Below are 72,089 nucleotides of genomic sequence, written 5' to 3' on the forward strand. Positions count from 1 at the left end.
GGAAGTGGTTTCCTTCTGAGGGAAGGTTGGAATGGTGGGCCTGTATCCACTGGAGGTTAGAAGCATGAGGGATGATCTTATTGAAACATATAAGACCTTGAGGGGACTTGACAGGGTGGATGCTGAAAGGATGTTTCCCCTTGTGGGAGAGTCTAGAACTAAGGGGTACAAATTAAAAATAAGGGGTCTACCACTTAAGACAGAAATAAGGAAAAAAGTTCTCCTCATTTCTTGAATCTGTGGAAATATCTTCCTCAGAAAGGGTCAATGAATATTTTTCAGGCAGATGTAGGTATACTCTTGACTAACAAGGGGGTCAAAGATTATTAGGGGGTAGGTGGGGATGTGTAATTAAGGCCTCAATCAGATCATCCATGATCTTGTTGAATGGCGGTGCAGGCACGAGGGGCTGAATGGCTTCCTCTTACTCCTACTTTGAAAATTTGATGAAGAGTGTTCTCAGGCCAGAGAGTACTGTGTTAAAGGATGGCCAGTAAAAACACCACACAATCCCATTCTCAGGCAGCACTGTGAATAGAAAGGATGCATCTGTGTAGTTAATGATCTACTCAACTATGGAAAGACTGGGGTTATTCTGAAAGCCCTGAGACATGACGTTCTCCAATGATTTCAGCAATAACATTTGAGCATCACAATTTGTTGAGCAAGGTGCGACATTTCATCTGGGGCCAGGTCTCTTTAGAAGAGATTACATCAAGCCGTATTACTTTTGCTATTCATCGTCAGGAGACAAGAGAACCATTGATTTCAATCTCCTTCACATCATGGCCATGGGATGGACATCTTCGAACACAGAGGTAAAATGTTCTTGACGGTAGACTCCTAATCCAGATGGTTAAGAGTCAGGCAATCATGGGGGTCACACTTCGGACGTAAATACGTCGCTGAAGGCAAAATTTGCAACACATGGAATCCCTGACCTTGGAACTGCGCGATTGGGAATTTGGGCTATCGGGGGCGGAGCATCAGGGGAGGGACTTTCGATGAAGGGACTTTGCAACGCTGTTCCAAAGGTGTAGGCCCGCAACGCCATTTTGGAGGGGCAGAGAATCAAAATCCGGCGCCAAACCGCCCCCAATTTGGTTTGATCGATGATTACGATATCGGTGTTGGGTAACGGAGAATCTCACCCCATATCTATGGTCCTACCTCAGCAAAACAGAACATGGTACTGTGAGACAGCAGAGATGGACATTGTTTGCTGTTTAGAGGGAGCCTCTTATCCTGTGGAAGCAGACATCTACACAATCTAACCATCCAGAGATGTTGCATTCACCTGCCAATCCAGATAACAACCTGACTGGTGAATCTGAGTTTCAACAAATTCCCCTTGGGTCCAGCAGAGTTTGAGGGGGTCACCCATAGGCCTCAAACCCGTGGTCCCCCCAAAGGAATGATAGACAATTAAACCCCCACAGTTTTGTCCTTACAAGAAAAAATTCTTTATTGGTCGAACATTACCAAGAAAATTATAATTTGGTTGCTGGGCAATTAAGGGACCGCTCCTATCACTGGTAAGATCCCACACACGATGCAGTCAGGAGAGCATTTGTCACACTGAAAATCTAGAGTGCGTTTACTTATTAAGGATTTGGGTGATAAAAGCAGGGAAAGAAAATTCTCATTCACTAAGATTGGTCACAGGGTTTCAGCCCATCCTTCAGAACGACCACTGTGACTCTAGTACATTGAGAGATCAAGGCATAAAATATATATAATAAAGAACAATATGTGAGTACAGGTCCATAACCCAATCAGAGTGATTAATTTAAATAATAACTTATATCTTTCTTCCAATGTAAATTAGCTGTTCGGTTGTAAATGTAATCTTTTGAGAACATTCAGTTACTGACAACATACGATTGAGGCTGGATAAAGACTTTGATTTTTGTGGGTACAATATTAATCATTGTGTCATTATAAATATGAGGGTCTCAATTCACTTTTAATTTTAGCTGTATTTCCTTCCAAGCTTTGATCAATCTGACAGAAAGCTCAAGTTCAATTGTTGTTTTATTTGAGAAACAAGCACAGGAATATAATGACAGACGCAAAATATATATTTAAAAATGATTGTGCAGAATAGTTCCCAGATAGAGAGAAATCACTGCTGGATTCAATGAAATCTTCCTCAACACTTTTGTTCTGAGATGGACCAGTGGGGCAACACCACCAAGTCCGCCATCATACCATCCGCCAACACACAAGAGTTCAGCAGAAACTGCAGTGTTCCTGAATTGATCAGATCAATGAATCATGCAGTTTTATGTAATGATTAGACATAACAGGTGGTTTGAATCGAGAATGAGGGGGACATAATTTTTCATAGGTTAAGTTCTAAAAGGCCCCATGATTGATTTGTAAATATCTGGAGCTCTAGGCTAGATTCCATTGCCAGCGTCCAACCTGGAATGCAGACAGACGTTATGGAGAAGGAGTTAATTTTATTTTAACTTGATTATTATCTTGAGAGTTATCTTTAGCCGTTGCGCCTGAGATCCATCTCATATGACTGGTACATCGTTGATTTCCTTTCGTCATACAATATCGTAGTGAAAATCACCGTTTCATCTGAGGAACAATGGTCTTAACTGGTATCCGGATACACTGAAGGAAAAAGAAAGAGAATGACATTTCTTCATAAATAAAGCACAAAATATTGGATATTTTCCACTATTCATTGTATAGAAAACACACTTAAAATAGAGCAGAAATAAAATGTTTGTCGCTGGTGAGAGAGAGAAGAATATAAGCAAAGGGATTATTTGATCAGAATCGGCACAGTATGAGGTTCAATCTGCCTGAGCTGGTTCTTAAAAAGAGCAGCCTTACTTGTTCCCACTTTATGTTGGTAACTTTTTAAGTTCCTCATCCTCAAATACCAACTCAACTCATTGCTCATTTGTTTTCTGGAATCCATTTCCCCCACTTTCTCAGGTGCATTATTTCAGATCCTAACAATTCTTGGAGTGAAAAATATTCCCATTCCAATGGACCAGAGCCAGAGATACTGCCAACCCAGGGCTCGCACCCTGTATTATGGCAGGTATGTATCATGTAGGGGGTTGCAGGCTTGGGGATGCGGTGTTCGTGCCCCTGGCCAGTTCCCTCACCTCTTCAGTCAGTGAACCTGGAGGCGATCAGAGCGTCCCATGCGCGTTGGACCTGGCGTACACATAGTGCGGATTCCCATGGCTGCCTGGGCCCCATGTTCTGGCCATCCACCCTTCCCCTGCGTCCTCCTCGTTGAACGAGACCTGGCGATCATCCTCCTCCTCCAGCACATCGCACCTCTGCTGCGCAATGTTATGGAGGATGCAGCAGGGCATCACGATGCGCGCAAACCTCTCAGCATCATACTGGAGGCCCCCTCCAGAATGGCCCAGGCAACTGAACCGCATCTTCAGGATGCCGAAGCATCACTCGATCTTGATCCTGGTCGCTGCATGGACGTCATTTAGCGGATCTCCGCGTATGTTTTGGCTGCCGGATTGACGTCATCGGCCATGACCGCAGTGAAATGAAATTAAATGAAAATCGCTTATTGTCACAAGTAGGCTTCAAATGAAGTTACTGTGAAAAGCCCCTAGTTGCCACATTCCAGCACCTGTTCGGGGAGGCAGGTACGGGAATTGAACCGTGCTGCTGGCCTACCTTGGTCTGCTTTCAAAGCCAGCGATTGAGCCTTGTGCTAAACCAGCCCCTCTGTTGTCCAGGAGCCAACCCCCCAGCCAGGGGGTGGGGAGCATCTCAAACATGTTAGGAATCGTCGAGCGTGCCAGGATGAAGGTGTTGTGCACACTGCCTGGGTATCGGGAGCAGAGGTGTATAATGTGCAGCTGCACATTCATCAAAGAGAACCCCTTTGGTTGGTGTTGTGCAGCTGCAAGGCATCCCGCAGGGCTGCGGCGACCAGCAGGATGGCCACCATTGCTGGTTGGATTCCAATATCTATTGTCTGTAAGCGGTGAAAGGCCAACGTGTTAGCATGGTGCATACCCCCGTACCCAACCAAAGGCCACATGGTGGCCCCGGTTGGCACTGCGGGCTCTGCCCCCCACTCCCTCATCTCCGCACTCCTGGCTCTTTCGTTTCCCAGCGCCAGTGGGACGCTGGCCCTGGTGCCCAGCCCTGATGCCAGGGGTACTGTGAGCAGGTACTGCTCCGTGGCCCCCATACAGCACTCCTGTAGAGGCTATAGTGGGGATTTCCCTGGGTGAACCGCTTGATGCCCTGCCGGCAAGTGGCAGCCAAGTGTGTGGGGGGGGGGGGGGGGATATGGTGGATGGTGGGATGTAGGGGCGGGGGCACCTATACTGCCGGTGTCACTTTACAGAACCAGCGGCCAAGGTGTGTGGTAAGTCGGGTGCGCAGCAAGGTGGCTGCCTTGCAGCCGTGGCAATGGGGGTCCGTGCCTGGACACATCCCCAGTACAGTGGGAGTTCACCTCGGACACTCGGCCCATTCCCCCCCACACCCCCCCACCACCCTCCTGGCTCCGGGAAGGCTCCCCCACCCTAACCAGCCCGGCCAGTGTCCGGCCTGGCAACCCACAGTCGCACCCTTCTGTGTCCTACCTCCTCTCTCTCCCTTATCAACAACAACACCGGTTTTGCTATTTTAAAAGCCCAAGAGAACCGAGCTGTTGGGAACTCGCTCATCGGAAGCAGAGAATCGCGGAGGCCCCAGAGAATACCGGCTCGGTCCCGCTAATGATAAGCAAACAGTATTTACTGTACTTGCGTTCGAGGCTGCATTGTCGCTGCTGTCGAGGTGACGGAGAATAGCGATTTGGCATCAAATCGGCCCCCGCTGCGATTCGATGTCGTAAACTGTTCTCCGCCCAATCTAATTTCCTGATTTTGGCGTCAGCCAAAGGAGAATCCCGCCCATTTCCCTTCGTCTCTCCTCTGGATCTTTTCAAAGTTATACAACAAAATTCTCTATTTGAGAACTCAGGGCGCAGTTCTCCGGAAGGACTTCCAAGTGTGGTGGCAAGCGGGAACTGCCACGTGCTTCCCAGAGCTCGGCCTGGTGAAGCCGCCAGCGTAATACAACATTAATTGGCCCACTTAACAAGGCCCCATGCCGCAAATGAAGGCTCACCAGCCGATTCGGCAGGACCACGCTCGCCAGCCCCCCGTTAACAAGGTCAAGCAGCACTTAAACAGCTCTGACACAGCCAATCCCATTCAGATCACAGCCATGGCCGCGAGACGCCCAGCCCCAAGGTTTGGAGACGCTGATCTGGGGAGGCTTCTAGATGTGGGAGGGATGTCCTGTTTCCTCGAGGGCCCCGGAGGATGAGCCACAGGGCAGCGAGAGCCTCTTGGGACTGCGAGGAAGCGTGACCGGGATGACTGGCCTCAAGTGCCACAACAAGGTCAATGACATATACCGGGCAGCACATATGAGTTGACACCACCCTCCCACCCCCCCCCCCCCACCCCCCACACCACCACCAGAGCCACCTCCCCCTCCCAAGACATTTTCGCCCCCATGTGAGCATCCACTCCTCCCATCCCTCCATGTGGACCCAACCCTCCCTTGACCCCTCCTTCACCTTTCAACCCCCCCAACCCCTCCTTCACCCCCTCCCCCACCACTGTGAACCACGCGTGTGGCTAACGATGTTCTCTTTGTGTCTCCGCAAGAGAATATCTCAAAATAACACCAGGAGAGGGCCCAGGCAGGCGCAGGGGTGCCAATCATAAGAATCCTCATGACCTTCAAGGAATGGAACCTGGAGGTGACGGGGGTGGTTGAGGACAGAGCGGTCACCAAAGCAGAGGTTGGCGCTTGCTGCAGAGGTGAGGATCCATCAGCCCCCACATGGAGGACCTGTCAAACGGGAGTTGTTGTTGCCATACACACTGACCCCTCCCTCCCGCGGACCTTTCTCCCGCAGGTCCTCCAATCAATGGCCCATCCGGGGTGGCCCCTTCCTTGCCTCCCATGAGACCCTTCAGAGGAGTGCTCCGAGGATGCCACAATCAGCGCGTCACAGCTGTCATTCCCACCCTCCACCAGCGCAAAAACACACACCTCGGTGGGCAACGTTACTGGCCAGGCCTCTGGGGCACAATCTGGTGAGCAGCACACAGTTGCTGATGTACGTCACATGGAGGCAGTAACGCCCAGGCAAGACAGTAGTTGGAGGGCTGCTGGACCCCAGGTCCCAGCTAGGCCCGAGCCTGATGCTGAGCCTATGGACCTGGCTATCACTGAGCAGATGGAGACATTAGGGAACGGCCTGGACATTTAGTAGGAGATGTCAGTGACACTCCAGCTGGTCCACAGGCAATTGGAGGAGTGCTAGAGACTACTGGCACAGGAAATGACGCGGCAATGCATGGCACCGAGGCCAACACTGCTCGTGTGGTGACTGCAGTGGAGAGCCTGGTGCACGACCACAGCAGCATTAGTGAAGATGTCCAAGGTGTGGCACAGCCAGTGAGGGCCTCAGTAGGATGTCTGCCTCGCTGGGGGATGTGACCCAGTACCAGACTGACGTTGATGAGGTTCTGTGGGACATATCCCTCTCTCAGATGTGAATGGCCGAGGCACCGAATGGGAGGAGAGGGTGGTGGGTGCCAACCCGGACCGTGCCATGGTGTGGCCACCAGCTACCCGTGTTCCACCCCTCTGATGAGGCTGTGTCGCACAGTCAGCACACGGGCAGGGTGGCACGGCTGTGCGTGTGCTGCCGAAAAGTGCCGTGGGGCCCTCCGAACCGACAGGGCGCCCGCCAGGGGCAATGTAGGCCACAGGATGAGGTAAGCAGCTGGTTGCCTCCACCGCTGATGTGCATCCTGGGGACACACCTAGATATAGCGGTAGAGCTAGGAAGGCAAAGCACGTCGAGGATCACTGAGAGGGCACTGGGGGAAGGGGGAATGGGATAGGTAGGGGCGAGGGGGGATGAGGGGGTTTTGGGGAGAGTGGGGCAGCATCATCATGATAATGGGGCATTGTTGGACACCATGAAACATTAAAAATCATTCCCCACAACTAGTATGAAGCCTCTGTCACCCTTGTTCCACAATGTGGGCTCAGCTCCAAACCCTTGGCCCATCTCTCCAGGTAAGGTCCACTGACACAGTCCCAGCACCCTGGGTTGATGTAATTCAGGCCATGGGAGAGTGAGATATGGGGTGGGGGGTGTGGGGTAGCGGGTGGAAGGTAGCTATAATGGACCAGACCACACCCTCAGTGAAGCGGAGGAGTATGAGGGACTCCCTGGCTCTCCGGGCTTGCTGGACTTGTCCTCCAGCCCCTCCTGGTCCGGCACCACCTCATCATACTCGTGCTCCTCTTCTCCTCCTTCTCTACCTCGGTGGCCACATGATGAGGAACACCTCCGGCATGTTTCCCCGCTGCTGTACCAGGTTGTGGAGGACACAGCAGACCACCACAAAGCGTGTGACTCTCTGGGGTGTGCCCTGCAGGGGAACCACATTTTGAGCAGTTCAATGACCTTTCGATGACAGCCAGGGTGGCCACTTGGGCCTCCTTGTATGGGGTCTCTGCTCCAGCCTCCTGGGGTGGTCCTAGAAGGGGCTGGGGGTATCTGCCAGGATGTAGCTGTTGTGCACACTCTCACAGTCGGAGAGGGAGAGATAGAGCACACCGGAGGGGCCCACCTGACCTGCAGCCCACCTGACCTGCAGCCCCCTCACTGCTGCTGAGTGGAGGGCGTTGAGCTGGAGAGCTGGTAGTTGCTGTGGCGGAGGTCGGAATCGGCGAAGCAAGTAGGCCCCTGATGGATTGCAATGTTCCCATGGCACATGTAGCATCCCTCCCGCCCATCCCCAAACCAAAGACATCGGCCATGGGTGAAGATGTCCAAGGCCTGGGGCACTCTGTGCGGGCAGTGGCTGAGGCACAGGACAAGGCAGCCCTGTCACAGGCGGCTATGCAGCAGGGCCACCTGCTGTGGCACTCCAGAGCCTGGCTCAGTCACAACGGGCATGGCTATGGGCATTAACGGCATTGGCCTTGTGCTGTTTGATCAGAGCCAGAGGGACATGGCACAATCCTTGTGTTCCATGGCCATACGCATTGAGGCCAATGTCGAGCCGAGAGTGGGCCTCCAGGACTGGTGGGCCTCCAGGACTGACAACGCCATTGGTGGGGGGACCCCGGGGCTTGCTCCAGCCACACCCCATCCCCAAGAGCAGCCCGGAGGAATCGAGCAACCCGGGTGAGGAGGAGGTTCTGGGGCCCTCGCCGTTGACTCACGCAGGGGATGTGCAGAACACCGCAGCGCCTCTGAACCCCCTCCTGTCCTGGCACATCCAGTAGGCAGCGGGAGGAAAGAGTGACAGCACACCACCTGGGACATCCGAATGACTACCGGGCCTTCCAGGCCCAATGGCTCCAGAGGATGGCCACCAAAGGGGACCCTTGTCACAGGGCGGGGTTTGCAGCTGGCTGCCACTACTCCTGATGTACCACCTGGGGACCCACCTAGATGGGGCGTTAGGGCCCGTAAGACCAGAAAGACCATTTAAATTGGCACTGGTGCAGCGGACAGGATAGTGTTAAAGGCTAGGGCACGTGTATATATGCCTCGGTGCTCTGTCTACAGGATGTGAAGGATGGACTGACCTGGAAGCAGACGGTGTGCCGGGTTGGGGTGGATGGTGTCGGAAGCAACTGGTCGGGGGTGTGGACGTTGGAGGATAACCTAGGATCCCAGGTCAGCCACAGCACACTGCCCTGTGCCCATCCCTGCACCTTCCCACTCTCTTTCCCCCCATGCATACACCCCAGAGCCGGTCGCCAGTTCTGCCATCCCAAGGGTTCGCTAGGACCATGCAGTGGAATGGCCACCTCGCATGCAGGGTGGAATGTGCTACTGAGGGCAGGAGACAGACTGTCCAACAATGCAGAGCATCACACCCCATAGTGGAGAGGGTCGTAATCATCCTCCATCCCATGGACCAGACCCATTGATACTGCAAACCGAGGTACAGCATCATGTATCAAGGCAAGTATGGAGCATGGAGGGAGTGGGGGAGGACATATGTATGGGGGTGTGATGGGTGCAGGGAAGGAGAACAGGTGCGGTGGTAATGAGGGGGTATGCAGGGAGGGTGGACAGGGGAGGGGGTGTTTGGAGGGGGAATGTGGGATATGCGTGGGGGTAAGATGGGATGGTAGGGCTACCGGTGACCAAGCTCCCTGGTCGGTGAAGCGGGAGGAAATTAGATTGTCCCTGTATAGTGGCCCAGGCGTGCATGTTGTGCGGCCTCCAGTGGCTGCTCTTGCTGCATGTCCTGCCGGTCTTGGCCCTCCTCTGCATCCTCCTCGTCGGTTTCCTCTCACAAGTCCGGAAAGATGTGCTTGTCAGGTGAATTGGACATCCTGAATTCACCCTCAGTGTACCCAAACTGTGTGGTGACTAGGGGATTTTCACAGTAACGTCATTGCAGTGGTAATGTAAACCCACTTGTGACAATAATAAAGATTATTAAATCCAGCAAATCATTTGGGTGGTAATTAATAGCTTGAGGTCTTTCTGAGCTTGCCTATCAGCCTTGAGAGTCACAACGGGCATGGTTTACAGGTTTCATATCCTTATGCCTCTCTCTCTGGAAGTTGGAGGAAAGTAAGATTAATGTATAGGGATGAAAGCAGCCAAGGGTGGGGATCAACATATCTGACCTAGAGACCTTTTTCATCTTAACACAGAAACAATTTACATTTTCTTACATTAATTTTGTTCAGTTCAGTGTAGTTTAGAATAACAGCAAAGTGCTTGGATGACTCAAGCAATGATACTGTACCATTCGCAACTTTCCAAGCCCTCAGATCTAACTTTGGAATCTGGCGACAATTAACATAGTTTTCAGGAAACAAATGAAATACAAATACATCCCGAGTAAGGCGTTTAATCCTGGTGTTGTCACAGATTATCCTGGCCAGAGAAATCGAACGAAGAGCTTGGCGCTGCTCGGCAGTAAAGACGCCTTGCTTCTCCCACCAGAATCTGGAGAAGAAGCAAATACAATCAGCGGACAGCAGCAGACTGGATGAACCATATAATAAGACTTCCAAACAATATTCCATGTTACCAGTTAAATCAATCCACAGGTAAAAGTGAGTGAATGCCAGTCCTGTGAATGTAAACCATGGGATTGTACATTTCAGCTAACATTACCCCTTTTCACGTAAGTGTAACAGTTGTGGATTTTCTTCACAGCTTTCTTGATTACCGTCAATCGGTTAGAACATGGAACATAGAATTCCTACAGTGCAGAATGAGGCCCTTCAGCCCATCGTCGGGTCTGCATGGTAGGCTGGCACGATGGTTAGCACTGCTGCCTCACAACGCCAGGGACCCAGATTCAATTCTGACCTCGGGTGACTATCTGTGGGGAGTTTGCAATTTCTCCCAGTGTCTGCTTGGGTTTCCTCCGGATGCTTCGGGTTCCTCCCACAGCCCAAAGATATGCATCTTAGGTGGATTGTCCAAGATCAATTGCTCCTTCGTGTCCAAATGGTTAAGTAGGGTTACTGGGTTACAGGGATAGGGTGGAGGCGTGGGCCTAGGTAGGATGCTCTTTCCAAGGGTCAGTGCAGACTTGATGGATGGAATAGCCTCCTTCTGCAGTGTAGGAATTCTACGTTAATCCTTTAGTTACCAAACCCTCCGAAAGAGCACCTGAGCTACGTTCACTTCCCTGCCCTCTGCCCGTAACCCCATCTAACCTACATATCTGTGTGCCACCCAACTTGTGTTGTATGTCATGGGTTCAGCTTTACTTTTGAGTTTAAAATAAAATAGTTAAACCTTCATCTTTGTGTTTACTACAGGGATCACCCATCCCCCAAAGGGTTAAAACTACTGGGCATCAATCAGTGGCACAGTCATGCATTGCAATACTGACAAAATTGGGATAATTGAGAGCATTCATAGATTGTGGATCAAACAAGCCTCCCAATCAGAGCAGCCAGCGACTCGTGATTACATCCCTGAGAGCATTTGGACATCTTTGGACCCTCAACTTTTGTTTGTGAACTGACCTTCGATGAGGAAATGGCAATCAATGGAGATGACATGGAGTAACATCATCTATAATCCCCCTTTAATTACTAACATTCTAAGCACTGACGTTTTGGAAGTATGTGAAGTAGAAGTTGAATGTCAAAATTCAGTGTCACATTCACTTACCATAATGTACATCTATAATGAGGAATTGATAGGAGCAGCACGGTGATGCAGTGGTTAGCACAGCTACCTATGGTACTGAGGACCCGGGTTCGATACTGGCCCCGGGTCACTGTCAGTGTGGAGTTTGCACATTCTCTCCGTGTCTACGTGGGTCTCACCCACACAACCCAAAGATGTGCAGGCTAGGTGGATTGGCCATGCAAAATTGCTCCTTAATTTGGAAAAAAAAGTGATTGGGTACTCTAAATTAAACAAAAATAATAATCAGGAATTGATCACGACACACATCGATGATATCAGTTGTCGTGTTATGGGACCGATTTTTCAGGGGGTGGGATTGGTGGCGAGAGCAGGGAATCCTGTGGGAGTCCCAAAACAAGATTTGTGTTGGTGAGATTTCCTGTTGCAATTGTCCTCGTTCCCCGCTAATGACGTTGAACATTGGGATTCCCATTTTAATACATTTAAATGTTGTTATCAGGCCTTTACTCCTCATATCTCCCTTCCCTGTACACCCCCTCCAAAAGATAGATTGCCCATTCACATCAGTGTGAGGTCACGAAGATGTGAAGCATGACATGAGTCCCAAGGTGCCCACCCGCCGGAGGAGCTCAGGTGAGTGTTTTGCTCAGGGGGAGAGGATCACGCCGAGAATTTCCCCTTGGCACTGCCCCTAGGAATTGTTCCCTGGCACTCGTTCCCTGGAGCAGCCTGGGAACAGCGGCAGTGCCAGAGGGGTGTTCCTTGGAATACTCTGTGGGGTGGTGGGGGCTCCATGGGTGTTCCGTGGGGGTTCATGGGGACGGTATTTGGGAAGGTCGAGTTTCTGTTTTTAACTTGTTGTATTGGGCTGCCCTTTAAAAAGGCCTTTGAAATCTTTTAAAGATCTTTTAAAATTGAAGTTCAATCAGAGCCACCCCACCAGCGCAACCTTGTGGGATGCACCCATTCCTTTTTTTCCAGCTATGAGCCAAATGATACGACAGGGAAAATCACCTTTAGGGCTGGTGGTTCCCTGCCATTTTCCCTGTCTGCTGCACTGCTCTACCTACTTTTGTGGAAAATTGTGCCCATGGTTTGGTCACATGTACCTTCCAGAACATTCTGTTCCTCCTCGTCTTGTGGAGAAATTCCTCTACAAAAGACCAGCTTGGTACAATGATTTCTTATTTTGCTGTGGTGTACATTTTGAATAATTAACAGTTCCATCCCCCTCTGTTATGCACACCACAATTCCCAATCAAAATAGCCCAGTATCAAAATCAGGGCTTCAAATATCTTCTCAATATTCTGTTTGCCATCACAAAAATGTTATTGCATCTTGCCTTGGCTGGTTTCTAAAGATTTTACTGTGCAGTCAGAGGTCAATGGGAAGGATTCTCCAATTCAGGAAAACTGGCACAGAACGACCACCTATTCCCCGTTTTGCTGGGGGCCAGCAAGACGGCAATGTAGAGAACCCAGCTTTAGCTGCCGATACGCCCCAGAGAATTGCTGGGTACTTGGCGGCGGCTTGCAGTAGCCGTGCCATGCTTCATGGCGTAGGCCGCTCACGGAACAGGCCGCAAAATAGTCCTCCCCTTCAGCCGGCTCATGCGCCCCGGACCGCCCCACTTCAGTGCCCCCAGCCCCAAATAACGTCCCCCCCTACCCACGCCATGAATCGGCCCTCCTGCGGCTATGGCGCCACTGGACTGAGTCCGCAGCCGCCATGCTGAGTTCCCGACAGGTGAGACCACATGTGTCCCATGCTGTCGGGAACTCGGCCGGTCAGGGGCGGAGCATCGGGGGGGGGGGGGGGGGGGGGGGGGGGTCCTCAGGCAATGGCTGAGGCCGTCGCTACGGTGTGGCGCTTTGGAGGAGCGGAGCATCGCAAAAGCGGCGTTGTCCCCGATTCGGTCATGAGATGTGATTTTTGGGCCATTCGCCGAACGTGATTTCGGTGTCGGCGAGCAGAGAATCCAGCCCAATGTTTCTGAGGCTTAGTAAGTCCTCCCCAGAACTAAATTGCAATCTTTGCTTTCTTTAAACAACCTGGGCAGGCATGATAACTTCAGTTGAAATACAGGTTGGAGTATCTGGTAGTTCCAAGGCCTTCATACTCAGGGCTGGATACTAACTAGGATATAAACAGGATGTGGGGCCCCCTTTACATTCAGGAAACCGAGAAAAGCCGGTTTTCCCCTCAAAATAATAATAGAAATTGCTGGAAAAACTCAGCTGGTCTGGCAGAATCTGTGGGGAGAGAAACAGTTAACATTTCGAATCCGTATGACTTCTTCAGAGCTAAAAATAGGAAGAAATATGATGGATTTTATACAATTTAAGAGGGGTTGGATTAGGTGGAGCAAAGTAGAAGGTCAGGGAAGAACAAGAAGAAATTTGACAAAGGAACACAATCTAAGGTAGTGTTAATGGCAGTATTAAAGATTAAAAAGGATGCGGACAGTAGCATAACAGTAAGATAGCACAATATGTTAATGGCAGAACAAAGGTCAATGCTCTGTGAAAGCAAAATTTAAGAATAAATGAGAGATGGCCCTGTGGGAGATTTGGGTGGCCGGGGGTGGGGGGAACATTGGAACAAAAATGATTTATAAAACGGGTCAAGACTAAGGAGGGAGTTCATAGTTTCTAATTGTTGAACTTAATGTTAAGTCCAGAAGACACAAAACTGCCTAATTAGAAGATGAAGTACTGTTCCTCTATCTTGCATTGTGCTTCACATAAGCACTGTAGGAAACTGAGGACAGAATTGTGAGCATGGGGGTCAAGATGGTGAATTGAAATGGAAAACGCCCAAGAGGTCAGGGTCATTTTTGCAGACTGTTCTGGAAAATACAGAATGTGTCATTTGAAACATAGAAGGCTGCCAATATCTGGTCTGGGAGAGTGCAGGGAAAGATCCCACAAGAGGTTGGTGGCAGCTGAAAAGAGCAGAAACTGTGGCCAGCTCTTCTGTCAAAAATGCAGTCAATTTCAGTCTGTCAGAATTGTTATTACAACCTGCAGCAGGAGAAAGGGAAAAAGAAAAAGAGAGTTTGCATAGATTTCTTTGTGCTGTGTTGAAGCACTGTGATGTACTGAATAGAGGGGGACCCATTGGCCTGGTTGTGTCCCACCATGCCCCTTTAAGTCCCGTAGCCCATCCCCTATCGGAGGTCCCGATCTCTCCCGCCAAAAAGCACTAAGCGCGGGCTTCCCTCGCTCCTCCCCCTCTCCCCACGCGCGAGGCAGCAGAAGAGAGCAGCAGAACTCGAAGCAGCAACAGCTGGCGGTCGGGGTGCGGCCCGGGGGAGCTCCGCTCCCCTCAAGGAGGTGGAAGGCTCGAAGATCAACGCCAGCAAGAATGAGGAGGAGAATTAAAAGAGAGAGAGAGAGAAACAGCAACAGGAGAGAAGGGGAGGAGAATTAAAAGAGAGAGAGAGAGAAACAGCAACAGGAGAGAAGGGGAGGAGAACTAAAAGAGAGAGAGAGAGAGAAACAGCAACAGGAGAGAAGGGGAGGAGAACTAAAAGAGAGAGAGAGAGAGAAACAGCAACAGGAGAGAAGGGGAGGAGAACTAAAAGAGAGAGAGAGAGAGGGTCTGAAGGTCCCTACAACAAACCAGCAGCAATGGGGAGGACAGAACACAGAGAAAACAGAGAAACAGCAACAGGAGAGAAGGGGAGGAGAACTACAAGAGAGAGAGAGAGAGAGTCTGAAGGTCCCTACAACAAACCAGCAGCATCCAGAATCACTAATCGTTTTTCCTTTCTGTAAAGAAAGTGTTTGCAACTTAAAGGAAAAAAAAGTATAATAATAAAATAACTTAACCTGAAAAAGTGGTTATTAGCTTACTTCACTTCCTTAATAACGCAGGACCCAGGACATCGATGCTATTAAGGGGTAAGTAGGTAAAATTCTTCGGTGAAGGTATGGGTTATACCGGGGAATAACTTGGAAATATAGTTTGACCTGAATAGCACCCACCGAAGCCTGCATCGGAGTCAGGGAGTGAGAATCCCTGTTCACCATTTGGAATATCGGCCCTTTTTGGTATAGGGGGAATTCTAAGACAGAGTGGTGAATTTACAAAAACAAGACTGAATAGCAGTGTTCTGTAAAGTGGTTATTCAGTCGGATCAATCCCCAGTGTAATGGAGACTGCATTTTGAGCAGCGAATACTGTCATGACAACATGAAATTCTGACAGTCAGATCTACCTATAATCTCAGCAGCTAACCAAAAACATATTGAACTATTTGATGAGGACTTGCTTTTTCAAAAGAAAAATACAATAAAATACACAGAAATGGCTGCAGCAAGTCACCTGATGTTCGCCATTATAAAATGACCTGTTCCAGAAAGTTACTATTAACTGAGGGGCAGCAGGGTAGCATGGTGGTTAGCATAAATGCTTCACAGCTCCAGGGTCCCAGGTTCGATTCCCGGCTGGGTCACTGTCTGTGTGGAGTCTGCACGTCCTCCCCCTGTGTGCGTGGGTTTCCTCCGGGTGCTCCGGTTTCCTCCCACAGTCCAAAGATGTGCGGGTTAGGTGGATTGGCCATGCTAAATTGCCCGTAGTGTCCTAATAAAAGTAAGGTTAAGGGGGGGTTGTTGGGTTACGGGTATAGGGTGGATACGTGGGTTTGAGTAGGGTGATCATGGCTCGGCACAACATTGAGGGCTGAAGGGCCTGTTCTGTGCTGTACTGTTCTATGTTCTATGTAACATTGCACTGCTGACATGTTGCTCAAGGAATTTCACACCTCAGAGTGTTTGTATTCACTTCAAATAAGACTCTTAAATGGAAAGCATTTGAAATGCAAAGCATTGGACTTTAATCAACTGTAATTCTGTCCAGACAATGGAAGGTGGTAACCTGCCAGACACCCAAGAAGCATTCAAAATCCTTTGTGGAGGATGAAATAATCCCATCTCCTGCTGGTTTCTACTATCTTGAAATATGTCAAAAGTTTGAAATTAAAGACCAAAAATGTGATTATTTGTTTGATAACAATGGCTGCAAGACGAGTTAATTTAATTCATTCTTGGAATATATAGGCAGGAGGTTTATGAATTGGTCTTGCCAAGTCAGAAACAGAAAAATCATACTCACCTGGAAAAACTGCAGCAGAGAGCAATAAGGGGCAGGATTCTCCGCCACGCTGCACCACATTTCTGCCCCAACGTGCCGGCGGGATTCTCCGTTACGCTGGCCGGTCAATGGGGTTTCCCATTGTGGGGCAGCCCCACGCCGTCGGGAAACCCCTGGGCGCCGGCAAAACGGAGAATCCCGCCGGCAGAGAATCCTGCCCAAGGACTCTCTCTCGCTCTTAAAAAGCAAAACTCTGGGCTGGATTCTCCATTTGGGAAACTGTGTGCTGACGCTGCACGGGAACAGATGCGCCTTATGCTCAAAATCGGCCCATTGGGGAAGGAGCATCGGGGCCTCAGGTGACGTCCTGAGGTAATCCTGACGGCGTGTGGCGCACTCACCGAGTACACCGTTTTGGAGGGGGCGGAGCATCGCAAAAGCGACACCGCCCCTGATTCGGTGCCAACGGGGATTCTCCGGCCGTTCGCCAAACGCGATTTCAGCGTCAGAGACCGGAGAATCCCGCCCAGTATCTCTTAAGTATCTGAAAATAATTCAGAGATAGAAGCCAGGCTTATTTCTGCAGAAGTTTCAGATACGAGTTAAAATGTTAACTCTCTTTCTCACTCCACAGATGCAGCATAACCTGCTGAATTTTTTGAGTACTTTATTCAGGTTTATATTTCAGGTTGACCATATCTGCAGGATTTTACTTGATTTTAATGGTAGAATCTGGTTAGCATTTTCTATTTTCATCCTGCCAGATTGAGTGACTGGTTGGCTGCAAGGCTAGTCTTTTGGTACCAGGCCACATTCTTGTTCGACGAGGGTATCAAAGGTTATCTGGGTAGATGGAAATGTGGAACTCAAACAGATCAGCCATGATCTAATTGAATGGTGAAGCATGCATGAGAGGCTGAATGGCTTACCTGTGCTCCTATTTCATATGTTCGCATTTTAGAGGCTTAAGGCGAGATCGAAGGCGACATCTTTAACCTGTCCCTACTCCGCTCCGAGGTCCCCACTTGCCTCAAAAAGACCACCATCATACCGGTGCCAAAGAAGAACCAGGCAACGTGCCTCAATGACTACCGTCTGGTGGCCCTGCCTTTATTCGCAATCAAGTGCTTCGAGAGGTTGGTCATGAAGCACATAACCTCCATACTCCCAGAACACCTTGATCCACTGCAATTCGTATACTGCAGCAACTGCTCCATCTCCCTGGCCCTACACTCATCCCGAGAGCATCTCAACAACAAGGACTCCTACATCAGACTCCTATTTATTGACTGCAGCTGCGCCTTCAATACCATAATCCCAGCCAAGCTCATATCAAAGCTCCAAAACCTAGGACTTGGCTCCTCACTCTGCAACTGGATCCTCGACTTTCTAACCCACAGACCACAATCAGTAAGAATAAACAACAATACCTCCTCCACAATAGTCCTCAATACTGGGGCCCCACAAGGCTGCGTACTTAGCCCCCTACTATTCTCCCTGTACACACACTACTGCATGTCAAAATTTGGTTCCAACTCCATCTTCAAGTTTGCTAACGATAGACCATAGTGGACTGGATCTCGAATAATGACGAGTCAGAATATAGGAGGGAATTTGAGAACCTAGTGGAGTGGTGCAGTGACAACAATCTATCCCTCAATGCCAGCAAAACTGAAGAGCTAGTCATTGACTTCAGAAAGCAAAGGACTGTACACACCCCTGTCAGCATCAAAGGGGTTGAGGTGCTGGTTAGCAGTTTGAAATTCCTAAGGGTACACATCTCCAAAAATCTGTCCTGGTCCACTCACGTTGACGCTACCACCAAGAAAGCACAACAGCGCCTATACTTCCTCAGGAAACTAAGGAAATTTGGCATGTCCACATTAACTCTCACCAACATTTACAGATGCAGCATAGAAAGCATCCTACCGGGCTGCATCACAGCCTGGTATGGAAACTGCTCACAAGACCGCAAGAAATTTCAGAGTTGTGAACACAGCCCAGTCCATCACTCAAACCTGCCTCTCAACCATTGGCTCCATCTACACCTCCCGCTGCCTGGGGATAGCGGGCAGCATAATCAAAGATCCCTCCCACCCGGCTTACTCACTCTTCCAACTTCTTCCATCGGGCAGGAGATACAAAAGTCTGAGAACACGCACGAACAGACTCAAAACTAGCTTCTTCCCCACTGTCACCAGACTCCTAAACGACCCTCTTACAGACTGACCTGATTAACACTGCACACCCCTCTATGCTTCACCCAATGCCGGTGTTTATGTAGTAACATTCTGTACCTTGTGTTGCCCTATTATGTATTTTATTTTATTTCCTTTTCTTTTCATGTACTTAATGATCTGTAGAACTGCTCGCAGAAAAATATGCTTCCCTGTACCTCGGTACACGTGACAATAAACAAAATCCAAATCCAAGGTGGGAGAAGGGGGAGATTAGAGGGCTAAAGGGGTATGGAGCTGGAGGAAATCAGTGGACCTGTGGAGGGGATCAGAAGGGTCAAGCTGGTGAAGCAGGTATATTGGACCAGGCAGATAAACAGAAAGGCTTTTTAACTATCTGGGGCAGGATTCTCCCCTAACCGTGTGAACCATTCCGGCGTTGGCCTGCCCGGAAGGTGTGGAATCCTCCGCACCTTCAGGGGCTAGGATAGTGCCGGCGGGGTTGGCGTCGCGGCAGCCGGCTGAAGGGCCTCCGCTGGCCGGCGCGAGTTGAAGCATGCGCGGGAGCGCCAGCGTGTACTGGCATCATCCCAGCGCATGCACAGTGGGGTTCTTCTCCACACCGACCATGGCGGACCGTTACAGCGGCTGGCGCGGAAGGAAAGAGTGCCCCCACGGCACATGCCTGCCAGTGGATCGGTGGGCCCCAATCGCTGGCCAGGCCACCATGCCCCCTCCCCGAGGCCAGATCCCCCCCGCGCCCCCCCCCCTGAGGACTCTGCAGGCCGCCCGCAGAGCCAAGTCCCGCCGGTACGGACCTGGTTTAATTTACATCCGCGGGACCGGACGAAAACGGTCTGCCACTTGACCCATCACGGATCAGAGAGTTGCCGGGAGGGCCACTGCCAATTGCCGGTGACTGGCGCGACGCGATTCTCGCCCCCGCCGAAAAACTGGCGTCGGAGAATCCGGCAGCCGGCGTCGGGGCAGCGGGGGGGATTCACGCCGCCCCCCCCCCCCCCCCCCCCCCCCCCTCCCAGCAATTCTCCGGCCCGGTGGGGGGGTTGGAGAATCCCGCCCAGGGTTTCCCAAGTGCTGGAAAACACGACAAGTAAGGGTTAAATTTGAAAAGGTAATTAAATGAGGCACGCAACCATATTTTAATATTTAATTTGTTAATTTTCCTCATGAGAGTGAATCATAGAATCATAGAATTTATTGTGCAGAAGGAGGCCAAAGCACCCTACTTAAGCCCACACCACCACCCTATCCCAGTAATCCGACCAAACTTTGTTTTTGGACACTAAGGGCACTTTTTTGCATGGCCAATCCACGAAACCTGCACATCTTTGGACTGTGGAAGGAAACCCACGCAGACACAGGGAGAACGTGTAGACTCTACACAGACAGTGACCCAAGCCGGGAATCAAACCCAGGTCCCTGGCATTATGAAGCAACAGTGCTGACCACTGTGCTATCCCATGCGTTGGTTGTCCGTTACAAAACCCCTACCCCTGTCGAGCTTCTGTTAAAAGCACAAGTGGCTGGTTTGGAGGCAGGTTGAGGTTGGAATTCAGACTTTCAACTTGATAGAATCTCAGCCAATCCAAACGCACCTATTTTCGGCTAAAATAAACTCACCCAACGCCTCTAAACTGTGATGAGTCTGTTCTTAGTGAGGCTCATTGGGGAGACCACAATTTTTTAAAATATAAATTTAGAGTACCCAATTCATTTTTGTTTCCAATTAAGGGGCAATTTAGCGTAGCCAATCACCAACACCGCACATCTTTGGGTTGTGGGGGCGAAACCCACGCAAACACGAGGAGAATGTGCAAACTCCACATGGACAGTGACCCAGAGCCGGGATCGAACCTGGGACCTCGGCGTTGTGAGGCAGCAGTGCTATCCACTGCACCACTGTGCTACCGTCACAATTTTGTACACAAACTTCCCATCTGTTTCTTTTAGTAATGATTACCTGTCTCCATTTCGCACGTCTCTGAATTGCTTTCCTATTAGACAGGCGAATAAGGGGCCCACCCTGCCACCTCTTACAAAGGGTTCAATGATTCCTGCGAGCCACAAGTCAATGTTTTTTGGAGTTCCATACAGTTTGATGAGTTCATTTGCTAACTGCGGGTTTTTGAGGAGTTTGCTCAGGTCCATCCTATTTTTCGGTGCCTGAAGACCACAGAACTCTCTCCAGTCACCGTATCCTGTGCGATTTTTGGAAATGATGAAAAAGAAAATTAGTTTGTATAAATGGTGAAAATGGAAATACACCATTTGCTAACTGGAAAGATAATGAGGTAGAACATGAGGATCAGAGCCTAGTTCTTATCGGATTTTAAAAATCATGGCCATGTAATCCATCTGACATGAAATTGAAACTTGTGAATTTTGTGAATGTACACACAGGAGACATCAGAGGAAAGGAAGACACGCCCTTTTTTAAGCTTTAAAGGTCTTAGCCACTTTGAGAACAGTAAGAAGTCTTACAACTCCAGGTTAAAGTCCAACAGGTTTGTTTCAAACATGAGCTTTTGGAGCACAGCTCCTTCCACTTTGAGAAGACAAGGAGAAGGTACATTTGCAAGGTAGTGTGTGTGTGTGGGGGGTGGGGGCGTGGTGCATGGTCAGATGGTGCAGAGTCATATGGAGGGAATTGGGTGATCACTTGAAGGGTATGACAGATAGTCAGTGGGAGGGACTTGGGTGGTCAGTGGGGGAGCATATAATGGGTTGGAAGGTTTGGGTTGTCAATGTGGGGGGGGGGGCTAGAGGATAATGGTAAACAGACATGGCGTTGGGGGAGGGATGTTAGGATAGCTGGAGGGGGTCTCATAAAGGTTGGGGGAGAGGAGACTACTCGAAATAGTGTAGTTGCCCAGGATTAGAAATGGTTTTAAGTCTTTTAACCTTTCTTGTGTAGCTCTTCGGCTAAGACAGTGGAACCATTTGAAGTCTCCAATTTTAATCAGGGTATCGGATGATTCACAAAGTCAGATAATTGCCCAACGGAAGTTGAAACTTCCTGACTGACCCCGAGCATTCCTTCCATGGGGACGTCTGGGGGCATTCCCCCAGCATATAGACTAATATACCACTTGGGTAAAGCCCCCGGAGCTAAGAGGTTCGGGGCCAAAAAATTAGTTGAAGCATCGGGTCTGTTTTTTTTTGCCAATGTTGGAAACTGTTTCAGTGTCAGAAACGTGGTTCCTATGGGAAACTGATTGTAGTTCAGATTTGGAGGCGGGGGGGGAGGGGGGGGGGGGGGTGCGTACAGGAGCAGGAATGGAGTTGGGTCAGATGAAATAGAGTCCTCTTTCAGATAGTCACGCCTGCCATCACTGAGGCTGCTGAGGGAGAGAGTTTGTGTTAAGACCTTCCATTGCACCACAGGGAAGCAAGGTGTCACACGGCCGATGGAGACCTGGCAACCCACGAGAGAGGGGAAGATCCCTGCAAGAGGATTCTTCCTAGAGTGGCAGAAGGAGGTCACCTTGTCATGCAGCAATGGCGCCTCTCTGTTGAGCACCATCTCCCTTTCCTGCTAATTCCTTATTCTATCTTCCTTCCCTGATGAACTGTACTCTTCAAAGGCTTCGGCATCCCACTGTCACGACACCCTGAGCCGGTGCACGGTCAATTTCAGCCCCACATAAGAGTCGTAACACAGGTAAAATTAGGTTTTATATTAATATCTCTGGCTTTGGTTGAGATAAATTGACCACAGTCACCAGGCTAGTAAAATTTAAATACAAGTAAGCTTTTATTATTAACAGTAATTAAATAAACAAAAAATATAACTGACTACTATCTGATTCCCAACCGTCGGCCCCACTGCCCCAACTCCACACACAAACACACACACACACACAAACACAAATACCCACACACCCACTCACACACCCATACCGCGCCCCCCCCCCCCCCCCCACACACACACGCACCCACCCACAAACACACACACACACACACACCATAGAAGGAAAGGGTTAGTTTAAAGGGAAATAAATATTAATAGAGTAAAAGGATCTTTGATGCAGATGGATATCTTTCAATTAGTTTCTTTCTCAAAATTAGGTCTCTGGTTGGGTACTTTCTATTCTTTCAGCTTGTAATGATCTTCACTGCAGACTCACAGAGACAGCAGGCAACAGGCAGTAAATGGAGGGAGAAAACAGAGCTCCTCTTCCTTCCAGAATCTTCTTCACAGCTGTTATGACACCCTGGGCCAGTGCTCAGTTACTTCCAGCCCCACTTAGCTTGGAGTCAAAGCACAAGTGAATTAAGCAATAACTCTGAGAAAAATTCCTGAAGTCTTTGGCCCTTGGCTGCCCAATAATTATAGTCACCAGCTTTGCAAACGTAAACGCATTAACAATTTATTTATAACAAGAACCACAATGAATTATGCCGCAAATACAACTGGCTAACTATTGCCTAAATCCCTCGTTCACCTTGCCCCACACCCTCTACCCACACGCACACACACAAGACAGAGAAACACAAAGGGGAGGAAAAGGGCAAACAAAATCCAAAATAAAAGGGAAAGTAAAGAGTATTTGTTTCCGATAGTGGTTTCCAGCCTTTCACTCCTCTTCAAACCTTGCTTTCAGTTCATAGTTTTATTGTTGGTTCATTCAGATCTCCGTAATTTCAGAAATAGGACAGTCATGGGCCTTTCTGGAGAGAAATAGCAGGTTCTGTTTTTTCTTTGCAGCCTGCAGATAGATTCATTCAGATTCTCTACAAGTTCAGAAATTCAGAAATACAGCACTAACAGCTTTTCTGGAGAAAGCGAGAAGCTCCTTGACTTTGTGCTGCAAGTCGTAGAGGGGTGGGGGGGTGGGGGGGGGCAGTACCCAGGTAGGGTGTTCATGGGAGGGGGTGGCCGGCCAGGAGGGGAGGGGGGGCAGGTTGGGTGTTCATGGGGGGGGGGGGTGCCTGATGGGGGGTACGGGGGGCAGGTAGGGTGCTCACGGGAGGGGGTGGCCGGCCGGGGGGGGGGGGGGGGGGGGGGGGGGGGGTGTTGGGGTGGGACTGGATGCTTGTGCTACTGATCAGGCCCTCTAGACGATGCACCTGGAGGCAATCAGAGCGTCCATGCGCGCTGGCCTAGGAGCACATGTTGCGCAGATTCCTGTGCCTGCCCGGGCCCCATGTCCTGCTTATCCTCTCCCCCCCCCCCTCCCCTCCCCCCTGCATCCTCCTCATCGGACAAGGCCGGGTGTTCATCCTCTTTTTCACAGTAACTTCATTGCAATGTTAGCCTACTTGTAACAATAAAGATTATTATTATTAAGCAAGTCAGTGGCATCTTGGGATGGTGCTCTTGGACTTGTGAATTAAAGTATGTGACTGATTAAGCGCAGGAGATCATTCAAGTCATTAGCACATCAGCAGATGGCAAAGAAAAACCTCATAGTTGTGTCAACCTGAACTTGATAATTCTACTCAAGCTCTTCCATCACCCACATGCTCTGCAAAGCCTTTTAACTCAATTTCCCTTCCTCCCGGAGGTTAAGAGTATGAATTTTGTTGAAATCCCTCCCTACAAACCACAGGACCAACACCTCAGAGGACAGTAGCAGAATTAATTGCTAGCTCAAATAACCAACCCCTGTCATGTAAGGTGCGGGACGATCAGAGGTCAGTCAAGTCTTTGGCTTCTTGTGGAGATTAAACAAATATAGTCACTATTGCATTATGCTGCTTCTGATAACACAGGCTGCTACTTGATGCAGTCTTAACTAAAGGATGCTCCAAACTCTGAAATGAGTTCAACGTGTTTATTGAACTATTAACACAGTTCTCAAATGAGTTCGACTCTCTGCTAATCTAACTGTAGTAACTCAGTCTAACTGTACCAGCTTGCTCTAAGCCACGTGCTGGGGTGTGATGCTGCTGATCAAACCTGTCTAACTCTCTAGATGTCTGTCTGTGGAAAGAGGCAGGGTGTGAGTGCCTTATTCCTTTTATAGTGTTTATGTCATGCCCCCTTGTGGTGATGCCACCTCTGAGTGTTCTGACTGCCCATTGGTTGAGTCCTATTCTGAGTGTTCATTGGTTGCATGTTTGCACATCATGACATCTCTCCTTTTTTTTTTCTCTTTTTTTAGAATGATATACATGTGAATGTGCCTGTGTAATGTGATTGACTGAGGAATACAGAACAGAACAAACAAAACAAATGCTCATAAGTCCAGTCGCTGAGGCTTGCGTCTGATCTTCGCCGACCGCCAGAGAGGTGGTGGAGGGGATGACGGTGTCTTGGCAGGCAAGTGGGAGGCTTGACTGGTGGCCTCGTGGTTCGAGGTGTCTGGAGGTGGCAATTCGACATGTGGAAATGGAGGGGAAAGTGGTTGCGGGTAAGCACCTTTTCGCAGTGCCCTTTGATTCCTTCGCACAATGGAGCCATCAGCCATGCGTATGACATAGGATCTGGGCACAACCTGTTGAACAACGACAGCGGAGCAGGCCACTCACCATCTGGTATCTTGATCCTAACCGTATCTGCCGGGGATAGCACGTCCAGATCGGTGGCATGTGCGTCATAGCCCTGTTTCTGGCAGTCGCGAAGCTGCTGCATCTTCTGCAGCACCGGGAGGTGATCAAGGTTGGGCAGGTGTATGGCTGGAAGCATCGTCCACAGGTCCTTGTTCATCAGCAGTTGAGTTAGCGACATGCCAGTGGACAAGGGACTCACCCGGTAGGCAAGTAGTCAAGGTGTATGTCGGAAGCAGAATCTGAGGCCTTGTAGATGAGCTGCTTAACGATGTGCACTTTTTTGACTTTGCCATTGGACAGCGGATAGTGCGGACTGGAGGTGACATGCCTGAAATTGTAGCTCTTGGCAAATGTGGACCATTGTTGACTGTGGAAGCACGGGCCATTGTCGCTCATGACGGTGTTCAGGATGCCATGCTGTGAAAATGTCTCTTTACACGCTTTACACCGTGAGGTGAGGTCTGGCAGCTTCAGCACCTCAGGCTAGTTCGAAAAGTAATTGATGATTAAGATATAGTCGCAACCATTCACGTGAAATAGGTCAATGCCAACCTTGGACCACGGAGAGGTCTCCAGGTCATGTAGTTCGAGCGTCTCCTTGCTCTGCGCTGGTTGGAACCTCTGACAGGTTTCGCAGTTCAGGACCATATCCGTGATGTCCTGGTTGATGCCGGGCCAGTAGACAGCTTGCTGGGCCCTGCGTCTGCACTTTTCTACACCCAGGTGTTCCTTATGAATCTGCCGCAGCACCGTGCTCTGGAGACGTAGTGGGATGACGAGCCTGTCCAGCTTGAGCAGGATGCCATCGATCAGCGTCAGGTCATCCTTGACGTTGTAGAATTGAGGGCATTGCCCTTTTTGCCAGCCATTACTGAGGTTGTGGATGACTCGCTGCCTTTGGGTGTCTCTTCTTGGATGAGAATGATCTTCTCATCTGTTGCCGGGAGAGTGCTTGCACACAGCTGTACCTGCAATTCAATGTGCTGGATGATCTCCAGTGGTTCACTGGGCGAGGTGACGGAGCGGGACGATGCATCGGCGATGATCAGCTCCTTGCCAGGTCTGTACACCAAATTGAAATCATACCTCCGGAGTTTGAGCAGAATTCTCTGCAAACGAGGCGTCATGTCGTTCAGGTCCTTTTGGATGATGTGGACCCGAGGCCTATGATCTGTCTCACCAGTAAATGTTAGCAAGCCGTAGACATAATCATGAAATTTGAGGATGACGGTGAGAAAACCTAAATACTCCTTCTCAAACTGCGCATATCTGGTCTCAGTGGGCGTCATTGCCCGTGACGCGTACGCTACTGGTACCCAGGATGACATGTCGTCTCTTTGAAGCAACACCACCCCAATGCCATCCTGACTCGCATCTGTGGATATCTTGGTCTCTCGGTCTGGGTCAAAGAATGCAAGGACGGGTGCAGTGGTGAGCTTGGCTTTTATCTCCAGCCACTCTGTTCGGTGCTCCGCCTTCCACTCAAAGGCAGTTGACTTTTTTACCAGGTTGCATAGGCCCGTGGTGTGTGTGGCCAAATTCGGGATGAACTTGCCAAGGAAATTGACCATTCCCAGGAAGCCAGTACAGCCTTCTTGTCCTCTGGGACTTTCATTGCCTCGATGGCTTTCATTTTGTCTGTGTCTGGGTGCACACCATGTTGCAAAATCTAATCACCCAGGAACTTCAGTGTGGATGTCCCAAAACAGCACTTGGACCTGTTTAGCTTGAGGCCATGTTCATGTATGCGTCAGAATACTTTCTTGAGTCGCAACACATGTTCCTCTCGGGTTGTGGACCAGATTATAACATCGTTAATGTTGACACGAACCACTTCTATTCCCTCCATCATCTGTTCCATGATGCGATGGAAAATTTCTGATGCCAAATTGTAGCAGAATCTTCCAAAAGGTGTGTTGAAGGTGCAGAGCCTTCTGCTGGATTCGTCAAGTTGGATTTGCCAAAATCCTTGGGATGCGTCCAATTTTGTGAAGAAGTGCGTGTGTGCCATCTCACTCGTGATTTCTTCCTTCTTCGGGATGGGGTAATGTTCCCGCATAATGATTTTGTTTAGATCCTTGGGGTCAATGCAGATGCGTAGGACCCTCGAAGGCTTCTTTACGCACACCATCGAGCTGACCCAGTCGGTTAGTTCAGTGACTTTGGAAATTATGCCTTTTTGTTGTAGACTCGTGAGCTCTGCCTTCTGGCGCTCTCTCAGTGGGGCAGGGACACATCGTGGTGCGTGGACCACTGGCTTGGCATCAGGCTGCAGTAGAATCTTGTACTCGTATGGCAGCGAGCCCATTTCGCTAAATACATCTGGGTACTGGGTTAGAATGTCGTCAATGCTGGCATGAAGATCCGAATGGGACGGCGTTGTGGTGTAGACCCTTTGACTGAGGTTCAGTTGCTGGCAGGCGTGCGCACCTAACAGGGACGCCCTGTCTGGTTTCACAATCTCGAAGCGTAAGCTTGCTTGTGTGTGTCGGCTGGACACTTGCAGATGGCAGGACCTCAGTGCCTTGATTGCGTTTCCATTGTAATCCAGGAGTTTGCAGGCAGCTGGAAGGATTGTGGGGGGCTTCTTGATTCTCTTGAAGTCCAGCTGCGAAATCAGGTTGGCGGAGGCACCTGTGTCCAGTTTGAACTGGATGGGACAGTGGTTGACCTTCATCACTGCATGCCATTCGTCCTCGGAATCCACGGCCAGGATTGATTGGACTCGTGATATGTCCGGTGTGGCGCATTCGCACTTCGTAATAATGCCCACTCGGTAAGTGTTGTCCAGGTATTCATCACTTGGATCCGTCACACTGCCTGGATCAGAGTCAAGCATTCGGTGTTGCACACTTCTGATGCGCTCACTGTCAGAATTGGGAGCGCTGGCTCCTGACTGGTGGTGCAGATCTGCACAGGGATGCAAAGTGGTTTGGTTTCCCACAGTTTAAACAGCGTTTGCCTCTTGAAGGACAGTTTTAAAAAAAAATGGGTGGTGCCGCAGTTCGTCGCATGCGTCGGGTCCCGGGAAGAGCGCGCAAAATGGCCGCTTTCATCAATGTGGAAGCGCTGCATCTGGGAGATGACCTGAACACTACCTCATAGGAGGCTTGTTTTTCACTTTCTGCCATTTTATACTGTGAATAACGATTTTTACAGCGCTCATGCACAGTACATGTTTCAATCGCGACTGGCAGGGTCATGTGCTTGATTTTCAACAATTGCTCTCGCAGAGGATCAGAGTGGACTCCAAAACAATTTGGTCTCTGATCATGGAGTCAGTCATATCACCGAAGTTGCAGGATTGCGCTAGAAGTCTAAGGTTAGTTAGATAGGAATTGAAGGATTCGTCTTTACCTTGTATCCTCTGCTTGAAGATGTAGCGTTCGAAGATTTTGTTGGTGTCCACCTCACAGTGGCTGTCGAATTTGTCCAGGATGGTTTGGTACTTCGTTTTGTCCTGCCCTTCGGAAAAGTGAAAGGAGTTGAAGATCTCTATCGCATGGTCACCCGCAGTGGTGAGTAGATGAGCTATCTTCCGAGCATCGGTCGCGCCATTCAGGTTGGATGCTTCCACGTATAGTTGAAATTTCTGCTTGAATGATCGCCAGTTGGCACTAAGATTGCCGGTGGTCCTGAGCTGATGAGGAGCCTGAATGTTGTCCATTGTACCTGTATTCAGTAGCTGGTTGTCACGGATCTTGCTGAATATAGAACATAGAACATTACAGCGCAGTACGGGCCCTTCGGCCCTCGATGTTGCGCCGACCTGTGAAACCATCTGAAGCCTATCTCACCTATACTATTCCATTTTCATCCATATGTCTATCCAGTGACCACTTAAATGCCCTTAAAGTTGGTGAGTCTTCTACTGTTGCAGGCAGGGCGTTCCACACCCCTACTATTCTCTGAGTAAAGAAACTGCCTCTGACATCTGTCCTATATCTACCACCCCTCAATTTAAAGCTATGTCCCCTCGTGTTGGTCATCACCATCCGAGGAAAAAGATTCTCACTGTCCACCCTATCTAACCCTCTGACTATCTTTTATGTCTCTATTAAGTCACCTCTCAGCCTTCTCCTCTCTAACGAAAACAACCTCAAGTCCCTGAGCCTTTCCTCGTAAGACCTTCCCTCCATACCAGGCAACATCCGAGTAAATCTCCTCTGAACCCTTTCCAAAGCTTCCACATCCTTCCTATAATGTGGTGACCAGAACTGCACGCAGTACTCCAGGAGCGGCCGCACCAGAGTTATGTACAGCTGCAGCATGACCTCGTGGCTCCGAAATTCAATCCCCCTACTGACAAAGGCTAGCACACCATATGCCTTCTTAACAGCTCTATTAACCTGGGTGGCAACTTTCAGGGATTTATGTACCAGATGCTGAGATCTCTCTGTTCATCTACACTACCAAGAATCTTTCCATTAGCCCAGTACTCTGCATTGCTGTTACTCCTTCCAAAGAGAACCACCTCACACTTTTCCGCATTAAACTCCATCTGCCACCTCTCAGCCCAGCTCTGCAGCTTATCTATGTCCCTCTGTATCCTATAACATCCTTCAGCACTATCCACAACTCCACCGACCTTTGTGTCATCTGCAAATTTACTAACCCATCCTTCTACACCCTCTTCCAGGTCATTTATAAAAATGACAAACAGCAGTGGCCCCAAAACAGATCCTTGCGGTACACCACTAGTAACTGAACTCCAGGATGAACATTTGCCATCAACCACCTGTCTTCTTTCAGCTAGCCAATTACTGATCCAAACCGCTAAATCACCTTCAATCCCATACTTCCTTATTTTCTGCAATAGCCTACCATGGGGAACCTTATCTAAATAGATTGAACAGTCACTCCTGGTATCATGTTGTGTTATGCTGCTTCGGATAACACAGGCTGCTACTTGATGCAGTCTTAACTAAAGGATGCTCCAGACTCTGAAATGAGTTCAACGTGTTTATTGAACAATTAACACAGTTCTCAAATGAGTTCGACTCTCTGCTAATCTAACTGTAGTAACTCAGTCTAACTGTACCAGCTTGCTCCAAGCCACGTGCTGGGGTGTGATGCTGCTGATCAACCCTGTCTAACTCTCTAGATGTCTGTCTGTGGAAAGAGGCAGGGTGCGAGTGACTCATCCCTTTTGTCGTGTTTATGTCATGTGGTGATGTCACCTCTGAGTGTCCTGACTGCCCATTGATTGAGTTCTATTCTGAGTGTTCATTGGTTGCATCTTTGCATATCATGACAGTCACCATAATACTAGGGGGAAGATAATCACAGAAGAGTGAGCTCCTCTGAAGATTAGGGTTAATTAAGTTCATGGATTTCCCTCAAGGTCTTACCCTTTACTGTGTCTTGGTCCCACAGACAAAATATAATGACACCATAGGTAGATCACTTCAAATATCTGTGAATTATCCATTACCTCGAAGTCCATGGTCCCGACCTCGCTGCATGTTCAGTGAAGCCAGGTCCTGAGTGATGCGACTAATATTTTCGAACAAATGATTACGCAAGTCAGCCACCATAATCGTATTCTGTGTTGACAGTTTGTTCGGAAAGTTAATCAATCCCCGAAGCAGTCGCTCAATTTGACCTAAACAAAGCAAAGACCATGTCGATGAATGCCCGCAATCCTGGCAGCAGGCTTTATGCATACTCACCATATTTAAGCCACTATGATGTTGAGGCAGCTGGCATCTTAGGAATGAGGCCTATTGACGCTACACTTCCCTTTTCTGGGTGCCCCATCCAAATCCCTGTAGAGGTCAAATTCCCAAGAAGCTGGCATACATAATACCCTCTGTGCCCCTTTCCTGGTTGCCCTTGTTTCAGTATACTTCAGCCAGGTGACTCACCTTGAGTGGTGGATCTTCCTTCGCATATGTGTGGGATTGCTCGCCCTCTTACTCCTGGGTTTGCAGTGGTTGAAGAAAAAAGTAGAAGGGGCGGATTAGGATGAGGTACTGCAGTGGAGGGAAAGCAGGAAGTCCATGGCCATGCTATCTACAGCTTTCAGTTCATATCAGATATAAGGGTAAGGGAGTTCACATGACAGTAACCTTACCATCGTCCTCTGTGGAATCATTTGATGCCATGGGCTCATTGCTGGCAGGCTCATGATTCTGAGCATCAACTCGTCTGTCAGGTTCAGTGCATGGAGTTTTGCAGGCCTCATAGAACGCAGAACATCAGTGATTGTGTTGCACTGCGTTTGACATAGCTGAATAATCGGAAGGATGCACAGGCTATGAGCAATGGGGGTAAAACTGTTAACGTTGACTGGTGTGTGAGGATAAGGTGGAGTATAACCTATGTGCTGGTGAATCTGTTGCGTTGATGGTGAGGGTGTGGTACATTGAGCAGTGTGAGAGGATCATAGTTTGGTGGATAGGTGATGTCATGTAATAATAAGCTTTATTATTGTGACAAGTAGGCTAACATTAACACTGCAAATGATGTTATTGCAAAAATCCCCTCGTCGCCACACTCTGGCGCCTGTTCGGGTACACGGAGGGAGAATTCTGAATTTCCAATTCACCTAACAAGCACGTCTTTCGGGACTTGTGGGAGGAAACCGGAGCACCCGGAAGAAACCCATGCAGACTCGGGGAGAATGTGCATACTCCGCACAGATAGTGACCCAAGCCAGGAGTCGAACCTGGGACCCTGGTGCTGTGAAGCAACTGTGCTAACCACTGTGCTACTGTGCCACCCATGGTGTGAAGCTGAATTCACTGACCTTAACTACAGTGTGAGGTAATTAAACTTCTTTCGGCACTGCTTGAATGTTCTTGGTAATGGACTCCAGGCAATGATTTCCCTTTCTTTCTACCTACATTTGCATCAGAGGGTCTGTCTTAAGTCCCTCCTTGCTCCCTGTGGAAGCATGTTCTTCTGCCCAGTTTGGTTATTAATGGCTCCCATCTGTTAACCCGAGAGCCATCTCCCTGGCTTGGTGCTTCACGTCCCTTGCCCAGGTTTGGCCCAATATCAGTCTGCACCAGGCTTTTGTTATCCTCAATGTCAAGGGCAATCACTCTCACTTCAGTTCTGGAATTCAGCAGTTTTGTCCATGTTTTGACCATGGTTAAAATGACATATGGAGGTGAATGGTTCTGGCAAAATCCAAGCTGAGAATCGGTGAGCAGGTTATTGGTGAATGACCTGATCACACTGCCAACATCATCACTTTGCGGATGATTGAGATTGGGCAGAATGGATTTGTCCTGCTTTTTGTGGACAGGAAATATTTGGTCAATATTCCATGTTGTTGGGTAGCTGTAAAGTTGCAGCTGTACTGGAATAGCCTGGCTAAGGCCACGGCTAGTTCTGTGGCACACAGTTTCAGTACTACAGTTGGGAGATTGTCAGGGCCTGAAGAATTCCTTCACGACCTCACTCCTCCTAGCCTCTGTCACTTCCTCCAGCCTTACATTTCTCTGAGAACTGAGCAATCCTCCAACTCTGGTCTACTGTAGATCCCCAATTTTACTCATCCCAACATTAGTGGATGTGCCTTAAGATGCCCTGAGCCCTAAGTTTGGAATTCACTCTTTAAATATTTCCTCCTTTATGACGCTCCATGACACATACTTCAATGGACATGCAGTTGGCCAGCTAACCAAATAATCTTTATTATTGTCTATGTTATTTGGTTTGACATTAAGTTTGATGCAAAATGGGGTATTTTATTGTGTTAAAGGCGCTATATAAATTCAAGTTGTGAGTGTTGTCAATTCTGCCTTGCTTCCCCACATTCATTATTATTTCACTTTATTCTTTTCCCTTGGTTGTGTTTCTCATCCACTACAACTTCAGATTTGCCAAAGACTGCCAAAGAATTGTAACAGAGTTGGAGCTTTTTAGAAGGTTGCATGTATTATTTACATAAGAAACATAAGAACTAGGAGCAGGAGTAGGCCATCTGGCCCCTCGAGCTTGCTCCGCCATTCAATTAGATCATGGCTGATCTTTTGTGGACTCAGCTCCACATTCCGGCCCGAACACCATAACCCTTAATCCCTTTATTCTTCAAAAAACTATCTATCTTTACCTTAAAAACATTTAATGAAGGAGCCTCAACTGCTTCACTGGGCAAGGAATTCCATAGATTCACAACCCTTTGGGTGAAGAAGTTCCTCCTAAACTCAGTCCTAAATCTACTTCCCCTTATTTTGAGGCTATGTCCCCTAGTTCTGCTGTCACCCGCCAGTGGAAACAACCTGCCCGCATCTATCCTATCTATTCCCTTCATAATTTTAAATGTTTCTATAAGATCCCTATAAGTTTCTATAAGATTTACCCTTCATCTTCTTTTGCACACTGACCTTTAAGTGGTTGAATCCCTTTTAATTTCAGGTAAAAGGTGATTTCACAGTTTCCACCATTCCATCAGGCAAACATTGTATCTCAGCGATAAATAATGTCTGTCGTTCATCACTTTCTTTTTCAGCTTGCATGCGATGATGGGGAGATGTCAGGAAACTGGATCGAAGGGCAATTTAGGGGTGAATAGCCTGAGGGTAACATTTCTGGCACTAAGCCAGAGGTATACGCCCACACCTGGCCTCAGTTATATTGTCCCATTCAGACTTAAACTCGTTAGGAATAGGAATATTCAGGATACCTCTATTCAACCGGGGTGATGCACTCAAAATCCATTGTTCTCTAGGACACTGTGGCATGAACAGCCATTAGCCCATTAAGAGTCTGATGGCCTCTTTTGTTCGTAAATTGGAAGTTAGTTGCATATTCATAACATGGCCCTGTTCTTTTGTGCAAATGGAGTCGGCAATCATAAGTCCAGATAGCGATAGAACATAGAACATAGAACAGTACAGCACAGAACAGGCCCTTCGGCCCTCGATGTTGTGCCGAGCCATGATCACCCTACTCAAACCCACGTATCCACCCTATACCCGTAACCCAACAACCCCCCCCCCCCCCTTAACCTTACTATTAGGACACTACGGGCAATTTAGCATGGCCAATCCACCTAACCCGCACATCTTTGGACTGTGGGAGAAAACCGGAGCACCCGGAGGAAACCCACGCACACACGGGGAGGACGTGCAGACTCCACACAGACAGTGACCCAGCCGGGAACCGAACCTGGGACCCTGGAGCTGTGAAGCATTTATGCTAACCACCAAGCTACCATGCTGCCCAAATGAGTTTAAGTCGAGACATGTCAGAACAGAACTATTTTTAGGCAGGGTGGAGCTGAGAGAGGTAAAAGAATCCTATTTGATAAGGTGGGAGCAGAAGGATTTGAAGATCGATTGAGAGAGGTCATGATAAACTGTCACAGAGACAGGCTTTCGGACAAGGTCTGAAAGAGCTTTGCTAACAGCAGGATAATGTTCCATGATGCAAGTATCATTTATGCCTGCTTGAGTAAGTGGAGTTGAAAGCTGTATGTTCATTTTACATGCAGTTTGTAATTGGAAATAGTGTGTTAGGGTTAAGAGATATATGTAAACTGTTCCTGTTAGGTTTGAAGTTTAAAAGTTTAAATATTGCTCTTCTATTGATATAATAAAGTTTTATTTGTAAAAATAACCAAACCTTATTTCTCATGCAATCACTCCTGGAATGCGTCAATCTTTCTGTACAGACTTAAAATTACAATTAAAATGTTGCGGTTCTGGTCCAGTATCTTTGCCACTGTTGCAAAATTGTCCGCCGTCCGTAACATTGTAGCAGCACATTGCAGCTGGCATTGCATCAGCCCAGCTTGCTGGGTTGTAGGTTAACCCTGGTAAAGCAGTCAGCTCTTAAGAGGCCAAAAGCGGAATTTTTGCTGGTGAAATCTCACGGCACAATCATCCCCGCCTGCTGCCATTGACATAATTAAGTTCCCACCCAGGAAGGTTGGGAACCTCATTTAAACACATTAACAAGTCATTATACGGCACTCACTGTGCAACTTGGAATTCCCCACTCGCCGAAGTAACTTCACAGTTAGGTACAGCCGCTCGGAGGGAAGAGGGACATGGTCGGGCAGTGCCCTGGCTGGGCCATGGGGTTGGGCCCTCTCTGGGGGGCTCATTGGTGGAGGGAGTGTCCCGATGTCTCTGGGCAAGCGATTTACCGGAGATCAAGGCGGCCTTTGGAAAGCCGACATTGTCAGTTCTTTCAGGCACCATCCCGCCAGCAAGATAGCATGTGGTACGCCTCCAGGACTTTTTTCTTCGAAGTGCTGGACTGTAATTATCAGGAGACACAAAGATAAAGGTGAAACCAAATTTACTTTAATTCTAAAGTTAAGCCGCACCCGTGGCATACAACACCAGTGTCCCAGCCGGGGATTAAAAGGAACTCCCCCGTCCCGGTCTGGGACGGCATTTAAAAGGTTTGAAAATGAGTCCCAGCTGGATGGGTCTCCGCCAGTTACCATGGGAACCTGTACTCCACAATCCCCACATGGGAGATCAATGAATGATCCCTCATGATCATTCAAGTGCACATCCTCCCCCTCGCTCCCACGGTCCCACCCTCCCCTTCAGGTCCACATCCTCCCCCTCGCTCCCACAGTCCTACCCTCCCCTTCAGGTCCACAGCCTCCCCCTTGCTCCCAAGGTCCCACCCTCCCCTTCAGGTCCACATCCTCCCCCTCGCTCCCATAGCCATAAGGCCTCCTTTGCCATTGTCAGTGGAGTTGGTTCTGAGGGTGTAAAGCAGTGGGTGGAACATCGTTTCCTTGCCGAGTGAAGGGTCACTGATAGGGGTTCTACTCCAACGTCGATTTCCGGCGGGGGCCTGTCACCTCAGTTCCTTGGCGAAGCCTGAATCTTCATCCTCCTGGGGGACAAATCTTGGGTGTGCCATGAGTTGAGCCCCCTGCCTGGTGGTAGGTTCTAAGGATGTTGAGGGCATAACCTTGCCCGGAGTAATTTCTGCAGTCTAAGGTTCTCTGCTCTAAAGATGGACCACGTGCTTTTTTATGGTCACCTCTCCTGTCTTGATGGTTGCGCAGTGGTTAGCACTGGGACTACGATGCTGAGGACCCGGGTCGAATCGCAGCCCTGGGTCACTGATCGTGTGTAGTTTGCACATTCTCCCCATGTCTGCATGGGTTTCACCTTCACAACCCAAAGATTTGCTGGTTAGGTGGATTGGCCACATTAAATTGCCCCTTAATTGGAAAAAACAAATAATTGGATACCCGAAATTCAATAAAAAAAAGAAAAAATATCTCTCTGGTCCTGACCTTGTATGACATGGGGTAAGTCTTCTCTATTACCACTCCCGGGATCCAAGATCCCATCTCCGAAATTGCGGATATAGACAGTGGCTGGGATTCCCCGATCCTGCGCCGGGTCGGAGAATCGCCGGAGGGGGGGGGGGGGGGGTGGGGGGGAGGGGGGGGGGGGGGGGGGTGGCTCGCGAATCGCACTGTGCTGCTCTGACGCCGGACCGCAGCGCCATTCGTGCCGGCGGGGTCACCAACGCGCCAGTCGGGGGCCATTGAAAGCACACCCCTGGCGATTCTCTGCCCCTCGATGGGCCGAGTGCCCGCTGAGTTCGCACAAGTCCAGCCGGCGTGGGTTACGTATGGTCCTAGCCGGTGGGACCTCGGAGTTCTGTCTGCGGGGCTGTCCTGGTGGGCGGGCGGGGGGATTCGACTCCTGGGGGGCCGCCCCGGTGACCAGGCCCGTGATTGGGGCCTACCGATCGGCAGGCAGGCTAATTCCGTGGGGGGCCTATGTTCCCCCGTGACGGGCTCATGTAAGGCTCTGCCATATTGCCAGGGGGCCGGCACTGAGATGGCAACCTACGCACATGAGCAGACCTGCGCGGCCATGGCGCCCTGGCTTTACGAGCGCCAGAGAAGCGGACACCACTCCGGCGCCATATGAGCCCCCTAGAAAGGGGCGAATGCCTGGTCCTGAAAGCCCGTTGACACCAGAGTCGCTCGCGCCGCTTTTGTTGCCGGTGTTAGAACTTGGCCGCGGGATCGGAGAATCCCAGCCAGTATCTCCCGGCCTGAAAGTCTTGTCGAGTCGTCGGGTGTCATAATTTATTTTTGAGCCACCTGTTTTTGACTCCACTTTCCCAATTAAGTTAGGATACAGTGGACTGAGTTTGTCTACAGGCATTGGCCCATCAGCAATTTTGCTGACCTGACTAATGTGGTCATGTGTGGCGTGGTCCTGCAGTTGAAAAGGAACCAATATAGTTTGGTGCAGGGCAAGCCGGTTTCTTCATCCCGTTTTAAACCTTTGGACTGTCCGCTCGGCGAGGCCATTAGAAAGTGGGTGGTCGGGTGCTATCCAAATGCACTTCATCTCATTAATCTTTGTGAACGCCGAGAACTTTCCACTGGTGTAAAGGATCCCGTTGTCGTACACATGGATCTCTGGGATCCCATAAGTACAAAATGATTGCCGGAGATTTTCTATAATGGTGCTGGAAGCCATTGAGGACATCCAATGTATGCCCATCCCATTAGAATGGGGTTGACCTCATAAATGGCCCGTGATGTCCGCATATACCCGTACCCAAGGCTGTCCTGGCCAGTCCCACAAGGGTAGTGAGGCTGATAGCAGGTGTTTCTGACATGATGGTCACTGTTCCACCAAACTTTCAATGTCGTAATCAAGTCTGGGAGCATCTTCATTTTGTAGACTCTTGGGTGATCAATGTGGAGCTCCTTTAGTATTGGGTGCTGGCTAAGGCAAGGGACAACTACTCGGACTCCCCACAGGATGATGCCATCTTCCACGCTGAATTCTTGCTGTTAACACAAGAAGGATGTCCTTGGATTCCACCGCTTCGGATTATGCTGGAGTAGTTTCGCCAAAGTAGGGCTTTTCTGGGTCCATGTCTGGATCTGCCTGGCGGACACAGACAGGGTGTCCATAAAATCAAAAGTAATGATGGCCTCATCCATTCTTGATGGGGGGATGACATGCCTGTGGGTAACGGTATGTTACTCAGGTCGTCAGCATGGACTATGTGCGTTCCCGGGTGGTGCTCGAAGGAGTATTGGTATGCTGCCAACAAAACTGCCCAGCGCTGAATCCCAGCCGGGGCAAAGGGTGGGATCACCTTGACCTCCTTAAGAAGGCCCAACTGAGGTTTATGGTCCATGATTATCGCAAAGTGTTGGCCATAGACGTATGGATGGAATTTCTTCACTCCGAATATCACGGTCAGACCCTCTTTTTCAATTTGTGCATAGCGTCGCTCCAAATCTGCCAGGATTTGCAATGCATATGTAATCAGTTGCTCGGTACCGCTGTCGGTACAACGATGGGAGAGGATTGCCCCTACTCCATAGAGAGAGGCATTGTATGTTAGTACCAGTGATCTTGTGGGATCACAGTGCGCCAAGATGTTGTATGAAAGCAGCTGCGGCTTCAATTTCGTGAATGCCTCATCTTGTGGCGCCTGCCATGACGACTTCTTGCTTTTCTTCAGCAAGGGGTGCCTGTAAAGTGGCCAGTTTGGGGATAAATTTCCCACAATAATTCATTAGCCTCGGAACTGCTTCAATTCAGTCGTGTTTTGCAGGGTCAGCATCCCTTTAATGGTCTTCACTTTGTCCTTTACACGGTGCATGCCGTCCTTGTCGACGCGGTATCCAAGATATGTCACCTCGCCCGCCTGAAACATGCACTTCTCCCACTTGAGGCAGACACCTGTATCCGAGAATCGGCGTAGTACTTCCTGCAAGTTTGCCAGTTGTTCTTTCTCAGTGGCATGATTAATGATTAATACACCATTAAGATACCATGCCACCCCAGGCAGCCCTTGAAGGATATTTTCCATTACATGCTGAAAATTGGCGCACGTCGATGAGGCTCCAAAAGGTAGGCAGGTGCATTAATACACCGTTGATGGTGACAAACCTCCTGGATGCCGGGTCGAGATCCAGCTGGAGCTCATGTCCAATTTCATAAACGTGTGGTCTCCAGCCAGCTTTGCGGAGGGATCTTTAATACACGGCATGGGGTACTGGTCAAGGTGGTAGGCTCTGTTGACAGTCAATTTATAGTCTCCGCAAAGGCAGACCGACTTTTCGGGTTTTAGTATTGAAAATACCGGCAGGGTTTCTGGGTCCATGTTGACCTTTTCCCTTGCTCCTTTGATCGTGCCAAAGCTTTCCTGAAACACCTCTGGATATTTCCCGAGACTTCATATAGGCCCCTGGTTTGCATCCTGAAAATCTGCTGACAGCCAATTGGATTTTATGTTGCCAGTCTCTGCCCAGAAAACTGGTTCCTGGTCCTTGCATGACTATTTGGGGATGTCGGACCATCTCTTGCCCATGGACTTGGCTCACCTGATGAAAGAACTGTGCTCCGAAAGCTAGTGATTCGAAACAAACCCGATGGACTTTAACCTGGTGTTGTCAGACTTCTTACTGTGCCCGCCCCAGTCCAATGCCGGAATCTCCACATTCTGAATGCTGGTCACCAATTTTCTCTCTGACTGCACTTCCTTGAGCTGTGGGGTGACCACGTATAAAAATGTGCTATTTGCAAACCTCCCAGCCTTGCAGATGCAATGCTGTGCCTCCAGCCGATGCTCAAGTTCTGAAACCCGTCTCTCAAGCTAGTCAAACCAGCAAATGTGGTCATCCAGACTGCAAGGAGTGTATAAGCATCCCATGTGCTGCAGACCATGCAAAACAGGAGTCAGAGCTCCCCAGTCATACTTTTAGTTAAACGATGCTTACCTTAAATTTATGCCAAGTAGAAAATTACTCGTTATCTTTTTATAAAACTAGAACTCTTACCTTTCCTTAATGTAACTTTCAAGTAGAGAAAACAACTTGCCCACTACCTACCAATCATGCAAAGGACCAGGACCCTTGTAGCCTCTACTCCTGCAACAGGGCAAGACCACTTTCTGAAGATGAAAAAGTTAAAAGCAAAAAAGGAAAAGAGCACCTCTTTGCCATTACACCGAATTCCCACTTTGCTCCAAAATCGCAAATGTACTCACTTACCCTGTGCCTCACTCAGGTTATGCTGTCTCCCACCTGCTCCTGAATCTTACTGACTGTTAGTTTTGCGTTTTTGTTATCTTTGCAACGTTCAGTCTTGCCTTTTGGTGCGTCCTTGGGTTTTTTTCTCTCTGTCCCTTCCTACCATTCTAGGACTCTCATTTCTTTTTTTCCTCTATTCATTCATGGGCTGTTGGTGTCATTGGCTGGAGCAGAATTTAGTTCCCATTTATGCCCTCAGTTATGCCACCACATTGCAGTGGGTGTGGAGTCACATGTAGTCCAGACCAGGTAAGGACGGCAGATTTTCTTCCCTAAAGGGCATTAGTGATCCAAATAGGTTTTTACAACAACCGACAATGCTTTCATGATCATCACTTTTTACTCTTTCTCACTTCTCATGGGTGGTAACATATAATAGCGATAGTGCATCAAGATAATGAAACCGTCCAGTATCTGAATGTCTGGCACAATCAAAATGGTTGACTTACCGGCATTGATCAATAGATTTGGATTGAAGAAGGTCTCACGCATCTGCAGATTGGGAAATTCAGGATCTTCTTTGTAACCTTTTTTCAAACGTGGCACGACTTCAGAAACAGTAGAATGTCCAAATCTGAAGACTGCAGTGGAAAAAGCATTTTTAATGCTTGAATCAATGGAGCTATCATATCCTCTGTAGACAGGTAGAAATTTCTTCATTGCTTTTGGGCCGAGGATTTTGGGAAGGTAGTCTTTGTAAGTTATTATCTGTTGAAGAAGGGTGAGAAAAGGAGTCACTGAGTGAATTAATCTTTCAAAGAATGTCTTTGATTCTTCGCTCCTTCATGCTGGCTGGTTTCTCTGGCACCGCTGCAGGAAATGAAGATTTGGCTGAGCTAATTCTCCACCCTTGCCACCAACGATAGCGGGCTGACTCTCAACTGAGAATCCTGGACAATAACACCACAAGGATTGATATCAGAGCATTGTATTTTTACCTCGGGGATTAAGTATACCGCAAAGGGCAAGAGATATCTTTTGGTGTTCGGGAACTAGAAGAACACGGTGGCAGCTAATTATCCTCTAATTTTTAAGACTTGAATTCAAAGTCAGGGCAACACGTGGAATGAAAACTTTAAACAAGGTTGCTGAGTCCAGCTATTCGCATTTTATCACTGGGCCTAGGCTGTTGGGCATATTCAGTGGCCCTATTGTACCCGGTGCAGCTCCGGGAGCAGTGGGTGAATCGTGAGCAAGCCCCAAATCGAGCTCTTACGAGTTACCCGACTCACTCAGCCTGACGGGATCTAGATCTCGCCCATGTGGCACTGCCAGCGTTTAAGCCTGAGGAGGGCTTGCCATAGTAGGGGGTTGGGGGGGGGGGGGGGGAAGTTCCTGGGGGTTGGGGGGGGGTCACGAAAGCGGCGTGGGGGGGGGGAGATTGGGGCTGCCGGACAAAATGGCACCCTGATCTGTGAGGAGCCTTTCCTACTTTCAGCTAGGCAGCAGGAAATGTCTCTGAGTGTTGCCTTAGTGTGGAGAAGCCTCCTGAGTCCAAAACAAACAGCAAAGTGGCATTGGATGGCGCGATGTTTCTCGGTGCTGCAGTTGTTGAGAACCATCTCACTAAATGTGCTGTGCAGCAGACTTTAACTTCGGTCCAGTGAATCACCTCCATTATCTATAATCAGGCAAATGTAAAGAAAATAATTACTTGATATTCAAATGTGTTGTTTTTTTAAAAACAAGTTCACATCCAGACCAGTATGTCACCGAATTTAGAATTCTTCTCCTCAAAAGTACAAAGCAACCAGAGATTTGAAAGTTGTGGGAACTGTCCACAACTATTTCTGTGTCTCTCGGCCAGTGTTTACCCCGGACCCACTTTTGCCAACCGGCCAAAAGTCAAGACCCGTGCGCACCGACCTTCAGGATCCATGCTGACCGGCCTTCGCAACGGTCGCTTACCTTTAATGCAAAAGCAGAACCTGCTTGGCCCTTGCGACCTCACTCTAATCAGGTTCACAGGAGGAGAGGGCAATGCGCATATCAGGTGCAAACTTCAGCCAGTTCCTTTGTGCTGTCGTCTTCTTTGTGAGAATGGAAAATCCAACCTTGCATATGAAGGTCGTCATGAAGGGCAATAGCAGCAAAATGCTTGTTTTACTCAGCACCAGATAGCCCTTGGAGAGATTCTAGAATACTGACAGCTTCATGGGCTTTTGGCATGTTTTTAATGTGCTGTTTCAGGTCAGGTACAGAAGCGTAGTCCTTTCATTTGGAGTCAATTGTGGGTTAATACCTGACTCTGGGGGGTCTCAATCCCAAAAGGAATTTTTCACCTACCACTTCTCTTTCAAAAACCTGAAACTTCACTCTTTTGCCAGTACTTCCTTGCATATATCACACATGGGTTTTGTATCCTTATTTGCATTAGCACAATTGATAAAACCATACCTCAATAAATTATCTACGTTTCTTCTTTGTAGGCTGTTAACCAGAGACTCTGGAGCTCTGAATAGAGCTAACACCAGCACTGCTCTATCCTGCCCTGAACTCTCCTGAGCAGCTCTCACCACAGATTCAGATGCGAGACCCTGGCCAATAGGTACTCTGCCTATTTGTGTCTCTGGTTGTCTCTTGTAACAAAATCTTTCATCTACACAGTCCTCTTGCTTTGCTTGCTGGCAGCTTGAAAATGGAACCAGCCCTCCTCTGTGATTTGGCACAAAAAGCACACACATACAGGGCACCTGATGTCAAGTGTACATGTGTGACAGGTGCGTGACCTGCTCAATGTTGCTGCACATTGTTGGAAGATTGTACATAGCCTCATTTTAGTTGCATTTAAAAGGTGGACCGGCTACAACTGTCAATAAAATACAGGTGGTGGCCGTTGGATGCTTCTCCTACAATAAGGACCACTGTGGGAACACTGCGACAGATCACTCCACAACCCTCCAACACCTACCCACAACACACTCGTGGGCCGCGACCTGCACTTTGTAAAACCCTGTTCTAGGGGAATGTCAAAATGTTATATTTGTATTGTTGGCAGTTAAACTCACTCACTCCCAGTACAGGTTGCACAGTGTCAACAGGGTAGAAGCAAAAACCTGTCCTTGATTCTCCTCTCTGGAGATTAAGTGCTCCCACCAGCGGAGAATCACTACTGGTCTCCACTGGCGCAAGGCATGGCACCCAGGTGTAATTTTCTCTCCTTCACCATGCAAATTTATGCATGGGGGATAGTTCACTAGATTCTATCAGAATCCCTCTATCAGGCTGCCATTTTGAATAGGCAACCTTATACCGAGTTCCAGCGGTGGGCCTCCCACAATGCAAATCCTGCCTCCCACCCCCCGCTGACAACTTGGGACATCCCCCAACCACAGGAATAATGGGTCACCTCCCACACTGTGACCCGAAACCCCCACCAACCTTCCATCAGACCCCTATTAGAGACCCCCAACAGAGACACCTCAATCAGAACCTCCACCAGACACCCACTCAGTGATCCCCTACAGAAAGCCCCGTCAGATACCCCCATAAGATCCCCCCCCCATCAGAGGTCTCCAAAAGAGACCATTCCCCATCATAGACAACCCCCACCCCCCGGGACACCCACCAGTCACCCCGACCTGAAAACAGAAGAGCAGTCCAGGCAGTAGAGTGAAAAATCACTGCATTTCCACTTACTCTTGCCTAAAATCTGCTGCCTCAGATAAAAGTGCTTAATGCAACACAGATCCCTGAACCAGGATCCCTGGTACTGGCAACAGTGATAACCATTGTGCCACCATGCCACCCACTATCTTTCCCTTCATGCTTGAATGCATCTCAAGTACCCTGCATTGATGATAACCACAATGTTTATAAATGCTCTTGCTATGATTGACCGCAACAAAAGCAGCTAAGTGCTTTTGCTTTTTCTTATTTGCAACAGAAAGCACTTGTGCGCGTGCTGTGGCGGGGTGACCCGTTATTCCCATGGTGGGGCAGGAGAATGTCCCTAGTCGTCAGCAGGAGTGTTAGGGGGCATGATTTGCATTGTGAAGGGGAGGGGGGTGCCTTCTGATGGACTTTGGGCAATACTTCAGTTATGCACTGACCCTCTTGACCCACTACCGAGCCCACTGCGCAGGGCCACACTTGCACCAAAGCCAACCCAAAGGATTTCCCGCTGTGGGGGTTGGCATAACGGAGGGTAGGGTGGTTGAGACTTGGGCTTCCAGCTCGTTAATGCAATGGAAATTGGTGATTTCCATCCTCCCATCGGCATGGGGCGAGCAGCGCATTGAGGTCGCCGGCAGGGGATCAGAGCAACAACGCCAAAACCGTTTTTCCCACGACACTCCATTCTCCATCCGAGTGGGAATCCTTACATCAGTGTTGGCAGTGGAGAATCCACCCCCCCTATCTTTTAAGCTGAGGTTTCACTGTAGAGGAAAATTCAATTCTTGAATACTGGACGTGGCTCCGTGACATATACACGACTATGCAAGAGAATGTAGCAGTGCACAAAAACATGTCCACTGCCTGTCTACCGTAATGGGTGATAATAATGCAATAGATTGTAACTATAGCAAAATCATTGTATTTGTACTTACCATAAGACTTTATACCAGGTATTAAGGGAGAAAAAATGATAGGTGAGGAAGGGAGAAAAGGTGGAACAAGTGGTGGAACATGTATATCGACACCAGTTTTACCTCAACCGCCTTGGTAAGAAAGCAGGGCCTCTTCCTGCATTGGGCAGTGGAAGACTTAGGGGTGTTGCAGAGAGAAGTGAGAATCGAATATGCTGCTGGCCTTTAAATAGTTTCAGTATTTTAAAGGTTGACCCAGAACTGAACGCTTCTTCTATCTAGTGGTTGCAAACCAATTGGGAGTGGCAAAGCTGTTCCAGGCCTGCGCTGCTTGCACAATTAAGCCCTGTGAGGACATTTTCATGGGTTCACAACGGCTTCCTGTGAATGAATATTGAATACCTTCCACCGGTTAATGCGAGGGGAGTTAATCATTACTCCTCTCAAGTCTCTTTCCATTATTATAATTGTGGCAGCATGCCCCTTTAAGGGGGCAAGTTCATGGAGGGTCATGTAACCCATAGGGCCAATTGGGCCAAAGCATGCGAATCCTGGGGCTGAGTGCAGGTTTTACTGTTAGTTCGGAGTTTGGAGTCGTTGAGTGCGGTAGCCTTAATCTCACTCTCTGCAAATTGTTATTTGCTTTAATAAGCTGTTTATTCATTAATCTACTTGGTGGCCACCAGTCTTTCATGATACTACATTTGGCGATGAGGATTAATTGGAGTGCCTTCCTACTGCTACAGAAATTGGGAGAGCAGACCTTGTGTGTAAGACTTTCCTTTGAAGCAAACACATTCAGCAGTCTGTAAGTGTCAAAATGCCCTATTTTGGGAAACTTGAACCATTCAATCCTAACATGGAGCAGTGGATGTTATATGTTGAACACTTGCGCTATTTCATTAAGACCAATGAAATTGTGGGGAGGAGAAGCAGCAGGTAATCCTATTAACAGCCCGTGGGGCCCTGACCTACAACCTGATTAGGAGTTTGATTTCTCCAGATGCCCCCGACGCCCAAACATTTGAGGAGCTTGTGGAATTAGTCAAGGGATATTATCACTCAAAGACCTGGATGACAATGTAACGAAGAAAATGTTATTCAATGACAACAGCAGCAGGGGAGACAAAAGCAGCATTCATAGTGTGAATTACGGCTAAGAATTGTGAGTTTGGGACTGCACTCAACGACATTTTGAGAGATAGACTAGTCTGCAATGTTAATGACACAGCCATACAAATGAAATTGGTAGCAGAGGCAGAGATTACCTTAAAGAAGACACTGGAGGTTGTCCAGGCAATGGAAAGTGCCAAAATGGGGGAGATGGAACTGCAGAGTGTGCGAGCATGTGAGGTCCACCAAGTTTGACGAGAAGCCGTCAACAGTTGTGGCTTCAGGTATGACGACACAGAAAGTGTAAAGAGGCTGGGAGCAAAAGAGAGTGGAGAGATAGAGGAAATTTGGTCCAGAGACCAGGAGCTATGAAGAATGCTACTGGTGTGGGGGAGATCATCCCCAGGAATGATGTAAATTCAGGGAAGTTGTATGTTGTGCCTGCTATAGAAGGGGACAGAATAGGAGGAAATGTAAGGCCTCTAGGGGACCAACAAAAAATATCCGACTCCAGTAAATAATGCTGAGAACCCGGAAAATGGACCTGAAGTAGATAGTTTAAAGAACATAAAGGTTGGCGAAATAGCCCCTATTACAATTGTGTTAATGGTAAATGGTCAGTCACTTAAAATTGAGATAGACACAGGTGCCTCCACTACAGTAGTAGGTGAGCAAGCGTTTTGTTATTTACAAGATGAGACCCAGCCCCTGAAGTTAAGCAGCACGAAGGCCAGGCCAGCCATGTATATTGGGGAAGCTTTAAGGATCCTGGGAACAACCACAACATCCATGAGCTATCACACACCAGTCAGCTCAACTGCCTCTAATAATAGTGGGGGGTAAGTGTGATAGGCTGAGATTGGCTTCGTCAAATTAGATTAAATTGACTAGAAATCTTCAAAATTAACATAGGAGACTTTCACAAAGGATCGGTGAGCCCCGATTGCGGGCCAGGCCACCGTGGGGGCACCCTCCAGGGTCAGATCGGCCCATGCCCCCCCCCCACAGGACCCCGGAGCCCGCCCGAACCGCCAATCCCACTGGTAAGAGAGGTGGTTTTAAACCACGCCGGCGGGAGAGGTCTGTCAGCGGCGGGACTTCGGCCCATCGCGGTCCAGAGAATCGCCGCGGCGGGCCCGCCGACCACCGCAGGGGGCCCGCGGACTGGCGCGGCGCAATTCCCGCCCCCGCCAAATCTCGGGGGGGGGGGCCCGAGAATTCGGGACATGGGGGTGGGATTGACGCCGTCCCCAGGGAGAATTCCGCCTCAGGTTTTCAAAGACAAATTAGGCAAGATACAGGGTCTGAAAGCAAAGATTTACATTGATCCGGAGGCCAAGCTTTGCAGAGCCGGATCCGTCCCCTTTGCCTTACATGAAACATTTAAGTCTAAACTCAAGCAGTTGGAAGAACTAGGCATGACCAAGCCTGTACAGTTTTCAAAGGAGTGGCTCCCATCATGCCAGTGGTTAAGTCTGATGGAACCATTAGGATATGTGGGAAATACAAATTAACTGTGAATCAGATGGAAAAATTGTACCCAATATCCATTACAAAGAATTGAGGATATATGCTAAATTGGCAGGAGGCTTAGTTTATGCTAAACCTGATATGAGCCATGTGCACCAGCAGTTAGATTTAGACAAGGCTTCCAGATAATTTGTTACCATAAATACCAACAAAGGCCTATACCAGGATACGTAGTTACACTCCAGAGCCTCCTCGAGGTATGCAATTTCCCAGCAAGAGATGGAAAGCTTACGGCAGGATCTATACCCAAGGTGGTTGCCTATCTAGACAATGAACTGCCAACAGGAGCATCTGAAGAGGAGCACCGAGCAAATCTTGAAAAGGGTTTAAAAAGATTTAAGAAGTCTGGAGTAAGGCGGAAAAGAGAAAAATGTATGTTCCAAGCTCATGAATAATCGTACGTAGAATTTAGAGTACACACCGAAGAGCTGTACCCTATGGAGAAGAAGCTAAAAGAAATTAAGGAATCATCGGCCCCCAAAATTTGTCGGAATTTAAATCCTTTTTAGGAATGGTGAATTATTTTGGCAGATTTATTCCTAATCTTTCTACAATATTGGCACCCTTACACATGCTACTTAAGAAGCCATTGCGGCTGAGGATACCGTGAAGGTCCCGCCTTCTCAACCTTGCCCCTCCCCTGATGTGTGGTGATCCTCAGGTTAAATCGCCACCAGTCAGCTCTTCCCCTCAAAGGGGAAAACAGCCTATGGTCCTCTGGGACTATGGCGACTTTACTTACTTTACTTTACTCAAGAAGCACGAGTGGTGGTATTGGAGAGAGCATCGGAAAGAAGCCTTCAAACAGGGCAGACTAGCTTCGCAGTCATCCAATCTCTTGTTTAATTTTGCCCCTTCACGATAGATTTTCAAATGTGGTTTGAGAGCGAGAAACTGGAGTCCCGCGCTAGCAATCTGGAGTTTAAAAAGGGCAATTGCGTAGGCATGAGGACAGATTTGGCCCTCATGGACTGGACAGGAAGACTAAAAAGTAGGACAGTTGATGAGCAGCGGCAGTTGTTTAAGGAAATATTTAATTCCTCACAACTAAAATATATTCCAGAGGGAATTTTGTAAGAGGGTGAAAAGCATCCATGGCTAAGCAAGGAAGTTAAAGATAACATAAAGACAAAAACTTGGGCATACCATATTGCAAAGGCCAGTTTCAGGCTGGAAGATAGTGAAGCCTGTAAAGATCAACAAAAGGGTACTAAAAAAAGTTATAAAAAGAGCAATGGTAAATTATGAAATAAAATTGGCGCAAAATATAAAAAAGGATAGCAAAAGCTTCTATAGGTATATAAAAGGGAAGAGGGTAGATAAAGTGAATGATGGTCCCTTGGAGGATCAGCCTGGGGAGCGAATAGTGGGATCACAGAAATGGCAGAGATGCTAAATCAATATTTTGCTTGTTTTCACGGTGGAGGACATGAGTGCCATCCTAATAGTACCAGGTAATGCAGAGATAATAGAAAGGAAGGAACTTAGAACTATCATTATCAACAGGGAAAAAGTACTGAAGAAAATATCGGGTTTGAAGGCAGAGAAGTCCCCAGGGCTTGATGGTTTACATCCTCGGGTCTTAAAGGAAGTGGCAGCAGAGATAGTGGATCCATTGGTTAAAATATTCCAAAATTCCCTGGACATGGGAAAGGTTCCAGTGGATTGTAAAATGCTAATGTAGCACCCTTATTCAAAAAGGGAGGGAGGCAGAAAGCAGAAAACAAGATTAGTTTGTTTTACATCTGTTATTGGGAAATTGTTAAAATCCATTATTAAAGAAGTAATCATAGGGCATTTGGAAAGCCAAAATGCAATCAATCAGAGTCAGCATGGCTTAATGAAGGCTAAATCATGTTTGACTATTTGATAGAGGTCTTCGAAAATGTAACAAGCCAAGTGGATAATGGATATCCTGTAGATGTAGTGGGCTGGATTCTCCGCAGCCCCGCGGCGAAATCGTGTTCGGCCCGGTCCCCGGAGAATTGCTTGGGAATCGCTCGTGCACGATCTACACGGAGCGGCTACGGGGCCATTGACAGAGGCCCCTCACCACGATTCTCCACGCAAAACTGGCCAAATTCTTGGCGGCATGGTTCCAAACACGTATCGGCCGGCGGGAACCTCAAGTGGCAGCTGAGGACTCAGTCCGCACCCGCCCTGGTGGGGGGGCGGGGGATCGATCACCGGGGGGGACTCACGGACGGCTAGGGGAACAATCGGGCGGCGCGGATCCGTGGGAATGCGTGATCTCTAGGGGGCCTATATTTTGGATGACAGTCCTGGTCCGCCATTGCGCACAGCGCGGCTGCTGCAAGCCGCTGCCGTGCGCATGCGCGGACTCCCGACCAGAAGTGCGGGGCCCCCTATCCGCAGTCTGAGCTGCAAGGAGCACTCCGGGGCCCTGCCAGCCCCCTGCAGGTAGGAGAATCGCTCAGGACTTTCTTAAGGAAAGTCAAGAGTGAAACACCAGCGTTTTTACGCTGGCCTGGTAGACATAGCCCCATTTCTGGAGAATCCAGGCCAGTATATCTGGACTTCCAGAAAGCATTTGATAAGGTGCCACACAAAAGGTTAATACACAAGTTAATATTACATGGGCTTAGAGGTAATTTATTAGCTTGGATAGAAGACTTGCTAACTGACAGAACGCCGACTCAAGAAAACTTGAGAGAACATTTGAGTTGGACGATTTGGTTTACGTGAAGAATTGTGATGCTGGAGCAAATTAGATACCTGGAGTGGTTGTGGCCAGAGCAGAGCCAATGTCATTCAAGATAGATGTCCAAGGAAAAAGGGTGAAGAACCACCTGGACCATTTGAGAAGGAGAGAATCGCACACGGGACCAGTGAGGCAGCCCAGCCATAGTCTGCCTGTCAGTGATGTTGCTATGGGTGAAAGTAATGTTGCAGCAAGCTTCCCCGAGGTAGACCCCTAGTAATATTCCAGGGGAACTGGGGAAAATATCTTCACGGACGCATCTTCAGAAGCCGAGAGTCTATGCATTGAGGTTCAAACAAAGGTTACCTCTACTGCAGGAGAAGCCGCTAGTAAATTACGACACACCCAAAGGATCAGGAGGCTCGCAGACCGACTTACCTTATCAGGGACTGTGCTGAGATCAATTTGTTGTATAACATTGTAGTTCCATTATTGTTGTAATATGTTACTTGAAGGGGGAGGGAAGTGGTAGCCAGCCCCTTTACGGAGCAAGTTCTCAGAGGGTCATGTGACCAATAGGGCAATTCGGCTGGAGCATGTGAATCCTGGGGCTAGCACATGTTTTACTGTTAGTTAAGAGTTTGGAGTTATGGAGTACGGCAGCCTTTATCTCATTCTCTGTAAATAGTGATTTATCTGAATAAACTTTATTCATTAATCTACTTAGTGATCACCAGTCTTTCAAGATACTATAGTCATTCATCTGGCACCTTTTTGGTTGAATTAACACTGCAATGTTTCCATTGCTTTTGTGCCCTTAGAGAAGTGGTCCAATTCTCATTATATGTCTCCATGGGAACATAAAAAGAGTACTATTTTTGTATTTATATTACTGGCAGGTAGGCACATTTACTCCCATGTAGCCAATTCAAACCATTCACCTTGTGCATGTAGCCAAATTCAAACCATTCACCTTGTGCATGTAGCCAAATTCAAACCATTCACCTTGTGCATGTAGCCAAATTCAAACCATTCACCTTGTGCATGTAGCCAAATTCAAACCATTCACCTTGTGCATGTAGCCAAATTCAAACCATTCACCTTGTGCATGTAGCCAAATTCAAACCATTCACCTTGTGCATGTAGCCAAATTCAAACCATTCACCTTGAAACAACAACTTCCTGAAATCTTGACAATTGCTAGACTTGTTAGGTAACGTGGGGTATGCACACTTCAAACATTACTTGTTAACTGTGTAGAGGTGCACAATCACACAAGTGTGCACGCGCACTAGCCACATGCGTGCACAAGTAAATGAGTAAGTACACACGACAATCCGACGAGCGAAGGTATCATTGTAGGTTTGTGAGCTGCATTTTAGTCCACCTGCTGAAGTGCTCCCATGATTTTCCTCGCCTCCTGGTAGATTGTTTCTCCATCCCAGTGTGGGTTCAGTTTCTTCAGCTCTCTCGCTAAGCGATTGTGCTCCCGTAGGAATAGTGTATGTAAAACAGTCATCCTGATATGTTCATTGGCACGACTGTCACCTGTGTGGTTAAAAGGGATGATAAACTCTAGGAATCTGAAATAATAATGGAAAATGCTGAAAATACACAGGAGGTTCATCAGCAACTGAGCTGACAAAATAATCATTAAGGTTTGGCTGTAGATTCCTGTCATAATCTGGGATTAAGTAGGTTACGGAACACTAATGAAATCTTATGCGGGTCATGGGACACTGGGGGATTGATATTCCAAAATGACTATGGGGAATATGCACTCCCCACAGTAGACCTTCTACATCCTGTATAAAACCAGAGGGCCATGAACTGTAAACTAGTTCCTGTGGTAAAGTAACTGCTCTGTACTCTTGTTCTGTTTCATTAAATGTTTTTCCTTTGACTCAACCTGTTCGGCTGAGTGTGGACCCCTTTCCGGACCTTAGAATAATTCTCTCATCAGGATTGGAAACCGGGAAGCAAACAATTTTATAGGACTGAAGAAAGATAGCGGGTTTAGCTAAGTGGGCTAAACAGCTGGTTTGTAATGCAGAACAAGGCCAGCAGCGCGGTTCAATTCCCGCACCAGCTTACCCGAACAGGCGACAAGGGGCTTTTCACAGTAACTTCACAGAAACAGAGGACGACCGATGCCAATTATAGATAAACCATTCCAATAAGCCAGCAAAGTGTATTAATTGTATTTGCATGGGGAAAATGCACAGGCAAAAATAGATTCATCAGAATGGAGAGGAATAAAGTGGAAGATGGATCGAAGATTCAGGTCGAGAAGCACCTGGAATGCTGCAGTGATCAAGTCTCGAGGTGGTCTAAGGGGGCTGGATTGGCCGGTCCCCCCGCCACATGTCTCTTGGCGGAGCGACGTTTGCTGCCGATAGGATTCTCTCTTCCCACAATTTGTCAAAGGGTTTCCCTATTAAAGCCAGGAAACCCATGGGTGAGCGTGCACTGCCAGTGGAAAAATACAACCCCAACGGCCAGAGAATTCCACCCAGGATTTTAGTGATAGAAGAGCTGAGATAGGAGGCAGATTCGAGCCATGCTGTGGAGGTCTAAGGAAGTAGTCTTTGGGTTGGAGAGGATGTGCCTAACAATATAAAAGGAAAAGCTGCCAATATTTGTTAATCTGCGGTAAGATAATGCAAGAGTTCCCTCAGCAGCTGAAAAAGAAATGGCAAGTTCCCAGATAGACACCAGCAGACTTAAATTGATGAAGGGGTTGGGGGTGGTGGGGTTGGTTTCTGACCCTGAAACTTACCTTTTCACGAATACAAAATTAATTCTCTTAATTGAGTTAACAGTAAACTGCTTTCAAGCATAATCCTATGTTGAACTACATTTAAAACATATATTAATGCCTATTTAAGCTACTCCAAAGTTCAGTAACACAGAGCAAAATTAGTTCTCATCTGCAATTTTGGCGAATGTTTTATGCAACCAATAACAAGCTATATATTATACATTGAACAACAGAATTCTCAGGTGTACCATTTGAACACGCTATCTAGTTTTTTTTTTCTTACCAGCTTGAAAACATGGAATTCCAGAGTGACCTTTATCACTTGTCTTGCAGGAATTCTGACCACAGGGATTTATGGAGGTGTCCACGAATGGTAAGAGTTCCCGACCATTGTCTGTGAAGTAATTATTCACACGTAACAGACCCAAATTGTTCTCTTGGTCTTTTACAATGTTTGCCACAGCTTCAGTGCTGCCATACACCATATTGGCATCCATGAAGGACGTTATACTGTTCAACTGTTCACGACCGCAAAGCTGGCCAAAGGCTCTGGCTGCCTGCTGAGTGACACATGCAGGAGCAGATCGAAAGAAAGGAAGGCATTCATTGGGTTGTGTAAACGTAGGATCATCTGACGGAACCTGCAATGAATTAGAGTCAGAGGGTCAAACAGTGCAGAAAAGGCCCTTTGCCCATCGAGTCTGCACCAACAATAGTTACCTGATCCCGCGCTAATCCCACTTACCAGCACTTCTCCCATATCCATGAATGTGATGGTGTTTCAAGCGCTCATCCAAGTGTTTTTTTTATAAATTTAGATTACCCAATTATTTTTTCCAATTAAGGGGCAATTTAGCGTGGCCAATCCACCTACTCTGCACATTTTTGGGTTGTGGGGGCGAAACCCACGCAGTCACGGGGAGAATGTGCAAACTCCACACAGACAGTGACCCAGAGCCGGGATCGAACCTGGGACCTCAGCGCCGTGAGGCGGTTATGCAAACCACTTGGCCACCGTGCTGCCCATCCAAGTGTTTTTTAAAGGTTGTGAGGTTTCCAGCCTCCACTATCTTCCCAGGCAGTGCAGTCGAGATTCTCAACACCCCCTGAGTGAATCGTTTTGTATCATATCCCCTTGAAATCTCGTGGCCATCACCCAAAAGTTATGCCTCCTTGTGATTGACCACTCAACTAAGGGGAACAGCTGCTTCCTATTTACTCTGTCCAAACCCCTCATAATCTTATACACCTCAATCATATTCCCCTCAGCCTTCTCTACTCTGAAGAAAACAATCCAAGCCTATCCAATCTCTCCTTATTGCTCCGATGCTCCGTCCCAGGCAACATTCTGGTGAGTCTCCACTGTATCCCTCCACTACAATCACATCCTTCCTATAGTGAGGTGACCAGAACTTCACACATTACTACAGCTGTGGCCTATCCAACATTATGTACAGATCCAACATAACCTCCTTGCTCTTATAATCTATGCCATGACTGATAAAGGCAAGTGTCCCATATGCCTTCTTAACGACCCTCTTTACCTGCTTTGTCGCCTTCAGGGATCTGTGAACAAGTACCCCAAGATCCATCTATTCCTCTGAGCTTCCTCGGGCTGGAATCGCTACCCCGCGACGTCGGAAACAGGCATCGGCTGAAAATCGAGGTTGAGAATCGGGCACTAAGCTGATCACCTCACTCAGACGCCCTGGAGGTGGCGACAACACCCTCCACGCCCCGCGCCGGCATCGAAATTCAAAACCGACATTTGCACGCATTACCGTATCATTACCGGCTAAGGCCCAGTATTCTCCAGGACTCCAGGATACTCCGCCCCGTCAGGCATACAGCCCCTCTCATGGCATAGGCCGCACCAGTGACACTACCAGCGCGCCCACTCAACAGGCACATCGGCTGCCGCCAATTCCTGTCTGCCCACCGCATCCCTGCTCCCATCCATCCTTCCCATATAGGTTGGCACAACATGTGTGCCACACCCAGGGCCCACGGCACACTGCAGTTATGCTCCCAACAGGTGCCAAAGCCACCTCGCCCAGCCCCAGCCATAGGCCCTGCTCGCAAGCAAGCCACCAAGCATGGAGGCGGTCGATGGCACCCCCAACCCACACCCCGGTGCTACCTTGCTGGTGGGGTAATGCACCCAAGGAGGACACCCACAGTAGTCCCCACTGGCGGACACAGGACAGGGACCGCAGTACGTACCGTTGATATGAGTTGTGGTAGCCACAGGTAATCCTGTTGACAGGGCTGGGTGGTGAGGTTAGAGGCTCCCTGGTCATCGATGGGGTTGGAGGTGCACTGTGGAAGGGGTGGGGTAAAATTGTAGGGGGGGGGCATGTGGAGGGGGGGGGGGGAGCTGCAGTGTACTCCAGGGCCATCGCATAGCCCATTGAACTTGGATGGGCACAGGAGTGCACATCTTGCTAACACATTTTCTCTTTATCCTCTGCAGAGAATGAATTTCAGAATACAGTCAGGAATGGTTGCCTTCTGCCTGGCCGCAGCTGCCCTTGCAGATGTACTGCGGATGCAGGCATAGTCGCTGCCCTTGCAGATGTACTGCGGATGCAGGCATAGTCGCTGCCCTTGCAGATGTACTGCGGATGCAGGCATAGTCGCTGCCCTTGCAGATGCACTGCGGATGCAGGCATAGTCGCTGCCCTTGCAGATGCACTGCGGATGCAGGCATAGTCGCTGCCCTTGCAGATGCACTGCGGATGCAGGCATAGTCGCTGCCCTTGCAGATGTACTGCGGATGCAGGCATAGTCGCTGCCCTTGCAGATGTACTGCGGATGCAGGCATAGTCGCTGCCCTTGCAGGTGTACTGCGGATGCAGGCATAGTCGCTGCCCTTGCAGGTGTACTGCGGATGCAGGCATAGTCGCTGCCCTTGCAGATGTACTGCGGATGCAGGCATAGTCGCTGCCCTTGCAGATGTACTGCGGATGCAGGCATAGTCGCTGCCCTTGCAGATGCACTGTGGATGCAGGCATAGCCGCTGCCCTTGCAGATGCACTGCGGATGCAGGCATAGTCGCTGCCCTTGCAGATGCACTGCGGATGCAGGCATAGTCGCTGCCCTTGCAGATGCACTGCGGATGCAGGCATAGTCGCTGCCCTTGCAGATGTACTGCGGATGCAGGCATAGTCGCTGCCCTTGCAGATGCACTGCGGATGCAGGCATAGTCGCTGCCCTTGCAGATGCACTGCGGATGCAGGCATAGTCGCTGCCCTTGCAGATGCACTGCGGATGCAGGCATAGTCGCTGCCCTTGCAGATGCACTGCGGATGCAGGCATAGTCGCTGCCCTTGCAGATGCACTGCGGATGCAGGCATAGTCGCTGCCCTTGCAGATGCACTGCATTTGCAGGCATAGTCGCTGCCCTTGCAGATGCACTGCGGATGCAGGCATAGTCGCTGCCCTTGCAGATGCACTGCGGATGCAGGCATAGTCGCTGCCCTTGCAGATGCACTGCGGATGCAGGCATAGTCGCTGCCCTTGCAGATGCACTGCGGATGCAGGCATAGTCGCTGCCCTTGCAGATGCACTGCGGATGCAGGCATAGTCGCTGCCCTTGCAGATGCACTGCGGATGTAGGCATAGTCGCTGCCCTTGCAGATGCACTGCGGATGCAGGCATAGTCGCTGCCCTTGCAGATGCACTGCGGGTGCAGGCATAGTCGCTGCCCTTGCAGATGCACTGCGGATGCAGGCATAGTCGCTGCCCTTACAGATGCACTGCGGATGCAGGCATAGTCGCTGCCCTTGCAGATGCACTGCGGATGCAGGCATAGTCGCTGCCCTTGCAGATGCACTGCGGATGCAGGCATAGTCGCTGCCCTTGCAGATGCACTGCGGATGCAGGCATAGTCGCTGCCCTTGCAGATGCACTGCGGATGCAGGCATAGTCGCTGCCCTTGCAGATGCACTGCGGATGCAGGCATAGTCGCTGCCCTTGCAGATGTACTGCGGATGCAGGCATAGTCGCTGCCCTTGCAGATGCACTGCGGATGCAGGCATAGTCGCTGCCCTTGCAGATGTACTGCGGATGCAGGCATAGTCGCTGCCCTTGCAGATGCACTGCGGATGCAGGCATAGTCGCTGCCCTTGCAGATGCACTGCGGATGCAGGCATAGTCGCTGCCCTTGCAGATGCACTGCGGATGCAGGCATAGTCGCTGCCCGGAGGTGACACTGCACAACAGGAGCCTGTCCTAGAAGAGCAGGGACCAGACAGTGAGGCTGGAGAGCCAGCCGTCCAGCAGGCTGAGGAGGTGGTGCGAAGAAGGCATCGCAACAGGGCACGTGTGTATCATCGGCGCCTGTCCTTGAGGACTTGCCGGACTGAGTGTGCTGCGGCTGAGTGGGGAGATCATGCCTGATGATGGCGCACCTGGAACCACAAGGGGTATAAAGGAGGACTCCCATTCCCAATGGTCGTCAAGGTGATGGTCGCCCTGAACATCTATACCACGAGAACCTTCCAGTTGCCAAGTGGGGACCTGTCTGGGATCTCGCAAACATCCACACACAATTGCATCCGCACTGTGATTGATGCCCTATATGCCTGGGCAGCAGACTATATGAACTTCAATGTGAAAGGAGACCACCAAGATGCCTGGACAGCAGGATTCTCTGCCATCGCTGGCATGCCCCAGGTCCAGGGGGTTATCAATGGGACACCGGCGCATGAGGGGGTGCCCTTGATCAATAGGAAGGGCTAAATTGCCCGTAGTGTCCTAAAAAGTAAGGTTAAGGGGGGGGGGGGGGGTTGTTGGGTTACGGGTATAGGGTGGATACGTGGGTTTGAGTAGGGTGATCATTGCTCGGCACAACATCGAGGGCCGAAGGGCCTGTTCTGTGCTGTACTGTTCTATGTTCTATGCTAACCTGAGTGCTGCACCCCTGCCAATTAACTGGTGTCTAACCTTCCATTCTTGTGCGATCTACTGCTCCTTCTAGGCGGGTCCCCAGGCGGCACATCAGACATGAAGCCGGCATGCTGCTACCTCACCCTGTGACCTTGGGTACCTATGGTGGCCGCCCTCCAGAGCACTCAGGTTAGCATAGAACATAGAACAGTACAGCACAGAACAGGCCCTTCGGCCCTCGATGTTGTGCCGAGCAATGATCACCCTACTCAAACCCACGTATCCACCCTATACCCGTAACCCAACAACCCCCCCCCCTTAACCTTACTTTTAAGGACACTACGGGCAATTTAGCCCTTCCTATTGATCAAGGGCACCCCCTCATGCGCCGGTGTCCCATTGATAACCCCCTGGACCTGGGGCATGCCAGCGATGGCAGAGAATCCTGCTGTCCAGGCATCTTGGTGGTCTCCTTCCACATTGAAGTTCATATAGTCTGCTGCCCAGGCATATAGGGCATCATTGGGCCCAGCCAACTTTTGGATGTCACAAATGGTGGGGTGCCACCCTGTCCTGCCTGATGCCCCAGAGACGTGCCAGTGTCAAGTGGGGGCAGATTCAGAGGTGCTGAGCAACTGTCACCGGCAGGGGTCCCATCACCTCCTCCTCCCTCTGGGTGCCCGATAGCCCCCGGGCTATTCCTTGGGATGGCAGCACCACTGGAGTGAGATCCGGAGGTACTGCTGTCACCAGACACTACCAGTCCTGGAGGCTAGCTCTCGCCCCGACCAGGGTCTCAATGCCCTCAGCCATGAAGTACAGGGACTGGGCCACGCCTGTCTGCGGCTATGCCAGGTCTGCCAGTTCCCAGCCAGTGCTGTTGATGCCTTCAGAAAAGGCCCTTTGCGACTAAGCCACACTCTGGAGCACCACAGCAATGTTCATGTGGGCCTGATACAGGACTGCCTGTGACTGGGCTGCCTTGTTCTGCACCACAGCCACTGCCCGCATAGTGTGCCCCAGGCCTTGGGCATCTTGACCTATGGCCGTGACTCTTGCACCCAAGGCTTCCACCATGGAAGCCACTTGTTCAGTATTGGCCTGGGTAGCATGCATTGTCGGCACCTCCTTCTGCATCTGCAGGCACTGGAAGGTTGCTGACACCCCCTCTTGTGGACCCTGGCTCTGCCTCTGCATCTCCAACATTGATGAGACCGTCCTTTCCAGAAGACCAAGACTTGTCTGGACTGCAGCTAGTTCCTGCGGTCAGGCCACCCTCCCACTGTCCGCCCCTTTGGGGATTTCGACCTCCACCTGATATCATGAGAATGTCACTTTAAGAAATGTCTGTCTGCTCATGTTACTGCAGTGATGTCAGAGTGTGGGTGGAGCTGAGCTCTGGCTCTGCTTTTGAGTTTCACTTTGAGAAAAGCTTGGGTGTGTCTGTGTTTTTTTGGTTTTGTTTTTTCAGTGTTGGAGCTGAAGCCAGACAAAGCAGGTGTACTGCTGATCTCTCTGCCATAAAAAGACTATCTCTTGATCATTTGGTGAATTCATAATTACAAATGTTTTCAGTAGTGAATGTAAACCGGATGTGCTTCTGTTAAAAGGTGTTTCTTTTGTCTTCTGGATGTTGTTTGGGAAGTTATTAAGGATTATTCTTTGGGGGTTGTATTTGTATTTGAATTAATGGTTGCTAAGATGTTCACTGTATGTTTTAAAAAGGTTAACTTGAGTTCATAGAATAAAAAATGCTTTCAAAAATACTTTTCTATTTCTGCTGCACCACACCTGTGTAGTGGGTCAGGTGAACTCCATGATACACTTTGGGGTTCTCTAAACCCTGGCCAAAACACTGATAAACCACAGCATGTGTGACGTGCGCACCAGATAGTATCCCAGGAACATTGTCACTAAAATGAATCACTGAGGTAACAGTCTCTGGGATGGTGGAGAGTGCAGGTGTTGTCCTTGGAGTCGTGCTCAGGGGTGTTGCAGAGTTTCAGGGCGAGGTACCCCGGACGGTCTGGGCTCGACATATGGTGGTACTGCAAGACAAAAGATAAGAGGCGAGATTCTCCCAAAACGGGAGAAATCGTAAAGCTGCCGTAAAACCCGGGCGGGTTTTACGGCAGCGCGCCCCTTCCCGACGGGGGACCGATTCTGGTCCCCGGTCGGGGCTAGCAGCCCGACGCCGTAGGCTCCGGCAAGACGGGCTTAACGAAAATCGTTAAGCCCGCTTACCGGAGTTAGCGCCGGCTGACGCGTCATATGACGTCAGCCGCGCATGCGCAGTTTGGAAGACTCCAACCCGCGCATGCGCGGGTGACGTCATCGCGTTTTTGCGCGAAACCCGCGCATGCGCGGGCCGGGTTGCCCCTCAGCCGCCCCGCGAATGGATACTGCGGGACGGCGGAAGGACAAGTAGTGTGCGGGCATCGGGCCCGCTGCCCGCGATCGGTGCCCACCGATCGCGGGCCCATGGCACCCTTGGCACGGCCGTGGTACTGCCGTGCCAATCGGTGCCATGGTTATAAAAAGCGAGTTGGTGACGCCGTTTTTACGAACGGCAAGACCAGGTGTGTTTGCCGTTCGTGAAAACGGCGGAAAGGGCTGGGACTTCGGCCCATCCAACAGCTGTGAATCGCTGCCGGCCGTAAAAAAACGGCGGCAGCGATTCGGGTCGGGACTTCGGCGGGGGGTGGGAGAATAGCGGGAGGGCGGGAAAAATGTCGGGAAGGCCCTCCCGCTATTCTCCCACCCGTTGTGGGGGGCGGAGAATTTCGCCCAAGACACTTGGTGAGATCTCGGGTAAGCGTGGTGTCTGGGAGAGGGGTGACTCGCTTGCTATGGGGACATCGCAATGTATTGGGGGGTGGGGGGATGGGGGTGATGCCAGGGGCCATGCGATGGTGTCTCTCCTAAGCTGCCCTAAGGAGGTCGTTCATTTTCCTCCAGCACTGCAGGCCGGTTCTCAGGGTGGGGCCTACTGTGCTCACCTCCTCTGCTACCTCTGTCCAGATCCAGATAACATCAGCGGGAGGTAGCCTCCTGCCCACCCTGGGGAAGAGGGTGCCTCGCTTCTCCTCCACAACATCTAGAATGGTCTCCAGCTCCACATCGGCAAACCTCGGGGCAGCTCTGTGTGGGTCGATCTTCCTGTTTGGAGTGGGAGTATATGGGAAGTGGAGTGCTTATATGCAGTTGGTCAAGCTCTCCAGAGCCAATTCTGGCCCCAGCAAATCCGACTCTGGCACCAGTTGGAATTGCACTAGTTTCACGTGGGCAGAATGCTGGCACGTTCTGAATGGGTCCAGAACTCATGCCCACAATAGGACTGGAGAACACTCCCAATTCAGTCCTGGCGACAATACTTTGGGCGGGATTTTCTGTTACCCAATGCCAACATCGGGAAACGTGATTGGGCAGACAATCGGTTCCAATGCCAAAATCGTGGCAGGTGCCAATTTGACGCCAAATCGGAATACTCCAGCACCTCATCAGCTGCGTTGTGCGTTCCGGAACGCACGTACAATAGACACCGTTTACATATTATTAGCGAGCCTGGACCAGTATTCTCCGGGGACTGCGCAATTCTCCGCATCCAATGGGCAAAGTTCCCACGGCGTGGTTCACTTGTGCTTTTAAAAATCATGAAACTGGTGTGGCGGCTGCTGAGGGACAGAGAGAGCATATGAAAGGTGTCTAATTTCGCCACAGTTTGCTGACAATTGTGCCGCTGGCCGGGGGCATCTGCCAGAGCCGGGGGGAGTAGGTGGGGTTATGGGGATAGGGTGGAAGTGTGGGCTTAGGTAGGGTGCTCTTTCCAAGGGCCAATGCAGACTCGATGGGCTGAATGGCCTCCTTCTGCAATGTAAATTCTATGACTCTAAGAGTAGTGGGGGGTGGCCAGGAGGTGGGCTCTGGGGTCGGGGTGGACGGGCAGGGAACATCATTGCCTCAGCCGGCAAGGCAGCCATGCAGCTGCGCACACCGCTAACAGCCCACTTTGAACCTTATGCCGCAGGTCTTATAGGTGTCCCCCCAGGGCACCACCCTGGGTGCCCTCTGGTTGCAGCTGACCCACCAGCTGCATGGGTGTGCTCCAGCGCAACTGGTGTCATCTTGTTGGCTGGGGTGAGTGTGTGTGGGGAGTCTGAGTGCATGAATCGCAAAAGGCTGGTAGGCAGTTACAGCAAGCAATTAGGAAAGCCATTAGGAAGTTATCATTTCACTTCCGGTTGCGGTGATGCGGAGCTAAGCCGCACGTTCGGTGGCTCCCGCTATTTTCGGTCTTTTGGGCCCTTTAAGGGCCCGTAGTGGTGCTGGCTGGACTTTGCCCCATGTGGGAACATTTTCTCTAAGATTCTCCGCCGGTGAATGGCCTGGACTAGGAGTGGAGTGGTCAAAAAATCGGCTTTGGAGCAGAGAAAGGTGCGAGGCAGGAAAGGCAAGATGGCAGCAGGCGGGGAAGCAGCAGAGTGGCAGCAGTGGGCGCGAGAGCAGCAGGAGCCACTTCAGCGCACCTTTAAGGAGATGAAGGCAGAGATTCTGGAACCGTTTAAGGCCTCCCTGGACAAGCTCGTGGTGACCCAGACGGCTCAGGGTGCGGAGATCCGTGAGCTTCGACAAATGGCCTCGGAGAGTGAGGACGAACTCCTGGGCCTGGCAGTGAAGGTGGAGTCGCACGAGGCGCTCCATAAGAAGTGGTCAGCAAGGATGGAGGAGATAGAGAACCGGGCCTGTCGGAAGAACCTGCGGATTTTGGGCCTCCCAGAGGGGCTGGAAGGTTCGGATTTGGGGGCCTATGTGGCTATCATGCTGAACACGCTAATGGGTGCGAGGTCGTTCCAAGGGCCCTTGGAGCTGGAGGGTGCCCATCGGGTGCTGCTGAGGAAACCCAAGCCAAACGAGCCGCCTCGGGCGGTGCTGGTCCGTTTTCACTGCTTTGTCGACCATGAATGTGTGCTGAGATGGGTGAAGCAGGAGAGGAGTAGCAAGTGGGAGAATACGGAGATCAGGATCTACCAGGACTGGAGTGCAGAGGTGGCGAAGAGAAGGGCTGGGTTTAACCGGGCGAAGGAAGTGCTCCACAAGAAGGGGGTCAAGTTTGGCCTGTTACAGCCGGCATGCCTGTGGGTCAATTATAAAGACCGCCAGCTCTATTTTGACTCCCCGGAGGAGACCTGGACTTTCGTCCAGGCAGAGAAGCTGGACTTGAACTGAGGACTGGGGGCTGGGGAACGTTGTACACAGCCCGGAGGCTTTGTCCTCCTTGGTATCCTTTTGCTTTATCGGTTCTATTGGATGATGTTTTTTGCAGTCCTGCTTTTTTGCTCTTTGGGACTGTTATCTGTTTACTTGGGTGTTTTGTCATGTTTGGATTTTTTTTTTTCACTGGTTGAGAGTTTGGGTGGGGTTCGCGGTCCTGTTGCGTCATGTGCACGTCTTTTCCCACGTTTTGGGTTGGGGGGGCGGGGCTTGGGAAGGAAGCGCCGGCTTTTCTCCCGCGCTGGAGGAGCAGGGGGCAGGGCCGGCACTGGGGAGGGGGGGGGGATGGTGGTGTGGCACTGGGGAGGGCCATTGGGGTGGCGGGAGCAGCCGGGGTCAGCAGGAGTCGGCTGACTTATGGAAGTACAATGGAAGGGGTTACGCAGCTAGGGGGGGCCCTAGCTTGGGGGGGGGGGAGGGGGGGAGGTGGGGAGGTGGGGAGGTTTGGGGGGGGGGGAAGGGGGGGGTACCGGGTTGCTGCTGGAATGGCCGAGAAGGAGCTGGAGCGTGTAGAGGGGGTCGGGATGGGGGTCTGTTGCTGTGGGGAATGGGCTGAGCGGGGGGCGCGGGCACGTGGCGGATTGCGGAAGGGTGATGGCTAGTCGAGGGGGTAGGTGGCCCCCTGATCCGGCTGATCACCTGGAATGTGAGGGGACTGAATGGGCCGGTCAAACGGGCCCACATGTTTGCGCACCTGAAGGGGCTGAAGACGGATGGGGCCATGCTTCAGGAGACGCACGTGAAGGTGGCGGATCAGGTTAGGTTCAGGAAGGGATGGGTAGGCCAAGTGTTTCATTCGGGGCTGGATGCAAAAAATCGGAGGGTGGCGATCCTGGTGGGGAAGAGGGTGTAGTTTGAGGTATTGAATGTGGTGGCAGACAGTGGCGGGAGGTATGTGATGGTGAGCGGCAGGCTGCAAGGGGAGCGGGTGGTGCTGGTCAATGTATACGTCCTGAATTGGGACGATGCGGGTTTCATGCGGCGCATGTTGGGCCGGATTCCAGATTTGGAGGCGGGGGATCTGATAATGGGGGGGGGGGGGGCTTTCAACACGGTGCTGGACCCGGCACTGGATCGATCCAGTTCCAGGACGGGTAGGAGGCCTACGGCGGCTAAGGTGCTGAGGGGGTTTATGGACCAGATGGGATGGGTGGATCCATGGAAGTTTGCGAGGCCGAGGGCCAGGGAATTTTCATACCTCTTCCATGTGCATAAGGCCTATTCTCGGATTGATTTTGTTGTTCTGAGTAGGGCGCTGATTGCGAGGGTGGAAGATACTGAGTATTCGGCGATAGCCATTTCTGACCATGCCGCGCACTGGGTGGACTTCGAGCTGGGGGAGGAGAGAGACCAGCGCCCGCTTTTGCGCTTGGAGGTGGGGCTGCTGGCGGACGAGGAGGTGGGGGGGGCAGTTTCGAGGCTGTATCGAGAGGTATCTGGAGGCCAATGACAATGGGAGGTCCGAGTGGGGACGGTCTGGGAGGTGCTGAAGGCGGTGGTTCGGGGGGGAGTTGATCTCCATTCGAGCCCACAGGGAAAGAAGGGAGTGGAGAGAGAGGGAGAGACTGGCGGGGGAGATGGTGAGGGTGGACAGAAGATACGTGGAGGCCCCGGGGGAGGGATTGCTGAGGGAGCGGCGCAGCCTCCAGGCTGAGTGGCCTTCATGTTTGATAATGCACAAAGGGGCAAGATTAAGAATGACAAGATCTTACGGTGGCGGATCAAGTTGTCCACGTACAACTATGAGATCTTGTATCGTCCTGGGAAGCTCAATGAGCCTCCTGATGCCCTGTCCCGCGGTACCTGCGCCAGCGCGCAGATAGACCGCCTCCGTTCCCTCCACGCGGACCTCTACCATCCAGGGGTGACCCGTTTCTACCATTTCATGAAGGCCTGCAACCTGCCTTTCTCCATCGAGGAAGTCAGGACAGTAACCCGTGACTGCCACATCTGCGCAGACTGCAAACCGCCCCGAGCGCGCACATCTGATCAAAGCATCCGCTCCTTCGAACGTCTCAGCATTGACTTCAAGGGGCCCCATACCTCTAGCAACCGCAACATTTACTTCCTGGCGGTAATCGACGAATACTCCCGCTTCCCCTTCGCCATTCCCTGCCCCGACATGACCACATCGGCCGTCATTAAGGCCCTCCTCTCCATCTTCTCCCTGTTCGGCTACCCCGCATACATACATAGCGATCGGGGGTCCTGATTTATGAGCGACGAGCTCCGTCAATTCCTGCTCAACTGGGTCATTGCCTCTAGCAGGACGACCAGCTATAACCCTCGGGGTAACGGACAGGTCGAGCGGGAGAATGGTACCGTCTGGAAGACCATACTACTGGCCCTGGTCCAGAGATCTACCTATTTCCCGATGGCAAGAGGTTATCCCCGATGCCCTACATTCTATCCGCTCACTCCTCTGTACCACAACAAATCAGACACCTCATGAACGTCTTCTTGTTTTCCCCAGGAAGTCGTCCTACGGATCCCCTCTCCCGACGTGGCTGGCCGCCCCCGGACCCATCTTGCTCCGGAAGCATGTGCGGGTGCACAAGTCCTACCCGTTGGCGGAACAAGTCCAGTTACTCCACGCTAACCCGCAGTATGCGTACGTGGAGTACCCCGACGGTCGGCAGGGTACGGTCTCCCTCCGGGACCTGGCACCTGCCGGCGTGCGGCCTTCCCCCCCTTCACCACAGACCCCCCCCTGTTTTTTTTCCCCCAGCGCCCCACCCAGGCCACCCCTTCCCCATCCATGGGGTCTCCACCACCAGCCCGGGTAACGGAGACAGTTCAAGGACCATCACTCCCGGACTCCAGGACATCAGCAGAACCACCACCATCGGCTGAACCAGCATCACCAACTCCATTCCGGCGGTCTGCCAGGACATCACGGGCAACGAAAAGGCTGATCGAGTATATTTAATTTTCAACACCATGGACCTTGTTTGGACAATATGTACTATTGTTAAATGTCTGGGCCAGTGGGAAGCCAAACCCTTTTTTTTCCCTTCTCTGGCTGCTACTCATACCACCAGTTCTGCCCCCCCCCAGCTCTCGTTGATACCCCCCCCCGTCTTCTTTCTCCGCAAGGGGTGAATGTGGTGGTATGATTAACATAGCTGCCTGCCATTGGTGCAGAACACCGGCTTACCATTGGCCCTGGTCGATCATGTGCCTCTCGACCGATTGGTTGAGACCAGTCATGTGACGGCTCCCCGATTGGTCGAGAGGCTGAGTTAACCCCGCCTCCAGGGCGAGGTATAAATACCCAGCGCGCCCGGCGGTCGGCCATTTATTGTAGCCGACCGCAGGGCTAACATCTAGCTTATTAAAGTCTACTTTTGTACAGCAACTCGTCTCGCGTTCAATTGATGGTTCATCAATTTAATCAGCTAGAATTTTGAAGATGGAGCTCCGGATCAAGCCCGAATGCCTCCGCATCAGCCCGCAAACTCAGAACGCTTCAGAAATCTTTAAACATTGGCTGGCATATTTCGATGGTTACCTGGCGTCCGCAAACAGCCCCCCCCACCATGGCACAGAAGCTTCACATCCTCCACTCCAGCGTGGGCATGGCGGCCTACGCGATGATTGCGGAGGAAAAAGATTACGACGCGACCATGGATAAGCTGAAAGGACAGTTTCTTGAACCGGTAAACAGAGTATTCGCCCGACATCTGCTGGCTACCAGACAACAGTGAGTCATTAGACAATTTTTACCAGGCCCTCGCTGTCCTGGGGAGGAATGTGGGACATGCTGCCGCTGTCTCTGGCGGGTAGGGTGCAGTCAGTCAAGATGACGGTGCTCCCGAGATTTCTGTTCCTGTTTCAGTGTCTCCCCATCCTTATCCTGAAGGCCTTTTTCAGGCGGGTTAACAGGAGCATTACGGGGTTTGTGTGGGCACACGGGACCCCGAGGGTGAGAAGGGTGTTCTTGGAGCGGGGCAGGGATGGGGGGGCTGGCGTGCCCAGCCTCTGTGGGTACTATTGGGCTGCCAAAGCAGCAATGGTGCGTAAGTGGGTGATGGAGGGGGAGGGGGCAGCATGGAAGAGGATGGAGAAGGCGTCCTGTGTGGCACGAGCCTGGAGGCGCTGGTAACGGCGCCGCTGCCGCTCCCTCCAATGAGGTATACCATGAACCCGGTGCTGGCGGCTACCCTCAAGATTTGGGGGCAATGGAGGCGGCACAGGGGGGAGGTGGGGGCTTCGATGGGGTCCCCGATACGGGGGAACCACCGGTTTGTACCAGGGAGAATTGATGGCGGATTCCTGAGTTGGCACAGGGCAGTGGTTAGGAGGTTGGGGGACCTGTTTATAGATGGGAAGTTCGCAAGCCTGGGTGAGCTGGAAGGGAAGTTTGGGCTCTCCCCGGTGAATACCTTTAGGTACATGCAGGTAAGGGCGTTTGTCAGGCGGCAGGTGGCGGAGTTCCCTCTGCTGCCGCCGCGTGGGATCCAGGACAGGGTGCTCTCGGGGGTGTGGGTTGGAGAGGGGAGGATCTCGGCAGCGTACCAAGTGATGCAGGAGTTGGACGAGGCCTCGGTCGAGGAGCTGAAGGGTAAATGGTAGGAGGAGCTGGGTGAGGAAATAGAGGAGGGGACGTGGGCGGATGCCCTGGGGAGGGTGAACTCCTCCTCTTCTTGTGCGAGGCTTGGCCTCACACAGTTTAAGGTGCTGCACAGGGCTCACATGACCGGGACAAGGATGAGCCGGATCGTCGGGAGTGAGGCAGGTGTATCAGGTGCTCAGGGAGCCCAGCACATCATGCTCATATGTTCTGGGCATGCCCAGCGCTGGGGGAATTTTGGAAGGGCATAGCAAGGACGCTGTTGAGGGTGGTAGGATCCAGGGTCGATCCGGGCTGGAGGCTCGCAATATTTAGGGTAGCGGTGGAGGCGGGAGTGCAGGAGGCGAAAGAGGCCGGTGTTCTGGCCTTTGCGTCCCTAGTAGCCCGGCGGAGGATTCTTCTTCAGTGGAAGGATGCGAGGCCCCCAAGCGTGGAGGCTTGGGTGAACGATATGGCAGGGTTTATTAAATTAGAAAAGGCGAAATCTTCCCTAAGGGGGTCGGTGCAGGGGTTTTTCAGGAGGTGGCAGCCATTTCTGGATTTCCTGGCAGAACGATAGGAAAAAGCCAGTAGCAGCAGCAACTCGGGGAACTTTCTTATTCTTTGAATATTTTTAAGGCAGAGCTAGATAGATTATTGATTAACAAGGGGTTGAAAGGTTATTGATGAAATGCAGGAATATGGGGTTGAAGGTACAATTAGATCAGACACGATTTTATTGAATGGCGGAGCAGGCTCGAGGGGCCGAGTGGTCTACTTCTGCTCCTATTTCATATGTTCGCATGAGTCAGGACCTGGTCTGGTAACCACAATATTTCCATGGCTAGTTTCCATTTCAGTGTCTGGTCAGTTTATAATGACCAGAATGTTGATAGTGGATAATTCAGCGATGTGAATGTCATTAAATGTCAAGCAGCGATTGTTAGATTCTCTCTTGTTGGAGATGGTCATTGGGGTGGGGGGCTGAGCATTTCCTGCATTGCACCTTCTGGGAGGCGATTACCCCACAGCCAGTGAGAGGTCCGTATGAGGTGGGAAGTAGTAGAGAGCGAAGGGGCAGGAAGAGCAGGAGTCATCAGTTTGTGTGCCATTGTCAACCTGGCATGATGTGCTACATCCCTCATAATGGTCAATCCCCATGAGATTGCAAAATATCCTGCAGGGGAAAGGGAGTGAGCAGGAAATTGTGGTGCACACTGGGACAAATAACAAAGTGAGGGCTCGTTCTCTTTCTTTCTTCAGCAGCACTGGAAAATCCTGCCAGCTGGAAGGACTGGAAAACCCTCCTGGAGATTTTTGTTCTGCTTGCAGCAAAGGAGGTTCAAGGAGGATTTGATGGTGGTGTACAAGATTATGATAGATTTAAGGCAAAGAGAACCAGGAACCAGCTCCAAACAGCTCAGGGCACCATCTTTAAAGGGCGTCCTGACCAGCACTACAGCCAAATGGCCCCCAGCATGCATCACGGAGATCTCGGGGGTTCTCCCACTCTTACATAGAACATAGAACATAGAACAGTACAGCACAGAACAGGCCCTTCGGCCCTCGATGTTGTGCCGAGCAATGATCACCCTACTCAAACCCACGTATCCACCCTATACCCATAACCCAACAACCCCACCCCCCTTAACCTTACTTTTAAGGACACTATGGGCAATTTAGCATGGCCAATCCACCTAACCCGCACATCTTTGGACTGTGGGAGGAAACCGGAGCGCCCGGAGGAAACCCACGCACACACGGGGAGGACGTGCAGACTCCGCACAGACAGTGACCCAGCCGGGAATCGAACCTGGGACCCTGGAGCTGTGAAGCATTTATGCTAACCACCATGCTACCGTGCTGCCCTCTTCTCCTAGCATTCATCGCTGGCATAACCCCTCTCCACCGTCATTCATCACTAACATACTCCTTCCCCTCCACCGACATTCATCACCGGTATCCCCCCCTCCTCATTCTCGACTCTCCTTCCACCCACCACATATCAAAGCACACCCGCACAACCCCCCGCCCCATGGGACTCCCACTAGGGCTTGCCCCTGTCACTGCTCGAGCTGGCCCCTATACACCCCTCCCCGAGGACTATACTTACTCTGCACCCCAGAGGGATCCCCTCAACTGCCTCACTCATGCCTGGCCAAGCCCTTTGTAAACCTTGCAAACATGACATCAAGTCAGCGACGTATGAATATTTAGTGCGGGGGAATCATTTCGCTGGCGGACCTCAAAGCCTCAAAAATCAAGACCAAGCAGGCCAGCAGCACGGTTCGATTCCCGTACCAGCCTCCCCGGACAGGCGGCGGAATGTGGCGACTAGGGGCTTTTCACAGTAACTTCATTGAAGCCTACTCGTGACAATAAGCGATTTTCATTTTCAAAAAAAGTATTTCAACTCATTCAAATTCAATTCGATGACAAGGGCAATAGGGGAGGTGATTGCAGCATTCGTAAGGCGCAGAAAAACAAAAGGCTGAACAATGAGAGATGGGGTCTGCGCTCAACGACATATTGAGGGACGGGCTGGTCTATGGTCTTAACGCCACAATCATACAAAAGAAAAATTTTCAGCAGAGGCAGACATTACCTTAAAGAAGGCATTCGAAGTCGCCAGGCTATGGAAAGCACCGAAAGGGGGGCGATGGAGTTGCAGAGCGTTTGATGAGCCTGGATTGGCTCTACCAGGTTAAGTTAAATTGGTTTAAGATCTTCATGACATCTCAGAAAATTGTCAGCAGGTTTTCCAAAATGAATTAGACAATATACAGGGCCTTAAAGCAAATTTTGATGTGGATCCAGACGCCATGCCCAAGCTTTTCAGAACACAACCTGTCTCCTATGCCTCAAACGGGAAGTTTGAGTTTGAATTCAAGCAGCTAGAAAATTACATATCATTTTAGTGCAAGGCGAGAATTTTATAACCAAAACAATGATTTATTAAAAGAACTTTATGTACAGAACATCACAACTCTAACATAGGTCTAGTTCCCTCAATTCCCAAGATCTACTCAGATGATATCCTGCTAATCAGGTCCGTGCTCTGGCACCTGATTGCCTCATGTTCGCGTGCTCCATCCCCATTGGCTGTGGGCGAGTCACGTGGCTTTACTGCTTGAAAAGTCACTCACCCCTGTTTGGTGGACTGACACCCCGTGACAGAGCCCCAAACTGGATACTGGAATAGTCAGTCAGCTTTGCTCCAGTCATTTCTACAGCAAGGCAACCATAACGTCAACTTGCTGCCCCATTAGTAGACAAATGGCCCCTTGATGCAGGTATATTCTCTTCTCAGCTCATCAAGCGTTGTGCGCAGCACCGCACCATAAAATCCCTACAGTGCTGAGTGAGGCCATTGAGTCTGCATCGACCCTCTGAAAGAGCACCCTATCTCGCCCCCGGCTCCCGCCTCATCCTGGTAATCCCATCTAACCATCTTTGGACTTTGGGAGGAAACCGGAGCACCCGGAAGTAACCCACGCAGACACAGGGACAATGTGCAAATACCACACAGAGTCACCTGAGGTCGGATTCGAACCCGGTTCCCTGGCGCTGTGAGGCAGCAGTGCTAACCACTGTGCCACCCACATGTATTAGTTGTCACTGCCGCATTGTGCGAGATTTGTACAGAGTCCCATTGTTGCCTCACCAGGACTGTATTTTCTTGCGTTAAAACACTCCGAGACTCGACTGTTCCATACTATTGGACAGCGAACCACAGTGAGAACATTTCTCTAAATTTCAGCCATACTGTACTAGACCAAGTATTTAAAGTTGACAGTAAATAAACTAAGTAGAGCGCAGTAATGTTCCTTGAATGCTGACACTTCTTACCTTAATAGGGAAGCATGGCTCTTCCGTGGAACAAGTCACGCCACAGTTAATACCATCACTTCCAGACAAAACAGTCAAACTAAGATCATGATCAGCCCACTGGCCCCATTGCATTAGCATCTGAGTGAATCTGAAGTCCAAAGCTTCAGTATCTCTGATAAACTTCACAATTAAGTTCGACAAAACTCGGACCTGAGGAAAGAACAGAACTAACTTTAATGCCAACATGTGAGAATTTTGATCACAAACATATATTGCCATTTCTGTTCAAGGAGGTGACATTGTAGTGATTTACTGCTGGTTGTTCTGGGGCGTTCTGAAGGAAATGCGCAATGTAAATTCAAGCATTTCCTTCAGGACAGCAGGTTTCTTGCCCTAAAGAACATTAATGAACTATTTGGATTACTGTACTTCTTTTTCCAATTTTGTTTCCAGATATTTAACAACAGAATTCAGATTTCCAAACTACCATGGTTGAATTTTAGAACATAGAACAGTACAGCACAGAACAGGCCCTTCGGCCCTCGATGTTGTGCCGAGCCATGATCACCCTACTCAAACCCACGTAACCACCCTATAACCCAATAACCCCCCCCTTAACCTTACTTTATTAGGACACTACGGGCAATTTAGCACGGCCAATCCACCTAACCCGCACATCTTTGGACTGTGGGAGGAAACCGGAGCACCCGGAGGAAACCCACACACACACACGGGGAGGACGTCAGACTCCGCACAGACAGTGACCCAGCCGGGAATCGAACCTGGGACTCTGGAGCTGTGAAGCATTTATGCTAACCACCATGCTACCGTGCTGCCCACTTTAACTCGTGTTTTCTGGTTACTAGATCAGTAGCATCGGGTGGGACTTCCTGGCCCTTCCTGCTGGCAGGATCTTCCTGTCCTGCCGAAGTCGATCCCTTACGGAAGTTCCCCTGTGGTGGGTTGT

The 72,089-nt window shown here is 50.0% G+C and overlaps 1 protein-coding gene across 1 annotated transcript; it reads right to left on the reverse strand.

Moving 5' to 3' along the window:
- Nucleotides 1–2,070: 2,070 nt before the first annotated feature.
- On the reverse strand, nt 2,071–53,338 carry LOC119974324 (myeloperoxidase-like). Its single transcript, XM_038813095.1, has 8 exons — nt 53,324–53,338; nt 52,862–53,219; nt 51,205–51,365; nt 40,433–40,691; nt 30,408–30,578; nt 20,439–20,676; nt 9,813–10,015; nt 2,071–2,628 (listed from the first exon to the last, which is right to left on the reverse strand). The coding sequence occupies exons 1-8, from the start codon at nt 53,336–53,338 to the stop codon at nt 2,609–2,611; spliced, it is 1,425 nt and encodes a 474-aa protein (XP_038669023.1). The 3' UTR covers nt 2,071–2,608.
- Between the last annotated feature and the right edge of the window lie 18,751 nt (nt 53,339–72,089).

This window comes from Scyliorhinus canicula, chromosome 12, assembly GCF_902713615.1.
Source record: "Scyliorhinus canicula chromosome 12, sScyCan1.1, whole genome shotgun sequence".
In the NCBI taxonomy this organism is placed as follows: Eukaryota; Metazoa; Chordata; class Chondrichthyes; order Carcharhiniformes; family Scyliorhinidae; genus Scyliorhinus; species Scyliorhinus canicula.

Bases quoted from the DNA above. Each gene is read 5' to 3' on its own strand.
- LOC119974324 (XM_038813095.1), bottom strand. The intron at 20,677-30,407 runs GTAATGGATAAT...AAAATCGCACAG, and splicing joins TCGGGACCATGGACTTCGAG to GATACGGTGACTGGAGAGAG. The intron at 2,629-9,812 runs GTACAGTATCAT...TTTTTCCTTCAG, and splicing joins GGCTTGGAAAGTTGCGAATG to TGTATCCGGATACCAGTTAA.